The 60,948-nt window shown below is 37.5% G+C and overlaps 4 protein-coding genes across 4 annotated transcripts; all 4 read left to right on the plus strand.

Annotated features, from left to right (window-relative positions):
• The first annotated feature begins 15,089 nt into the window (after nt 1-15,089).
• On the plus strand, nt 15,090-16,935 carry LOC146170318 (uncharacterized). The gene has a single exon (XM_083388220.1). It carries the CDS (start codon nt 15,090-15,092, stop codon nt 16,605-16,607), a length of 1,518 nt encoding a protein of 505 aa, XP_083244346.1. The 3' UTR covers nt 16,608-16,935.
• An 886-nt stretch (nt 16,936-17,821) lies between these two features.
• Nucleotides 17,822-19,267, plus strand: LOC146170319 (putative 4-coumarate--CoA ligase 3). Its single transcript, XM_083388231.1, has one exon. The coding sequence runs from the start codon at nt 17,822-17,824 to the stop codon at nt 19,265-19,267; it is 1,446 nt and encodes a 481-aa protein (XP_083244357.1).
• A 4,447-nt stretch (nt 19,268-23,714) lies between these two features.
• Nucleotides 23,715-25,217, plus strand: LOC146170320 (uncharacterized). Its single transcript, XM_083388242.1, has one exon. The coding sequence runs from the start codon at nt 23,715-23,717 to the stop codon at nt 25,215-25,217; it is 1,503 nt and encodes a 500-aa protein (XP_083244368.1).
• Nucleotides 25,218-31,334: 6,117 nt separating this feature from the next.
• Nucleotides 31,335-60,372, plus strand: LOC146170321 (atrial natriuretic peptide receptor 1-like). The gene is given in 21 exon segments (XM_083388253.1): nt 31,335-31,610; nt 32,467-32,684; nt 34,330-34,473; nt 36,210-36,406; nt 41,753-41,959; nt 43,271-43,484; nt 44,026-44,194; nt 45,193-45,331; nt 45,810-45,862; nt 46,950-47,078; nt 48,213-48,386; nt 49,514-49,665; nt 50,228-50,424; nt 51,104-51,250; nt 51,974-52,157; nt 53,014-53,185; nt 54,151-54,312; nt 54,852-54,982; nt 56,566-56,711; nt 57,424-57,518; nt 59,824-60,372. Coding segments are annotated over 21 exon segments (3,855 nt in total).
• Nucleotides 60,373-60,948: the final 576 nt, after the last annotated feature.

Below are 60,948 nucleotides of genomic sequence, written 5' to 3' on the forward strand. Positions count from 1 at the left end.
CGCGAGCATAGGAGATACTAACAAACTCGCAAAATAAAGTTTGCATTTGCCTGTCGGGAGAGTGCCTATCAATCAACACTCGCCCGGACAAAATAACACTCGCCAAAAATGACTGCATGCCAATTTTTGCGGTTAAAGCACTGAACAGTCGGCCGAGTAGGTGTTCATCAGCACTTACCCAGAGGGAATTGACTAACATTGGAGAGAGGCCGAGTGCAATATCCGTTCCATGCGAATTCGTACCTGCGTTTATCAGTCCATTATGGATGGCTGCTGCGCAAACATAAGAAGAACTTGCGTAAGGTCCGCTTCCCCACAACTTACAAGTGACCTTATCACACCCTGGTGGGCATTCGACCGTGATGACGCCCCCTGGCTGGATTCCATCCCCGGTGGTTAGACATGCAGATATATCTGTCGACAAATGAGTAAATGTGCTAATTGAACATACGAAGTTATATGCCCATTGCCCACTGGCAACGATTTATTTGATGAATTTCATTTTCTAGTTTTCAACAAAATTTAAATGCAATAATCGAGAATTACAACATACGGGCAATCTAACAATTCAGGGGAAAGACTATAGCAACATCAATTGTTGTATATTATATTTATGAATGCATTTTGCTTTAATTCGAACATATATAACACGGGTTCTCTCATGGCCAACATTCACCGAGGCAGCAGAACTAAATGCTTTTCTGTAACATTTAATTTGTAGTTGTCACAATCCTTAGGTCGTCTGTGTGCTATTTTTTCACTTATTTTCATACCTAATTTTTTTCTATGGTTACTCAAAGATCATCTGCCGTAGCCTTAAAGGCGACATCTGACACATAGTTATGTCCACTGGCAACAGTTTATTTCTAGTTTTGAAAACAAATTTAAGTGCATAATGGAGATTAGAGTATAGTATAGCATTCTAGCAAATCTTGGAAATACGACTGTCCACATTTATGATGTATATTTATTTATAATTTGCTTTTTGTATCAATATAAAGATGTATATCACAATATTATTTTACAGATCAGCTGCCGTAGCCCTAAAGACAAAATCTGACACATAATAAACGTGCTACTTACATACGTTACTGCAAATCAAAAAACTAAATAAAACGCGTTTAACGGTCGTTTATGAATTACCACCAAAAGCGAAGGAAGCATCAGCTTGGTTGTAAGCGACGCTGTTAATTCCGTTCGAAGAGGAGGCCGAATATTCGCACAAGCCTTCAAGCTTATGAACCATCACCACTCCACCTGTGGCACCTGTAACAATATAAGGCAGTGGTTCTCCACCGGGGTGCCGCGGCGCCCTGTTGTTCTAATGCTCAAGGGTGCCGCTAGGTATTTGAGAATTTTTAGGAATCTGAATTTTGCTCAATTGGTAAGCCTCTTGATACAACTATTTGTGTCACGATTAGAGACTATTATATCAAATAACATTTTCCTATATACTTTTAAGTTGATTGTGTTGTTTATAGTGACATTTCAGTAAAATACTCAACGAAAATTTCAGTCGGGCTGCCAAAAGTAACCATGAAAGGTTGAGAATCACTAATATAAGGTGATTGCTGACCTGTGAAAAAGGCTGTCTGCAAGCCAATTTTTAATTTTAAAAATAACATTCTGAGGCAGGTGTGGAAGTTAAAACAATTTTCTTATCAAAACGTTGAAGAATGTCTTACCGGACCACATGAAAATGTTTAAGGACGAAGTTATAAAGTTACACATATATAGACCTAATATAGCATGCAACCCTAAAAATTCTAAGATTAGCGTTCAATGTCTTAGACAAATTTTAACTAAAAGAGGCAAACACATTGTGAGACGTGGTCCCGTGAAAAAGAACATTTTACAAAAACGGCCAACCGGCAATAACTATTTTTCTGCAAGCCCGTTCCGGACAATTCCGGCTTATTTTCACCACTGTTCGAAGGTCCGACAAATTAGAAACAAAAAAATATGAAATATGCTACTTTTCGCCTTGTGAGTCTGCAATGGCTTTCGGTGTACTACAATAGTTAGCATTAGTCTAAATCCACGTGATATCGTGATCCATGAATAGTTTTATATCACCTTGTATCACGCCACTGTGAATGGCCGCGGCGCACACCGAGGACCGGTCGGTGTACACGGTGCTTCCCCAGACCTGATACGCGTTGTCCTGGCAACCGGGAGGACACGTGATGGTGAAATCCACGGATGAATGATCTCCCCTTCGTCCGCACATATCTGGCAAGATTGTGTAGTGGACATTTTATTTTTTTTTGCTATAATTCGAAACTAGTTTTTTTAACCAAACTTTATGACGTGGCTTATTGGCCAATGCACATGTCTATAAAACAAGTAACACGGAGATGTTACGCGTTAACACGCCTCTGCTAAATGATTGTATGGCCAGGCGATGTGTACAAAAGGATTAGTGAAAAGCCAAAAGAAAAAGGAACGGAATTGATTTGTAACTGGAATTAAACTGGACGACTTACCCAACTAAAATGACGTAAAGGAGAAAAGCTATTTTGGACTGTAAAAAAAACAGACGCAGCCTCTATAATCCGTTTTTTGCCAATTGGATAAAGTTTTTTTTGGTGTATGTGACAGTCCGTAGCGAACGATCATTTACACCGGGCTGAAAATGTTGGAGGCTCTTCGGGAACTTCGAAATCCAAAAGGCTATATGTTGAACTTCAGCAGTTATGGATTTCTGATCGAATGCTATAAGTATAGCCCGATGGATATTGACTACATCTTTTTGAAGAGTATATGGCTTGTAGCTTATATCGTAAAACAATTAGCGAAAAACTTCAACAATTAGGTGTTAATCAAGATTGCGAGTTAGCCTTATTTTTAGGTGTCGTATAGTCTACATGTATATTACGATTTATTTCATACAAGGTATTTTTTTAAAAAACAACTTGTATTAAATTGAACGTTTGATAGAGCTAGGATGGTAAAATATAGTTTTTTTTTTTGAACGGCATCCTTATACGAAATATCTGAATACAAATATATATCTGATTTTGTTAATATTAATCTGGACAGTCGTGGCCGAAAAATATGAGTTTTGCAAATTCAAATACAAATTCCCAGCCAACTGTTGTTTTACTTCTGCTACCTTACCGAGAAACCCAAACGAAGATGTCCAGGATCCGTATGAATTGCTGGTGATGCCTTTCTGGTAAGATCCCCTGTACGTCGTAAGTCCCGGGTATTTGAATACTTGAAATACTCCTCCGCTAGCTGCAAAATAAAAAAAATGCTGAAGCTTGCATTTCTGCTTTGAAAGCGTTAGGAGCAAATCGTTATGAAATACTTCAATCCCAATTCAACTACTTTTAAAAAGCAAGTTTAAATCTTCACCAACACAAGTTAAGTCCTAGTTCAAGTCATTATTATGGCAAACCAAACCATTGGGTTTAAAGATATTTTATCTATTAAAATAATTGACGCCCCGTTAAAGTTAAACATACATTCCAGTATACAATAAAATTTATTAAATAAAACACCTAATTTCCTATCAATTCATCTGCCTAAATGACTTGGAATTCAAGTCAAGTTTTTGTCCGAAAACTTAAGTCAAGTCAAGTCATTATAGAAAAAATACCTTATGCAAGTTATTTCTAATTGACTTAAGAGAATTGATTTTTAACCAAATAACATACTGCTAGTTTTTGGCGACTTTAATAAATGTTGTGACCCCGAAATAAATGTAAAACTATATCTACGATGTTGTAATACTAATATCAATACACACTTAAAAGAACTTAAAATACTGAAGTAGGTATTGATTTAAACGTTTCGAATAACTCTTTTCAACATCCCTTATTTAGTTTTTTAACGTTTTTATTCATTTTTAGACTTATGCGAAACGTTCAAAATGCTACCTACTTCTGTATGGGCTTTGAAATTCTTTTTACGTTTTACTACAAATTCCAAATATCCAAAATTGTAATACTTGTTTTAGCCCCGAAATAAATGCTACATACCAGTGACAGCCCCGGCGTGTACGGCGGCCGAACAGATGTAGGATCCCTCGCTGTAGATGTCAGTTCCCCACAGTTTGTCGGTGTTATCGCATCCCGACGGACACCGCATCACGTGAGGAAACGAGGCAATTGTGTGTCCCCGTTTTTGACAAAGATCTGAAAATAAGACGAAACATATATAAAACTGAAGTGTAGCTATAGACATACCACTTTTTGATGGACCGTAGAACATAAGCGTTTCGTTTGGAAAAAACGATACGAGCTTAATATAACCTTACTACTGCTCAGCAATCAAACTGCACACTCTGCTAATCATCAATTCAATGAAGGTAAAATAGTATACTACAAGTACAATTATACTTCGTTAACATGTGAACTTAATACCGGGAGAAATACCTTACAGCAATTATAAAGCTTTGTAATACATTTTTTTACCCGCAATAAAACCTATACTCTTACACCCTCATGTCACACTGGGGAACCGTTTATCTATCGAGCTCGTAAATCTAGTTAACTTTACTGGACCGTTTTGGCTTTGCAATTATTTATCTAACTCTGATATTATACTGCCATTTTTGCTGAATGCTAGTCGTTTCAGACAAACGGGATTTGTGAAAAAAAACGTCGCTGCCAATAACAAAGTCTGTGCACCCTCAAATGCAAAAGATGAGTCGAAGTAATTGAAGGCTTTGCTTGTAATTCCGTGCTGAAAGTCTCCGTCGTACGATAGAAAGCCATTGATGAAAAACACATCCACGAAACCTCCAGCATCTTAATAAAAATAATGCTGTCTATTTAAATACTTTCTTTATCAATAGTATTGAAGACATTGTTGTTATGGCATGGGAACGCTGGAAACAGAAGTCATGATTTATTGTAAATATTAATAAGAATTTAAATAAAGATGATAAATTTAGTAAAAACAGTTACAAAAAAAGTCAGTAAGGTAACACGGACAAACAATCGATAGTTGAAAACTAATTAGGCGTTTATCCAGTGTAAGTAAGCCGGACGGCCAAGAAATGCGTCCCGTAAAAGAATTGCTGACAAAACGGCATTTCGGTAAAAAATACATTTATTTAAACCAGGCAATCCCCCCATCTCCTTGAATGAATTTAACTACACTTCAGTTGCATCTTTGTGCACGGCACCTAATGGTAATTGTTTTATACGTTAGGTTATGATAAAACTTAGTGACATCAGTCCTGAAGATTTTCTTTCGTGCGTGTTACGAAGAAAAAAATATTAAAATAAAATAAATTTGTCGTTATTTCGGTAAAAATAACTTGTCATCGTTTTGGGGAAAAAAATTTTTAATTGTAGGCCTACCACCTCTGCGTACAGCTATCTTGAATATCTAATTGATAACAGTTAGATAGTCTTATTGTTGTCCAGAATTAACAAGATATAATATTAAGCGTTTGGGGCTTAACCGTCAATTCAACGGTGGGAGTGCTAACACAATCCCACGGGCCGTTTAGTTATTTGCCTATAATACCGCAATCGTTGGGCTGGCGAAACCGCAAATGCTCTGGGCGGGCGAATGTTGAAAAAGGAAGGACTGCAACGTGTGGGCTAACTCGGCGTTTGACACCCGATCCGTTAGAAATCAGTGCATTTCTAAGCAAAAAGGTCTACGACAATCAGGGCATCCAATGGCAGAAAAGTCTAGACTTTTAGACCTTGAGGTCCTGGCAATGCACTGATTTCGACCTTTAGGTAAACTCCCGGCGTAGATAAATTAAAAATATGCATTAAAAGTTCAGAAAAGATAACAAAAAGTATGAGATAGGATTAATAACGACCTACCTAAACCCTAACGCTAACCCGAATCCTAACCCAAATAATGTGCGTTATTTTAATAATTCTTTAAATGCTGGGGAAAAAGGCCCAAACTCGGAAGGGCATAAGATGGTTTCTCGTCCATTGTATTTAAGATTATTCCGTCACAAATTGAGGTATTGGGGCCTGAAGCGTTATAATTATTAAATTATCGCACATTATTTGGGTTAGGGCGCTGGTTAGCGTTTGGGTTTGGTTGGGTCAAGTATTGTTAAACTTAATCTTCTTATGCACATTTGTTAATGCAAATTAGTGCATTGTCCAAGACCTCAAAGTCTAAAAGTCGGACTTTTTGATCATTTGAATGCACTGATTGTCGTAGACCTTTTTGCAACTCGGAGATTGAACAAAACCCTCATCAGTAGAGCGATTATTTTTTAATTTGTTAAAAAAGTCAAAATTTTATCAAAAGTTAAACGTTAGGTCAAAATTTGTTAGAATTATTTCAAGTCAAAATCGATTCTAAAGCCGGAAAAAGTATTTCCAAATTAAAAACAACTATAGTCAGCTATAAAAAATTGTCGCACCAGGTTTAGCTCGAACTTCGTTTTTAATAACTGACTTCTGCTCGACCGATAGTCAGTAAAACATCAAAAACGTGTGGTCGACGACAAAAAAATTTCGTACTTTATACAACAATATGTTGTTTCAATCAAAGTATTTCTAATAGGTCCAAAATTATGTCAAAACAAAATATTTTTTTGTCTAAATTTGTCAAAATTTTAAATTTCATGTTAAAATTTCTAAGTTTGGAGGTCTAAAATATTCGTCCTACTCATTAGTGCACAGAATTCCGCTCGATCGGCTATCGGGAATGGAGTTTAAAACACCCTTTATGACACAACTGTGTTTATTGCTTTTCAACCACGTTCATTCAAAAAAAAATAATATTCATAAAAAAATTACTGAACTTTTGCAAAAGAGTTGTCGACATTAAACCAAAATAGCAATACCGATGAGTGTGTTTCTACGGATAATATATAATATCTTATCAAAATTAAAATCCTAAAAAGCGACTGTCTATGAATAGATTCCAGTCTTTAGTTCAGGGGTAACTGGAGTCCTTGGTGGTCCTTGAACTAGTTTTAGGTGTCCGTGAAAACCTAGTTGAAATATTATTTTATATTTAAAATGTAATACAATTGTTTTAAAGAAAATAGTTGGAGTAAAAATGTATTATGACGTCAATTTATGACGTCATCTTTTCTGGCTCACAAGTAGCAAATTATTTTTGGGGATCCCCCCCCCAAAAAAAAGTTTATGAACCCATGCTTTAGTGTAAGCGTGGCCTACGTTCCGAATTTAAAGCCCTTATGTTTTTAGCAAAACCAGAACCACGCATTTTTACGGCGTTGTAATAGCACTATTCTATCGAAAATGAACAACGCTTACCTGTCAGGCGTCCGTCGTGGATTGCAGCGGCGCAAACGTACGATTCCGAAGTGTAAACTGAGCTGCCCCAAAGACGCTGGGACACAGTCAGGCATCCTGCTGGGCACCAGACCCTGGTCACAGTACCTACTGCTTTCACGTGCTTTCCTTCTTGGTAACAGGAGCCTGGCAAATTATGTGGAGGTGAATATAACAGAAAAAATCATTTATTCGACAGATAAACCAGCCATTAGATAATGTGTCAAAATTGTATCCACATGCCCCGGTATCCCCTACCTAATCAATGATTTCTGCCAAAGCCAATAAAACTTTTTGCCTCTCGGCTTAATTTACTTCGCAATTTTTCTTGAAATCTTGAATCTCTTGTTGTTTTGTAAAGAAGCTATACTATGGAAAATGAGATTTTATTTTTTAGGAACAACATTATGCGAAGAACAGATCAACTGAAAATGTTGGACAGCGCTCGATTTTAGAAAATTTTTATTTGACAAAATGTCTGTGTTAGAGAGCATTAATAAAGTATCTATATGTTAGCAAAGTCCTTAACGATTTTACAAAATATGTATAATTCCGACCAGTCTACTTAAGCACCAGCCAAGTTTTACGCTGCTGCCATAATAGTTAATTATTGATGTCATTTTTGTAAATTCGATAATTATTTACCTGAAAATCTGTAGGCCTTGGTCCAAGAGTCGCCGTAGGATTTGGTGGTCACTCCATTCTGAGTCGTTCCTCGATAACTTGCCGGACTTTCTTCCCAAAACACAGTGACATTTCCACCTTCGTCTAATCAATTTTGAAATAGTGAAAGCTTAAAAATTCTCTTTAGGCCAATAGCAATGTTATTCCAGATAAAATATTTTACTGTACGTAATAAGTTTACATATATTTTACGCAGGATATTTGTTATAGTATTCAAACGTTAAGCATCGGACATCTCAATATGAAGTTGCTCGTACTAACAGAATGTATCAAGCATTGGCGTATGGTTGTTTCTCGACTAGCTTCCCTCTGAGCCCGTTTAAGTGTGTGGCTCAGTTGGTAGAGCGGCAGTCCCGGTATGACCGAGGTCGCGAGTTCGAACCTCACTGCAAGCTAGGTATTTTTCTATAGCCTGCCTTGCTTGTATCACTGATCGGAGGATTCGGTGAGTCTGTAACAGTAAAAAACACTAGGTTAACAACTGATGGTAATTACATTTTCTTAAACAACCGAAAATCTTGACCTAATTAATTGTTACGCGTTCACTAACACATTAAACACCAAAAACCTAAGAAAAATAAAACCTTTAACGTTTTAATTTCCGCTATTTTGTTTGGAACATATTTATGACGTCATTGGTATCGGATCCGACGCGATACTTTTTCTTATCGTATTGAAATGTCAAGTATCGGGAATTCCTACTTGCAATCACTCCGTCGTGTATTGCAGCTGCGCAGATGAACGAATCGTCAGTGTACACGGTGGTTCCCCAGATGTTGCTGCTGATTCCGATGCAGCCGGCTGGACACCTCACTTCGGTCACCTTCTGGCGATAGGTCTCGGCAGTGGTCACGCAGTTAACTGTACAGTTATATAATAAAGCAACGTTAAAGATTACGTTCTAAAAACTGAACTGTTTAGGTACTTTAACTACCATATTTAAAGGCGAATATCTGATATCATAGTTGTACAGTTATATGTTAAGGTGTGTGTTTTATGGCAAGCGGCACCCCTCAGATATAATAAATAAATTTCAGCACCACTACAAGATTAATTCACTAGAATGTCACCACCAACGGAGCTGGAACAACACACATCAACTCTACACAACGATAGGAAGTTATAATTGGACATAAAAAGTTGTAAGAGTTAAAAAATCAAATTCTTAATGAACCTCAATTATCTCTCGGCGCCCTTGAGCATTAGAAATGGCCCCAGTTGAGAACCACTGTTTAAGGTGTGTGTTTTTTTTCACCCTTAAAGCGACGTTCAAGGTTGCGTTCTACCAACTGATTAGGTACTTTAAGCGAATATATAATATCATATGCAAGTTAATGTAGTGAACATAAATCTAATTGAGGCCGCACCCATAAGAAGAACTGAATTCATTTTAATCACTTTTTTGAATTATAAAATTGTGAAATCAAATATAAATAAACAAACAAGAATGACGTAGGTTTTGTATTTCAATAAATCTTAAAATTAAGCAAAATAAAATCAATTTTCCTTTTTCCATTTTATCAGTCAAACAAAGCATCTAAAACTATCTTCACAATATTAAAAAAGCCAACCCTCCCCTTAATTATTGTTTTCATTCATTATAGGCGCACGGTATTATTTATGTCCCAACTTTAAAATACCACACAAAAATAATTAGTAAAATATTAAATAAAACATTTTCTTTTCTTGTTAGCTGTTAAACGTGATTAAATATAAAGTTATACAAAACAAAAATAACCTACTTGCCAGGCGACCCTGCACCAGCTTCCAAGCTAGAAAGAATATTACAAGGTATTTCGTCATTATTCAGATTCTAAAGGTAAAAATCATATAAAAAGGCGTTAACAAAGACTTGAGTTTTTATGTTCAATTAAACAAAAATCCAGTAAAAAAGTCTACATCATTGAAAAAAAATGGATGTTTAATATAATAAACAAATACACAGACTGTCGATTATTTCACCCCATAGTGTTAAGAAATGCTTGCAGTTAAATTCGAAATTACTAAAACGCCTTTGCAAGTCTAACTCATTAAAAGAGGATGTTAATACATCAAATAAGTAGACAGACTGCCAACTATTTTGCCCCCAGAAAGTTACAAAATGCTTACAGTTACATTAAAAATTCATAAAACGTATTTGTAGGTTTACAACATTTAAAAAAACTGGCTGTTAAATACATTAGACAAACAAACAGACTGACGACTATTTTGGCACCATAGAGTTAATAAATGCTTAGAGTTAAATAAAAAATTACTAAAACGTTTTTGTAAGTCTGCATGATTTAACAAACTGGCAGTTTAATACTTTAATCAAATAAACAGACTGTCGACTATTTTCCCTCGTAAAGTTAAGAAATTCTTACAGGTAAACTGGAAATTACTAAAACGTTTTTGTCTCAATCGCAGAAGAAATGCGACACTGGAAGTCTGGTTCCCGTGTGACAAGCTGCATTGCACGAGTTTCGTGGTGAGCCAACCAGTGCGGACGGGAGTTGATGTTGTTTCAGAGAAAAGCCTGCGTTTTCGTAAATCGGCAATTGGGAAAATCGTGTTCCTATATAAGGAAAGAAAATGGAACACTAAACACGGATCTGTTCATAATCTTCAATAGAAAGAGAGTGGCCCAAATAAATGAAAAAAGATTCATTCTTTTATTTGCAAACGTTTCGGCAAGTGCTTATGCCATCTTCAGTAAATTTTATTTCAACCTCATTTGTTAGGCATGCAAATAAAAGAACGAATCTTTTATCATTTATTTGGGCCACTCTCTTTCTATTGAAAGAAAGAAAATATATTGCGAGAAAACGACAACGCTTTACTGGAATAAAATTCTAAACCTACGGCCGATTAAATTGACTATAAAATGTTTTTATATCAATTTTTATTTATTTTTTTTAACGTCGTTTCTGCGAAGAAAATTTTAAATGCGATTTGTGTTTCAACAAGTTGTTTTTCACAATCTAAAAACATATCCATCCACGCATCAAAGTTGTTTAATTTTGTTTTAACTTAAACCATAAAATACTATATATTTGCTATTGGTTGGCGGTGATGTGTGTTGCTTTCCGATACAACACAAAAGTATTTCGGCACCATTCAAATCAGTGCTTCTCAACCTTTTTTCGTGGCGACCCAAATATTAGGCGCAAGTATGACGACTGAGATTTGGCGACTCAATTGTTTTTTCTCGTAAGCGAAATGAAAACTATAGCTTCTTGTAAGCGAACAAAAAATATACATTAGCATTAAGAATTTAGAACTTCAAAAAATATTATAAGTCATTATTTGTATTGCTTCCTTAATTTCCAAATTAAAAAATCTCTCTCAGAACCAATCTTAATTGATATAAACATGTGAATTACTGCAGTCAGGGACCCAAACCAAATCAAACAGCGACCCAGTCTTGGGTCGCGACCCATAGGTTGAGAAGCACTGATCTCAATCTTTTAATTAATGTTGTGGTAAACTGTACTTCACCTAATAAAGGCATAACCGCAAGTTCAAGGTAAAAAATAGGGCTTTTAATTAATGGATGACGTGTAGGCAGTTTTACTTGCCTATAACATTTTAATGCAAATAGAACCACTGCCAGCCAGGAGACAGCTGACTCGATATACCTATTGTTATTTCGCTGCCCCCTGGGAACCCAAAGCCGTGATTTTGTAGCAGGGTGTTTGTGTTATTTTTAGTTTGCGTTTGATGTTCCGAATAAATACAATATCTTTATGTTTCATGCAAGATTCTTGTGTCAAATGCATCAGTTTTTAAATCGAAAGTTTTGCCAATTTTACGTCACCAATCGGATAGTTATACCCTTAAACGTTACATTAGCATAGTGTATTAAAATATACTATAGTTACATAGGAGTCGACAAATGTCTAGGACAGTGTTTCTTAATCAGGTAAATAGTTCACCCCAGGGTGAATAAAATTCTTGCAGGTGTGAACCAACCAAAAGAGGTGAATAAGGCTGAACGTCAGAAATGGATGAAAGCTTGCGAGCCGGGCGGATATTACGGGTGTTCAACCTGTTCAGTGAACAGGTGAGAATTGCCAAAAACAAAATCAATTCTAAGTTTTTTTCACAAGGGTGAATGAAATCTGGAGATAGATGCTAGGGGTGAACAAAACCAAAAAAGTTTGAGAAGCACTGCTTGACCAGGACGGATACATATCATGAGACAAGGGTGATTTAAATCTGGAGATAGATGCTAGGGGTGAACGAAACTCAAAAAAATTAAGAAGCACTGGCCTATGACGTTGCGAGTGATCGTTCAACCGTGAAGCGCTTGACCTGGTTTATTATTAACAAAAACCCGTTCGGTAAATAAATGGACACACAAGCCGCAGGCAATAGTGCAAAACCAGGGTGTTCTTGCAATTGAAATCGACTTGAAAATGAATGCCAAAGCTAAACATCGCAAAATATGGCTTTGACATTGATTTTTAAGCAACATTGAAGATCTGTGCTGAGTATACCTAAAATTGAAACATGTATAAGTGTAGATTGATACTAGCCTAAATGCCAGAAAGGAACAGGACCTTTCTTCCTAAACAGATATTTAGAAACCAGAAATAGAGCAATTTGTAAGTCGATGCGCAAATGATGAATTAGTGTTGTATCTAAAGCAACATTTTACAGGGCTGAAGGTTATGTGCAACCGTGCTAATTTAGTTGGCCAACAGTAAAATAAAAGCTCTAAAATCATATGGTAATAATAAGAGTCAGACAAGAAAAATTGGTAGAATCACAAAATAGTTGCATTTAGATGTTTAGCAATAGCTCAAATAGTGTTCATATGGAGTTTAAATGGAAAAGTTTAAATTTTGTATTTAAAAGTAATTTTTAGCCGTGACGCTCACAACCAAGGCGGCAACATGTATGCAAAGCAACGCTAGCTGGAGCAAATCTGCAAACCTGATGGTTATATGTTTGTATACATGGCGATACGTAGTCGTATGACACTTGCAGTACAGGTAGTTTAACCTAACGGGAATTCATGGGCCTGTCAATCGCTTGAGCGAGGAATTTATCGCGGTGTTAAGGTTTGTGAGAGAACAGCAACTGTAGTCTATAGCCTACTCTGTTCAATTCATGTGTTTTGTAAAGTGTATAGGTCTCCACTACATATGTTTGGGATTGGATTGCTGTTAATTACGTGGCTCATAGGCTTTCTAAACCGCATCTGACCAGTAAAACCAAATAGACAAACATTTCTAACCTTGAACCATTTTTATGCCTATCAACCGAAAACTGTAACGTACTTTTGAGCAAGCCCAGTGCCCTGTAAAATGATCTTGCTATTGTAAACTGAATCAACAAAGATCTCGTTTTATGGTGTCTGTGTAGGGAGTCGCTGCTGCGATTCGTTTTCACTCATTCTGGTAGCAGAGACGTTTACCATGATGTATGCAGCGGTAAAAAGTTTTTAATAAATAATTTTGTAGCAGAACATACAGATTAACTGGCGATAAACCTAAATGAAGGTATTTTCAGCTCACAGTGACCAGGTATTCTGTTTTCATTTACAGAAAATTCGGCAAAATTTGTAACTGTTTACACAGCACGCTGGAAACTATTACTTTAAAAATGTCGTTGAAACGCCCCACTATTTCAAACTCTAAACTGCTAGTCAGAATGCTGGCAAATGGTGAATGGTTCTGCACATTTGGTCAACCAGTAACCGCCGCATCTATGTATCACAGAATTAATTAGCGCACGTGGATAGGCTTACTGTACTGTGAATACATTTACAAACGTAAAACTTCGTATCAGATTAGTGTTCTTAGACCTTTTTACCTCATGGCGAAGCTGTAGACCTCATAAATTATGATGGTGCTTCTTGCGAGCAAATCGGGCGCAATTGTTTTTGGCATGACGGTATTTTATGAACTACTTGAAAGTTTTTGTTCATTAGCATAACAGTTGCGGATATTTCTCATTTTGTGAGGGGTGCGCGAAATTACCTTAGACAAAAGAAAAAAGAAAAAAATGACAAATGAAATATACGTTTTATATATTTTTAATTTGTACCCAACCTTATGTGATGCATCGTGTAAGAAACACTAATTCTATCAATGAATATGCTGTTGCTGAAAGGCATATCTTCGTATAATAGCAACAACCTCAGGTCCATACAGTCCTTTCAATTTAATGAATGTGCTGTTGCTGCCAGGCACTGAAACTATTGTTTTGGAGTCAAACTAATTGAAACACAACGTGCTTCAACAGACTGGTCAATCGATAGGCGTAGTATCAGATTACCACGTTGTATAGCGCGGGACATCTTTTTATCTGCTGTATAAAGTACGTTACATCTGTGCTCGCGCAGCTACGGCCCGCGCTAAATAAAATAAACATAAAAAATATTGGTTTCCAACTGAAGGTAAATTCGGCCGGTAATAAAACGGTAATTTTTCGCCAGCCGAACAGACAAATTTGTAGGCTTCAAACCGGGTTTAAAGCTCATTTGGGCCTTAAAGCTGAACAGTAGATAGAGTTCACTTAAGATAGAGTGCCACTGTTTTCAAATAATTAATTCTTTTGGACAAATAAGTTTAATAGGACTGGAATTAAGTAATTTTGTCAAATACCTTGAATTAAAATTAAAATTTTGTTCAACAAATTTAGGTAAAAGGCTGATTCAGAGCAGAGGTCACCAAACTACATTTTAATAATCTTATTTGAACATAGTAATGACGTAAATTGGTATCGCATCGTTCGCGATACTTTTTTTAAATATCGTGTAACGGGTATCGAGATACAAAGGTATCGGACATACGAGTAAAGGCTGTTACAATTTCAAGTATAAATAAAATGGCAAGAAGAGATGTTTTGATTGATTGCTGTAACGCACAAACAATTTTGAACTTGAACAACATTAATGTTAAAATGTTGTTTTTAACAAACTTTAAAACTGAATTCCGTCTAGGATTGTTTAAAGTTTTACTTCAGTCCTAAAAATTTTACTTTTATTCCATTATGTAAAGCGACTTTAAAATAGATAAAGCTCTATTTTCGTTTGGTTTGAGAAAATAACGGTTTTGAGAAATTCTGTTCCGGTTACTTACATTTCTTAAAACATTGCTGCTTACGTCAATTTTTTAAACTGTATATTAATTATTTATTCTGTTTTAGCAAAACCTTTACCGTAACAAAAACAGTAAAATGCCGATTAAAAGTAATCTTCCTGATGTGGAAACTGCCAAAGGGACCTTGGCCAAAAGCGCAATGGAAGCGATGGAAAAGTTTGGCAATATGGTTGCCTTAATAGATTCAGTCACTGATAAGAAAGTCACGTTTCAACAACTCAGAGAAGAGTCAATTCAGGTCGCACTTAAACTGCGTTCAATTGGAGTTCGAAAGGGAGATGTTGTTGGAATCGTGCTTAAGTTTAATAGCGAAAGCGTTCCGTTGCTTATAGGCCTTGCGCTTTGCAAAGCGACCATTGCGTCTTGCAACATTTTTAACGATAAAACAACCCTGTCGAAGCAGTTGGAACAAGTAGAGGCAGCTTTCTGTCTTGTAGATGAATCGGTGCCACCTGATGTCACGAAAAATATAAAAACTGTTTTAAATGTGAGGGAAATCAATGCGTTAAAGGTCATGGATGAAGATACAAGCGCGCTCTTTGAATATAGCGATGTTGATATCATGCAAGATCCACTGTTTCTGTTCTTTACAAGCGGTTCGACTGGAGCCCCCAAAATTGTTGAGGTGACCAATTTTGGGATGTTGTCGGTTATCAGTGCAACTAGATCCATGACACAGCAGTTACCCGGAGATGTGTGCTTAACTGTATGTGCCCCAATGCATATTTTCGCAGTCCTATCAACCTTTACTTATGCCTTAGGCGGCATTCAGCATGTCATCACAGCCAGCCTTTCACCTGACCACTTCAATCAGTTTATTTCCAAGTACAGCGTCAACTCAATATTCATGAGCAACGCTAGCTCCTTCGTGAAAATACTCAAGGAGGCAGAGAGGCCGAGCAACGGTTCCTTGCAGTTTATCATCACCACGGGCGCCAAGTTTCCGCCTGACGCCATTCGGAAGGCTCGCGAGAAATTTGGAGTCCATGTCGGGAGTGCGCTTGGTTCAACAGAAGGAAACTGGATGGCGAATGGAAGATCACCTTCAACTCCTGTGGAGAGTGCCGGTTACCTTCTTCCAAGTGTCCAGATGAAAGTGATCGATGTGATCTCCGGCGACGTGTTAGGCGCCAACCAAAATGGCGAGCTGTGCGTTAAAAGTCCATACGTTATGAAAGGTTATTACAAACAGCCCGCGTTAACGGCTAAAGTTATAGACGCCGATGGGTGGCTGCACACTGGGGACTTTGGTCACTACGACGAGAAAGGATTTGTTTACGTTGTGGACAGGATAAAGGACATTATAAAGGCAAACGGCAACACGGCTATATACCCAACTGAGCTCGAAGCAGTCCTGCTTTCCCATCCAGGGGTTGTTGAAGCTGCTGTGGTGAAAGTCGATCACCCAACCTTCATCGAAGCACCCAAAGCTTTTGTTGTGAGGTCGGACCAGGATTTGACCGACAGTGACCTTTTGTCGTTTTACAATAGTCGGGTCGCAGAATTTAAACAGCTTCATGGGGGATTGGAGTTTATTGACGAAATTCCAAAAACTGGAATTGGTAAACCTTTGAAGAGGGTTTTGGTGAAATGAAGAGGAACAACTTTGAAATACTAAAATATTTTAAATTAAGATTTATTCAATTTGTTGCATTTTTGTAAAACGACTAATTCGATGAATTAATCAGTTTAATTTTTTTTTAGCGTAACCCAATCCTTGGTTAACTATTAGCTTTTATTATGCCCTTTTTTGCGTTCAATTTTGATAAATTTGCCACAAGGCTGTGTTAAGCGTTTATTTTATTATTCTGAATAACCATATAATTAAATAACTAATGAACAAGCGTTTCTCGTACGACATGGAGTATGTGATTTGTTATAGGTGCCCGTACATTATCATCCGCCACATAAAAGAGACTCCGCATGAGTAAAAATTAAAGAAAATTCGTTTACTTTTAGGAAAGTGCAACAAGAAATTGCTCAATTGATCCAAGCAGAAATGAATTTTATGCTCGTATTAATGGATGATGAGGATAAAGACAATATATTTAGTCTTGCTTAGTAATGGTCGGTCGTGGAGTTAGCACTAATGCTCCGCACCTTTTGTTCACTTAATGCTCCGCACCCTTTTCACTTAATGCTCCGCACCTTTTTTGGGGTAAACTATATGTCATCTAAAAGTAGTCGGCGGCATGCCCACAAAAATTAACTTTCGACGCATGGCAGCATATTATACAAAATATGTTTAAAAAAAAGCTTTAAATCTTAAGTAAAGCTCATACATTTTCATCTGGATCATGGGGACCGTGTTACAAAAAAAATTTAGGACAAAACATTGTGTGGTATGAAAAGGTGTAAATAGTTTTGCATTTTGACATTTTGTAATAAGCAGCTAATACAAGGTTTTATAATCTTTGCAAATTTACAACGGGTTATGTAACCTTGTCCCGCCTGATGCGACACGCATAAGGAACAGAATGTATTACACATCAGCTGTGGGTTAAACACTTCTTTGCTGCCAGTGAACAAGGATTTGTCATGTATAACAGCGTCAGACAGTGGTAAAGTAAGGAAATAAACGGGTTAGCAATCCTGATGCATATGGCATACATATTTAACATGTTATACCTTGCACCGACCAGCTTATACTGCCAACAGGTTTAAGAAGCGGCTTACATCAAGTTCGTTCAGTGAATTCATTTGTTGATACTTTCAGCTGAAGCTTTATTTCAACAACCAGATACTATGCCGATTAAAAGTTTTCTTTCCGATATAAATCTCTCGCGAGAGACCTTAGCAAAAAAAACAATGGAGGCCATGGAAAGGTTTGGCGATAAGGTTGCCTTAATAGATCCGGTCACTGACAAAAAAGTTACATTTCAACAACTCAGAGAAGAGTCAATTCAAGTCGCACTTAAACTGCGTTCAATTGGAGTTCGAAAGGGAGATGTGGTTGGAATCATTCTGAACTTTAATAGCGTGAGCATTCCTTTGGTTATTGGCCTCGTGCTTTGCAAAGCAACTATTGCGTCTTGTAATATCCACAATGACATATCAACCCTAGCCATGCAACTGGATCAAGTAGAAGCGAAATTCTGTTTTGTGGACGAATCGGTATCAGCTGATATCACAAAAAATGTAAGAACTGTCATGACAATTAATAAGATAGATGCTATCAAAATTTTAGACGAAGATACAACCACGCTGTTTGACACTGGCGATGTTGATGTTATGCAAGATCCTTTGTTTCTGTTCTTTACAAGCGGGTCGACCGGAGTCCCCAAGATAGTTGAGATGACCAACTTTGGAATGGTGTCTATTTCAGGCTCAACCCAGCCACTACCAGGGGATGTACGGATCACTGTATGCTCCCCTATGCACCTTTTCGGTGTTGTATCTACTTTTGTGTACGCTATTAATGGTGTACAGCACGTAATCACGGCAAGCCTTTCACCTGTGGAATTCAATCAGTTTATTTCCAAATATGGCGTGAACGTGATCGCTATAAGCAATGGTAGTGCAGTGCTGAAAATATTCAGGGAATCTGTAGCACCGTCCAATGGTACTTTGCAGTATATCATTACCACAGGCGCCAGTGTTTCAGCTGACATTATTCAAAGTGCTCGTCGGAAGTTTGGTGTTCACATTAACAGTGCCTGGGGTTCGACAGAAGCAAGTGGGATAACAGATGCTAGTCTTCCATCAACTCCAGCCAGCAGTGTAGGGTATCTTCTTCCAAACATCGAATTAAAAGTCATAGATGTTGTTTCCGAAAAAGAATTAGGTTCAAACGAGAACGGCGAATTGTGTGTAAGAAGTCCCTACGTTATGAAAGGGTATTATAAACAGCCTCTAGAAACGGCTAAAGTTATAGACGAAGATGGCTGGGTTCACACCGGAGATTTTGGACACTACGATGAGAAAGGATTCATCTACATTGTGGACAGAATAAAGGACATTATAAAGGCAAACGGCACCATTGCAGTATTTCCAGCAGAACTAGAAGCAGTCCTACTTTCCCATCCAGGGGTTGTTGAAGCTGCTGTGGTTAAGGTCGATCACCCAACCTACATGGAAGCACCCAAAGCTTTTGTTGTAAAGTCGGACCATGATTTGACCGAAGGTGACCTTCTGTTATTTTACAATAGTCGTGTCGCCGAGTTTAAACAGCTTCATGGAGGATTGGAGTTTATTAATGAAATTCCCAAAATTAGTATTGGAAAGCCGTTCAAACGAGCCTTGCTAGAAAAGTAGTTCATGTTTGGACCCCGTCGTGACGCTTTAATGTTAAATCTCACAAAATACACTTTTGAATTTTTGCTAACATGATAAAAGAGTAGCTATTTAACATTTACTGTATAATTTATTACAGCAACTTTATAAATTTATGGCAACTTCTTGTTTTTATTTTATCGACCAATTTATATTTGTCACGTTTCGTCTTTATATGTGTAACGACTTGTAAACCTTCGTGCCTTTCAAAATACATACGTTACCATATTTTAAAAATAGTGTTAAACGTGGCCTTCTCAGGAACTTATTAACCTACATTATTCATTTGGAAATCTTGAATTTGTTTTTCGTTCTTGTGACAAAAAAAATAATATATAGTTTTTTTTATTTCATTCAGGACAAAAATAAAATTTAATTCGACAAATTTATTTTTGACTTAAACGTGTTGTTCTTCTAAATGCAACAAATATTCAACGTTTTGTGCAAACATGTTCCTGGTTGTTTGATTACGTCAAACGGTGCTTTAAGGGTCTGGATTCTGTAGAGTGCAAGAATAACCTAACAACGAAACACCACACTTTAAGAAATATACTGGAAAACAACTATAATAGGTCGATAACGTGTGTTGAAGTGCCAACTATATGACTTTTCTTGTTTCAAAAGAGAACAGCTGCTTTATGGTAACATTGTGAGAAGCAGGGCTTTGGAGCCGGAGCCGGAGCATGGAGCCGGAGCCCCGGAGCCGTGCATTTTAAACGGAGCCGGAGCTGGAGCCGGAGCTCTACGTAAAATTCAAATGGAGCTGGAGCCAGTTGTTTAAAAAATAGCTCCGGCTCCGATGTATTTCATAAGATGCTATGCTATTACTAATAGCTGAAGTCACATAGTTTAACAGCAATCCTTAACAAAATTAAGAATTGTTGCCTTTTTTGACGCCACCTTTTCTAACTAACCATTGTGGTGTTTTTTTTTGTTTTTTTTATTGTGGTATTTTGTTTGCGATTATTTTGAAACGCTAGATATTGTAAATTTAGCGTTCATCCTTTAACTACATTTTTGACGTAATGCAACCGGAGGTGGAGCCGGAGCAGTGGTATTATTAAGCTTCGGAGCTGGAGCTAACCTATAATAAAAGAGAGCTCCCGAGCTGGATCCGGAGCAATTTAACATTTACGCCTGCTCCAAAGCCCTGGTGAAAAGACAACTTGCTTCGAGCTATGCTTAACACCACGTCGACTTAAAATTGCCTAGTCATACCAAAAGGTCATAGTGTAACGCAAGTACTTGGATATTGGCAATCTGTACGCGCAAAAGTTAATGGTTAACTGGATATCGTTGGTCTGTATAGAAAAGGCGACCACTGTTTTCTAAATTTATAGAAAAATTTTACGTTTATCTTCCTACTTAAATATTTGTTATATTGATCGTTCAATTTCCTAGTTTTGTTCAAGATGTTCAGGTTTTAAAACAGTTTGTAAAGTTTTTAAAAAACAGCTTCCGTGAAACGTTTTAACAAATTTGTTGGATTCTTTTTATGTATGCTGAGATTTTTTGTAAAGCTACACTTTGCTAGGACTCACATTGATAGTTATTAAAGACGACAATTCGTAAGCGCTTTTTAGGCAGTCCACCTAAGAAACCGTGGAATTTAAGCTATTTCAATGTTTGGATGGCAGACCAAGAGCGATATCCAGCCTTTATTAGTAAAGCATTTTTATTACAATGTGTCCTATGTAATTTTAATATTTTGTATGATGTGAAATGTTGACTGAGAATGGCCTCGTACACTATTATTTACATTCGATTTCATTTAAATCGCGAAATATTTTTAAAAAGAATGAGAATGGTAAATGTATGAGTGCTAATTTATATGCCTTTTAGGTTATTATTTATGCAAACTGTAAAAATTACTTAAATGTCGTTCAAACCAAAGAGTTTCAATTAAAATTCTTTATTTTTGACTAAGAGAATAAAAAGCCGTTGAACAAAGTAGTATTTTTGGTGAAATCCGAATTAGATTAGAATTAGAATTAGCCGCATTTTGCTATACTTCATTGAATAAGAAAACTAGAATTACATATCTGTCCGAATCTGAGTTGTGTGTTACCTGCGTAAAATACATAAAACAATTTGCTAGCCCTGGATAGATTCTTGAACAACCCTAGTCAAACTCATAGTGCACATTTACTAAACGGGTCCTTAAATCAAACATCCACGTGATAATTAGTTGGTTGCAGTGCACGTCCAAATTAAAAGTGTGTAATAACGCTGACCCTCGTGTTCTCAAATGCAGAAATAGAGCAAAAGATAAGTTGTCATCAAATAAAAAAAAGCTAAAATGCAAACAGACTAATTAAATTTTGTCGAAAAAAAATCATGTCGATTACAGATTCATAGTGTACCCAGTTGTAAAATATTTGGTGAAAATTAAATCATACGTAATGCCTTTGCGTCTAAACAATTAGGGTTTTCTTTATCACGTTGCACAGAAAAAATCGAATAACTTATGGAAAACTTCTTTGGTAATTCATTCCTCGCAGACGGATAAACGTTGGAAACCAAACAGGTTAACTCTGGGGTGTCCAACTCAAACATGCCGGCGTGCCAATTTTTATCTTATAACTTCTTACCGTTCAAAGTTTCGTAACCGAAATATTCTTTTTAATCATAAAAGCGCTTATTTTACCAAAAATAAGAACGTTTATTTAAACTTGAAAAAAAAACAGTCTAGTAGAAATGCGCATCAATACATCTAAGTGTCTCTCGGTGAGCTTACTTTTGTATCTTCACACCAAGCTATATAATAGTATGTGAATGCTAGCCTCCACACAGTATAATGTTACTATATCAAAAGTCATTGTTGGTTGTCGTGATTGCCGCGATTGTTTTATATTGTGAACAAACAACGGTATATTGTGAACAAACAACGGTATATTGTGAACAAACAAATTGGTTGTATAACAAACTTAGTATTTTCTGACAATTGGCTGAATAACAAATTGAGCTTTTTTGGAAATTGGCTAAATAACAATTTGTGTTTTTTTGAAGGGCTCGCGTGGCTTTTTTTATTAGGTCGCGTGCCGCTTGTTGGACACCCCTGGGTTAAGGAAACTATACAACAAGTTTAGAAAGTCCACCAGTTTCGTTGCACTCTTAACAAACATTTAATTTTTAATATTGACTTGGTCTACCGTTATGTTATTTCTGCGACAAATATATTTAAAGAATGTTAGGTTGCTGTTTGTAAAGTTTGTTTGTAGAAATGAACAAAACGGATAACGCGATAAATACCGCGCTTGTGTGATTGCGTAAAATCAACTTGGCATTTGTTTGGTGCTAAAATATGAATTCAATTCAAAACGACGAATATGTTTGTAAATGTTTGTAGGAATTGAAGAAATGTCAGAAATCTTTTCAAATGAAACATGGATCAATTTATTAATAAAAAACAATAATGATTAAAAAGTTTATTTTAAAACAATTTAACTTTATCGTTCTATATACTTTGCAACCTGGCTTGTTGGTCTTCTTAAGATGTATATTTAACGAGTGGACAACATTTTTAATGGTTAATCCAAATGTTTCGTTGTACTTTTAGAAAATGTTTTAATTTAAAAAAATCGCTTGAAAATAAAACATTTTTACAATGGTCAAATTGAGCCGTAAGATATCGAAAATAATGGGGTGTGGCATGATAAGTGTTGGAAAACCAAAGCAGCTGCCTATACACAGGGTTTAGATTACCTTAACCCTGGCTTAAGCCGCGCTTTGCTAAAATCACTGCAATGAAACAGAATTGCGCTGCAGCCTCGCCGTTATGAGGTAACGAGCAATAATGCAAGTCTAGTCATACTACAGCAGGGGCTCTTAAACTTTTTTAACTGCAGACCACTAAAAAATAGTTTATAGTTTGCTTCGCGTTGACCAGTGTAGTAATATTGGAGATGACAACTCAAATTTATGTCACAATACAAATAGACTTAAAAAAATAAAAAATCCGCTGTTTCCCAATGGAGTCTAAATATACATTCAGTGCAAAAACGTTTTTTTATTTTTAATTCAATACTTTTCTTTTCCTTACTGTTCAAATATACATTAATATTTCAATTAGGCCTTCCAGTAAAATTAGTTCACGTACCCCAAGGTGCACATATATGGACCCCCCTTAAAGAACCCCTTGTACTATAGGTTAAAAGTTCAACAGAAGGATGGAAAGAGTTCGCATTCTGACCGCGCCAAAGTTAATGGTTAACTGGACAGCGGTTGGACTGCAAGCAACGAAGCTGCCGCGTGCGTCGAACGAGCGTATTTACAGTGAGCATAGTTTGTTTCGCTAAAGTTCAATAAAAGGTCAGATATTTGTAAAACACTCACGGAGTGCATTTGACGGACAGCAAGATTTCCAGCCGCGATTTAGTTTCGACAGCAGTGCTTTACATTTGAAAGGGCAGGAATTTGAAAAGTAAAAATGCCGATTAAAAGTTTGCAACCTGATGTCGAACTTCCGCGTGAAACATTGGCAAAAAGTGCAATACAAGCAATGGAAAACTTCGGCAACATGGTTGCCCTCATAGATCCAGTCACTGATAAGAAAGTAACGTTCCAACAATTGAGAGATGAATCAATACAAGTCGCACTTAAGCTGCGTTCAATTGGAGTTCGAAAGGGAGATGTGGTTGGAATCGTGGTCAAGTTTAACAGCGAAAGCGTTCCGTTGCTTATAGGCCTTACGCTTTGCAAAGCGACCATTGCGTCTTGCATTATCTTCAACGATAAAACAACCCTGTCGAAGCAGTTGAAACAAGTAGAAGCATCATTTTGTATTGTGGATAAATCAGTTTCCCTAGAGGTCACGGAAAATATAAGAACCGTAAGGACAATTGACGAATTAAATACCATCGAAATTTTGGACAAAGATACAACCACGCTGTTCGACACGAGTGATGTTGATGTCATGCTAGATCCTCTATTTCTCTTCTTTACAAGCGGGTCGACTGGAATCCCTAAAATAGTAGAGGTTACTAACTTTGGAATGATGGCCATTACAGTCGGAACCAAGCAACCAAAAGGAGAAGTGTGGGTTACTTTATGTGGCCCTATGCACCTGTTCGCTGTGGTGTCCACCTTCGTCTATGTTACAAGTGGTGTGCAGCACCTAATCGCACCAAACCTTACACCGGAGAACTTTAATCTGTTCATTTCAAAGTACAACGTTAACTCGATCGCTATCAGCAACGGTAACGCCCTGTTAAAAATCTTTAACGAATCGAAAGCGCCGTCCAATGGATCTTTGCAATTTATTATTACCACAGGCGCCAGCGTTCCAGCTGCTATTCTGCAAAAGGCACGTCAGAAGTTTGGCGTTCCCATTAACAGCGGTTGGGGTTCGACGGAAGCAAACGGAGTAACAGATGTTAAGCATCATGCGACTCCACCAGAAAGCGTTGGTCAGCTTCTTCCTAATGTAGAGATGAAAGTCATGGACGTCATTACTGGGAAGGAATTGGGTTCAAACGCTAACGGCGAGTTGCTGGTTAGAAGTCCTTATATGATGAAAGGTTATTATAAACAGCCTCTAGAAACGGCCAAGGTTATAGACGAAGATGGTTGGGTTCACACTGGAGACTTTGGTCACTACGATGATGAAGGTTTCATCTACATTGTGGACAGAATAAAGGACATTATAAAGGCAAATGGCAACACCGCAGTTTTTCCAACTGAACTAGAAGCAGTCCTGCTTTCCCATCCAGGGGTTGTTGAAGCTGCTGTGGTTAGGGTAGATCACCCAACCTACATCGAAGCACCCAAAGCTTTTGTTGTGAAGTCGGACCAGGATTTGACGGAAGGTGACCTTTTGACATTTTACAATAGTCGGGTCGCTGAGTTCAAGCAGCTGTTCGGCGGATTGAAGTTTATAGATAAAATTCCAAAAACTGGCCTCAATAAGCCTTTGAAGCGGGCTTTGGTTTAGTACTTCTACTAATATAATACCAATTTGTATTTTTACAGGTATACGCTTAATTGTTAAACATTTGATGCAGGGTATTGTTGTGTTTCGGTAACAATAGTTGATATATGTTGAGAGTAATAACGCTATTGTACAAAAATGTTAAAATTTTTAATCTAGTATATCAATTCGTTTCCCTATCACAATCTTGTATTGTCTAAATTATCTCTGCTTCTAATCGTTATATTTTATAATGCAGTTTGTTTCAATGCTTCCAAATTTAAAATATAATACGAACGGTTCCAATTTTGATATATTTTATAAATGGAAGGTTCGCTTTAAATAAAAATTGTTTTTTTTTAAATAACCATTGAAAAAGTTTTATTTAGAATTACTTTTCAGCCTCTTTAAACGGCAAATTAAAAAAAAAAATTTTCGATTTTTAGAAATTTCGTAATCAATTACCGCATATATAAATGATAAAATTCTACGTTGGTTAGTGTATAAAAAGGTCAGATGCGCAACTCCCAATGCCGATCGTTTGTCGGTTATATGTGAATGTTTTCTGCGCACTTTTGGCTGTTTGCTAAAGCCTGCTACATGATATATTTACATATGTTCTAAAACCTCTCTTTGTGCTGTTTCATACAGCAGGATGTGTAAGCAAGAATAAAATAATTTTTCAAAGTTAAAAAAAGTGTTGCTTGACAGACCCAAGAAACATTACTTATTTTAAAAAAACACCTGATATCAATGAATTCCAATTGCATTCAGAATGGCTTTTAATTGGTTAGAACCCGCACCAGATGTTTCCTTACCTATTTTGTATTTTAAATCTTAACGGAGCCCAAGTAGTCAAAGCCGAACTTAACTAATTAATTACTTGATGCTAGTTTGATCCTTAAACAAGACCATAGATTCATCAGGTCGTGCTGGCTATCACAAATAAATCAAATTAGTGGCAATGTTGAAAGCAACAAATGTGTGCATTATTAGACGAGGTATTTAATGTTTAAAATAAGGGTGGTTTTAAACGTTAAATAGAGGGTTTGCGGGACTCGCACTAAATTCTTCATGTTAAATAACATTGTATTTTTCTTGTTAAGCAAAAGCTTGTTTTAATTTTAACTTTATGAAGCTATTTTGGTGTAAATTGAACCAGACGATTTTACGAGTAATATAGGACTGGAACAGAAAGTTCAAACTTGCACCAAATCTCAACCAAAAAACAAAATTTAGAAACGAATAGTCAAACAGCTTTTTATGGTAAAAAACATTCGTCTAGTGGCCAGTTTTTTTGTAGCAAGTCCAAAAAGGCACGTTCTCTTGCCAGAGTAACGGCGTGTTCAATATGTTTGGCAACATAGTGTAAGCAAACGAAGCTATTAGGAGTCACAATGATTTCAGCAAACAATATTAGGAGCGCCACCTAGAGGGTAATAAACTAAATAATTTACCCACAAGATGTCGCTATCACACAGGTTAGAAATTCTTATATCTCGATCCAGTTTACATGACTCTCATGTTCGAAACTAGTGTTGACAATGATTTCTTGAATTGCTTACTGTTATGTGCGCGGTTCGCTATAAACCGTTCTAAGTATGCAAAGACATTTCCGACGCTTTCTGTGTTTGTTTTTATGATCAAGTCTATAATACACTCTGTACATCTGTGCTTTAAATTCTACAAAACTCTCAGCTCATGAAGTTAAGTGGGCTGGCCTTTACCCAACCTGTCGCTTCTCGATAGATGCTATTATTTATTTTCGTCCGTCTTTTTATTTGTAGTTTAAGTGTAATGAAAAAAATAAAAATAAATATCATTTACATAATACTTATCACACAAGGGTCTTTCATCGTACCGTGATCGCGAAGGCCCGTTGGCCAAAGGCGAGGCCTTGTCACGGCTTGGCTGACTCTTGTGGTGACCCTAAATGCGGGTAACTCGTTCGGAGAGATCCGTATATAGTGTTCCAAAGTATAGGGATACTTTAACGTTTGAAATGCACTTGTTTCGAATCAACGCGATAACTGTACAACTGCATATTTTACCAAATGCCGACGTTATAAACTCCGGACAACGCCTGCTTATCTTTGGCGCACGAACGCTGACTATACATTTTCACGCACTTTTTCAATACGGTTACGCCCGGTTTTACGCAAGTTTTACGATTGGAAAAGCAAACAGCTGTAAAAGTTTCGCGCAGTTAAAAATCGTCCGATATAACTCCAATGCTAAAGAAATGGCGTTTATCGAAACTTTGTCTGTTGGTCTTTTTAGATTCAGCATTCCAAGAGATAGAGCGTTCCATTAATTATGGTGATCGCAAAAAGGATTTGGAAATTTTTAATGGCAATTTGTAGCAAGATATCACGGACACAAATGTTTTTTCGACGGCAGTCACTGTTCAGCAAACAAATATTGAAGCAGACGATTTTTGTTAGGGAAAAAGTGAGGTGTCCGTTTTCCCCGCTTTCCCCTACATATACCTGCTGGATATGTGCGATTGTGATATTTTGATCAATTCTAGAGTAGGTAGTATACGAAATAGAATTTTAACGTTAATAAAGTTTAAAAAGAAATAAGAGTAAAACGAGGCTAAGTATTTTTTTATCAGGAACAAAACCACTCAATGAAACCGTTTAAGCAGACTTGGGCAATAGATTTATTTTAGCCTTTTAAAGTTAGGTTAGAATTGAAATTAGAGCATTTTAGTTTTTCCGAATTAGATTAGAGTTAGAATTAGATTGTTTTGATTTTTCTCGAATTAGATTAGAATTAGAGTTACTAATTTCCTAAAAATTCACATTTGAATTAGAATTAATTTTAAGAAGAACATAAATGGTAAATATGTTTGTGCTAATTTTGATGCTATTTGTGCTTTTCGGACTGTACAAATTACATCCAAGTTCTTTTTGTAACTGAGAGACTAATAATGCGGTTGGACGAAGTAGAATTTTTGGTAAAATCCGAATTAGATTAGAATTATAATTAGAGCACATTCACAACTTAGATTAGAATTAGAATTAGACGCATTTTACTTAATTCAATGAATTAGAAAACTAGAATTATCTAGTTGTCCAAGTCTGGTTTTAAGGGCATGATTCTCTATATTTTCCATAAATGATTGACGCAGATCTCTTGGTGATGGTTGTTCAAAACTCGGCGTGTTTAAACTTGGCTGTTTTACGACACGTGACATAACGTGACGTCACGCCAATAGCGCAACTAAAGGGCGCATTATTTATGGGCTCAGATTAACTTCGCAGTGTAGAGGTGGGGCCTCATAGAAAAGCTGTACAGTGTTGATTTGAGAACTAGCGATTTTCCTTTGTGTGCCGCAAATATAAACTCACAAGTCAAACAAACAAATGTTTTTCTGGTAATACTTTGTTCCAGCTATATATCGTGAAAAAAAGTGTACGTAAAAAAACGTTGTCAACATATATGTTGGGTATACCCATAGGGTAGGCCTAGATTATTGAGAAAAAATAATATTTTGTTGCTTATCAGGCTCATCGAGTATTAAACAGCTAGAATTTTGCGATTGGCCGTTCCCAACGTTCCGAACTTGATAAGTGTGTCACGTTCGACCTTGAGTCATCTTACAGGATTCTGGGGAGTCTAAATAATAAGTTGTACGTTTTTTTATCAACGAAGTTTGATGGTAAATATGCTGTTGCTACCAGGCATAGTATACTAAAAATAAGTTCTTCTGTTATATATTTATTTATTTAATGTTTCGGCTAACTATTCAGAAAGTCTTCATCAGGGAATGACACACATGGGCAACAAGACGCAGAGTAAAATGACACAAACAGGAAAAACTATCTTCCAAACCTTTTTAACTTCTAAACGATTGTTCTATGATCCTACAGCGGAAAATATTGGTTCGAAAAATACTTCGTTTACAAAGGCTAATATTTCAAAAGTGTAACAGACTGAGGAAGACTCATCGACCAAAGTCCATGTTTTGAGTGCGGATTGTGTAAAAACAAAGCTGAAATTGGTAGAGTACGACGTGCACGTCAACCTTATCAAGGCAAATAGCAACCGGGATCCCTTTTCGCCCCTTATGATCTCCCCTAGTTTGCCAAGACGCTAAACAAGGCGCATGTCAAGTACTTCCAATAAATGCACGATACGGGGCAATAGCATCCAGCTCTCAAGTGTAGACAAACACCCGATGACGACTGGCTTTTCTGCTGTGCCGACCTGTTGGTTAATCATATATAAGCCAAATCCGTGTTTGCTCGCAATGACACTTTTCTTTGTTTATCGCCCGGGCCAGTTTGTTTCAACGCGCCGGGGCAACACATAGCGCGCGTCTACGCAGCCTTCGTGGGTTAAGGCAGTCTGGAGATTTCCATTTGGAAGAGGCAGGTGTAGTTTGTTTTTCGTTTGAGATTATATCGGTGTTTTGGATTTGGCTGTACAAATGATAGTCCGGTGCTAAGGGAGCGCGTTTACAGAAAAAATTGTTCAAGATAATAATTTCAAAGGATAAAATGAGATTTGAAGCTATTTGTAATATCCCTTCAATATATTTTCTAGACTTTCCTGTCTTAGTCAAGGTCAGTCATTAATCATTTAAAAATAGAATAGCAAAATCTATTTGAATAAGAGACTGATGATGCTTTTTTTGTGGCCGAATATATTTTTCTTTTAAATGACTGGAACTTATTAATGACTGACTTCGACTAAGACAGGAAAGTCTAAAGAACATCTGCTCTCATTTGAAGTCATTGTCGTCTTTTGCGTGTAAGGGCAAGGAGATATCTTCATATTTTATTCATTCGGTTTGTCCCTTCAAAATAGTTAAATTTGTATATTGTTTATAAATGGGATTTACATGGGTCAGCAAAATACCGTTGCGTACATCAAAGTTTGCCGATCTTCAGTAAAAGCTACTAAAAAAAAGACTTTATTTTTAACAATTTCAAAAGTTCAAGATTTTAAATCATTTTTAAATATAAGATATACTTTGAGATACCGTAAAAAGAGATTCTTTCTAAAAACCTATTGCACAAGTAATTTAGATAATCGAATGGTAAAGCGAACCTGAAGTGTTCACATAACATAAACATCTTACCCAGCGACAACTACAATTTTGCAAAATGTATAGCCACTGAATCAAGAATTTTCAAAATTGCCAGACTATAGCCTGTATGTTTTTGGGCAGTATCTTCGTGCACTTTGTTTCAACGTGCTCTCCAATGGGGGCGTGTCTTTTCCAGAAGTAATTAGTCCAGTATTTGGGGAAACGCAATAATTTACCGCCAGGCCACTTTGATCGTCAAGATTGCGACGTCATCGGCCACAAAGCCCAGTTAATTTCGCTCGTTATGAAAAGTACACAGGAATATCGATCTAGTGACGCACACCAGAAGTCTATTAAATGTTTGGCCAGCCTACGTTTAGTTCCTTAATGTAAGGGAGCAATTACAATGTTGGTGTTTTTATGGTATGAAAAAATCGATGCCTGACGTCGGTTAGCTGATTGCTGGTTGATTAAGTGTGCAATGTGTTCAAACCGATCTAGTTTGAGCGTTTCGTGCACAAGGTTATACAAAACAACGATTGCTTTTGACAGAGGAACTTCGCGATTTTAAACTTTCGAAGATAGACAAGCTACGAATAGTGTCAAGCGTATAACTTTAAAATTAAGAGGTGTGGACCGCAAAGGGTCCTAATTAGGTAAGTATCATTTAAGGTTCGTAGAGCGAAATTCTACATATATACAGGGACATTAGTAACTCAAAAGATAAATAAAACAAGTGGACATGCAATTGTAGAGGATAGCGGAGAAGGAATGTTTAAGGAATGTTTTTCAGCATTGAATAATAAAACTTAATCGACAATCCGTGTCAATTCGTTTTGCAAGATAAAAAATTAATGTTAAATTCCTTTCGGCCGATTAGGTGGTCGAAACGTTGGTACTTTAACAAAATTTTGCCGGAAGGACAATTTTACAATTAAAACAATGACTGGCAGCAACAGCATATTCAAAACTTACCAATGTTTACATATTTTTTTTAAATTATAGGTTACGTTATACGTCTAGCTAAATTGATTCTCCTCTGATTACATGAGATACTCTTCCGACAAAACAAAATCCTGCATCTCAATAATCGAGGCAACATGCCAGCAACGACAACAGCTGCAGCCTACTTGGTTGCTCTGCTGGTGGCGCTTACCTGCCAGTGGCAAGCTGGCAACTGCCAGATGTCGACTGACAAGTGCCCAGACCGTATTCTTATAAACTCAACGCATCGCTTTCACGTGTGGATTCTGGTGCCCGAAGACAACCAGTACAAGTTCTCAAGGGCCAAAGTGCGTCCGGCCGTGGACCGAGCCTTCGTGGACGCCACGGCGCAACTGGCGAAGTACGACGTCAACCTCACACAGTTCTTGAACGTAGGTAGCCCGCTGACATAGGGTATAGTTTGTGAAGCTAATGCTGAATGCCTTGGTCGCCTGCAGCATGCAACTGTTTTAACGTAGGTAGTCCGCTGACTAGAAATGCCTGATAATAACGGATCGGAGCCAATACCCGATGCCTAGCGGTAGTACCCGTCATGTTAGCGGTAGTACCCGTCAAACCGGTTCCGGTTCGGATAATATGAGTTGTTGAACGTAAAATTAAGTCAACAAATGTACGGAATAATATTATAGTTAATATTATAGTATTGTAACTTGTATTAAATAAAAAATCGTGGCGTTTCAAAAAAACAAACAGCTTAATATAGAAATGTCTGAAGTATAAAAAGCAACGTTTATTTACCAAATATTATTTTTTTCATAAAAATTCGAATATGGCATAAATCGACTCTGTGAAATACAAGTTGTGACGTCATGCTGGAGTGAACCGCCTATTTAACATTTTCGGGTCCGGTTAAGAAAATTCAGGTTCTGTTAGAATACTCAATTTAGTTCCGGTTCGGCTCCTTAAAACGTTTTTAATACACATTTTTTCATTGTGTTCGTTCAACCTGGGTTAAGATTTGTTCGAAACGTTCACAAAACGCTACGCAATTTCGTAAAAACTAAAAAAGTATAACGGATAAACAGATATTAAATACGTGTTTGGATTGCAAAAATATTGTTGACGCCCAAATGTTGGTAATCGTCGACCAAATTGACTAAACTTTTGAAACTTTGAGCCTTTAAAAACAATGAACGTCCAATAGTGTTTCCTAATATTTTTTGGCCAAAAACCGGTTGATAAATTTCGGTTCAAATTTGGTTTGACTTTCTTTATTTCACATAACAGCCGCCCACCTACGAAGATACGAAGTGCGACCCTGACTACGTGCCCGTGGTGGTGTCCGACATCCACGACGAGGCACTGATCGAGGAAAACTGCACGAGCGCGAACAGCACTACACAGGAGGTTGACGTCTTTATCGGGGTAACGTGCGATTTCGCATCTGGCCGGGTCGCCACCCTGGCCAGCCACTGGAAATGGCCGGTCATTCTGCCGGGAGCGAGGTATGTTGTGGTGGTGGTGGATTTTAACCTCGCCCTTTTTAAAGCGAATAAATTGTTTGTTGGTAGCGTTTCTTTTCTTTCGTTGGCCCTGCTAAAAAACAATGGACTTTATTTCACATGTTTTTTAACTTATTTTTTTGCTATTTTCAACATCTTCCTTTTCAGTATTGTAAATAAGTCATTTTTAAATCCAAGTCAAGACATTTATAAATAACTTAAGTCCCAGTCAAGTCATAATTGGAGCAAATTAAGTCAAGTCCTTGCCATAAAAATTGTGCACGTTACACTACTAAAATTGGAAAATTTGTTTGATTACGAGCAATAACATTTTATTTAGCCTAAATATACCAATGGAACGTTTCAACAAAGGGATAATGTTTTTTGCTGTTAAATAGGGATCTTATGTGTGTAAAATTACCATTTGAAAACCTCGAATTACCACTTTAATCATTCATATTTATACTCAAAAAACGGCGAGGTGTTCGATTTGAAAGAAAAATGCCACCTGGGTTAAAGTATTGTTATAAGATTCTTTTTATTTCGAAATTGCGCTGCTTGTCTTGAGGGTTTAAACGAAATTTGAAATTGTACAGTTACAACTTTAACAAAATCGAACATCGCCAGGTAAATGATTTTCATAGGTGGAAACCCCTATTAAGCTGCGAGAACAAATAGCGGGATTTGAACTAGGGACCGCGGAAGTTTCGCTAATTGGTTTTGCGTCAACGCTGTTCAAGGGTTCTTGGGGCGATACGTACCATGGGCGTTAATTGCTCACAATATTCGGCTAACAATATTTCGACATGCAAGGTGCACCTATAGGCCCTTGAACGAAAAATTAAAGTTGTTAGATAGGATTTACGACACTCGATAAATTCGCCTTTGTAAATGTGCAACGTGACATTCACACCGCTATATTTAACATGCATGGTTTGTCGCCTTACTACAGCATATAGTTTCTTGTCGCCAATATTTTTCGCTTTCGTACGTTGTTGGTGTCAAAACAAATTGTTGGCTTAACTCGCAGGTTTTCGAAAAATGTTTAACTTTTCTTTTAAAAAACTTCTACTGGTGAAACAAAGGCATAGTTTTTTAGAAAGAAAATCAACGTTCAATAAGCATTTTTCCAAATAAAAAAACACGTTATTTCATTCTCGGCCAAGAAAAATAGGGCTGCCCTGAAACTGGCATTCAAATTCTTTCAAAATGACAACCGACAAAGATTTTATGAAAACTTTTTCTGAGACAAATCAGCTGAGATCGTTAAGTTTGCGAAGAGTTTTCGAGATTTAAACCTGCCGAGCAAAAGTTATCGCGTACGTATTCCACGCAGACACAAACAGTCATCTGTAACATTTTTGCAAACAGGTCATTACTTATATCGATTTAAAACTATTTTTTCGATCAAATAGAAACTGCGCAAGAGAACTCTTGGAGGTGATGTAAAGTGATCACAGCTTCAGTTGCAAAAATTGCGCGATTAATATCAAATCAAAAACTTCACATCTACAAATACATTCCTGTAAATCAAACTATCTCAAAATGTTTTTTGAATTGCATGTAACAAAACTGCTTCGTTCGTAACCGAACGCTTGCCGTGAATTTTTAAATCGCGTTAACTACACATAGCACTTAATTTTCGCAGAAACGCGAATCTGGACGAAAAGCAGGATCTGAATTGTTGCTCAACCACGACAAGAACAGGAATCACAGCCAGTGATGCTGGCAGCCATCTTGTTCAGACGCTCAAGAGGTTCGACTGGAACATAACCGTGGTCGTCTACTCTTAGTAAGTGTACTGACTGTCGCTGTTGAAATTTTAAAGATAAAGATTTCTGGTTTAACGTAAAATAAAATTAAATTCCTTGATATTCTATTATTAAAACAAAGCACATTTTTTCGATAAGAAAACCTAAGCATCATTTCAAAAAAAATGTTATTTCCCCCTTAGTCAATAAGAATATGGTTTGGCGTTAAATTTCTTGATGTTCGAAGAATTATCTTTTGATTTTAAAACCTGACTGAATAGACATAAAAATTAACCATTTCGAAACATTTTAGTATTTTCCCGCAAAAGGTAGTATGTTTAATACGATAGTAAGTCCGATAATAAGTCTGTTTGAAAAAAACGTGGCTACACAAGTGCTAAAATTGTGGACAACCTTCAGATCCTTTAAAACACACAACACAATATCGCAGAAAGTAAACTTGTGTGCATATCTCGAGCGCTATTCACCTTTAGTAAAATGGTGGTCATTTAACGGCAATTACGAAGCAATTTGTGTAAACTCTTATTTAAACAAAGCGTGGCGCCATTTTAACTTCTTTAATGTGTCGTAGGTCCCGATATGTTTGATCAATTGATTAATTATTCACAATATGTTTCTTTCATCGTTGTAACTTTAACGTTTTAGCTATTAAAAAACATTTTAAACTAGATTTACCGTTTTTTATTTATGTCGAGGTACTATTGAAGAACAACGAATAAACAGGATCTATACTTAGCAATATTAGATAACTATACCCTACCTTACTTTGGTTGATCATTAGCCTATCTAACTTTATAAGTTTGCAAAATCAGCTTAGTGATATCGACAAACTCAACTTTTAAACAGCAGGCGTTTTTCGTTTGGGCAATCAATAAAGTGGAAAATCGTTTTTTGGTCATAAAAAGCGGAAAAAGTACAATCAGTACGTTCCAATATTTTCACACGCGATTAACACGCAAGTAGTTTTAATCTTTGTTCACTACTTGTTTTGTTATTGGGGGATATTATTTGACTTCCCAAAGAATCTAAAAGCCTTTCATGAAAAATCGCTGCTTTGAAGTGCGAACCGTACTGTACGTAATTTGCTTCTCTACGTGTAAGCATGCTACCCAACCGTGCACAATATTTAAGATTTTCTTTCAGGGACACCTGCGCTTTACAGCTTACAAATAAAACCAAACTAAAATCGTATTTTTCGGCCAGGCGATAAAACGAAACCAAAATAATGTTGGTTATTCGTCGTCACGTATGGCCTGCTTAGCAGTTCCCTATGCATTTCCAATTTGTTTACTATAAGCGTAAAACTAAATCCAAATGTCTCATAACTTCAGCCACCATAAATTGCGCCAAAATCCTGCTATGTTGACAATAGAAGCCATTGATACATAGGCTGTGGCCGTACGCTACCCAAGGTGACGGTATATTGGCGGGGTTTTCGGCAAGAATTGACCACCAAAGATATTTTAATTTGTTTAAGTTTGACGTCCTACACTCTTTTTAGAGTAAACACATACAATCGGCGGTGATCTAGGATTTCGTCGAGGCAAACCATAAAACATTATAAAATATTCAACAATAAAGTTATTAATTGTTACGCAGTACCGAGGCCAACGACATGATATCATCCATAACAGAACGGCCAATCAGACATCATACAAAGGGATTTTCGCGTTATAATTTTGTGCCGTCATTTTGTGTGCTAGCTCCAGGTAGGGGCTTAAATACGGTAAGGTAAGTGCAGTACTTTGCTTTTCAGCTACAACAGCCACGGAGCTCACATTAGCTACACGACGAACAACGACTGTGGTATAATGCTGGGAGGCGTGACGCTCGAATACAACAAGGTCAACTGGACACGGGACAGGCAGTACGACGTTCTGGAGAGGAACACGGACCGAGATATCGAGGAAGATGTGGACGAGATATTAGACGAGATTTCTACCAAAGCCAGGGGTAAGCCTTTTAAGTTAGCCTCACCTTTTTGCTCAAATTGGCCGATTCTGAGTGGCACTTTCGTTGAGAAAACGTTATACGGAGGACACGATACAAGCGTAAAGTTTTCCAAAGCATTTCACCAAGCTTACGGATTAATTACACTGAAAGCCTTCTGCCAGGGGCAACTTTTTAACCAGGGAGGGGAGAAAAAGGTGTTTGGGGGGAAGTTGATATAGGGATGGTACAGTAAAATTAATGTTTGCTACTGAAGTTCAAGTAAAGGCGAAGTTACTTTTTTGCTAAATAATTTGTAAGCCTTTTTAAGTTAAGCTTTGAGTGTACGATATGTTGACCCCCCCCTTTGGGTAAACATATTGAAAACTACTGTCATATAGTTTAGACGAGCTTACCGCCTGGTATGGGTTAGTTTGTTCCAGATTGATTTATGACTTTCGTTTCCAAGTACCTCGCTGTGAAGGTGAAACTTTCCGCGTTCGATCACAGAATTATCGTTTTAATTTTGTATTGGATCGGCCGATACCATCTGACGAATGCCGATATTACCTCTTGGCATCAGGTATCGGGATCAAGTCGATATTATTGGTCATCCTCACCCATACCTACGCATGGAACGTTTTTATGCCATACACTATGCGATTCAAATAAAACTGTTGGTATAATTTATATTCTGCGACTGCGATGTACACCTCTAGATAGGCGTTGGCATCATGTTTTACGCTACCAATGTATAGCCGCTTGATATTAGAATTAGAGCAAATTGAGCTCTATTACACAAGTGATTGACAAAAACGTAAAGTACCTAATAAAGTAGCTCGGCACAAGGTTCATACTTCACCAACCATCTCTTTGTTAAATTGTGTTGCTTGTGTGCACGACAAGTTTAATCACAGCGCACGTGCGCCCGCATAATATAGTGTTTATTCAGTGATGTTGCAATTGGAAGGAAGGCGAAAAACAGGGCGAGGTCACCAGGTTCTTTTCAGCACTTACTTCTATAAATGGACACTGAAACCGGCCATGTGTTCCCCTATCGTTATAGGCGCAAACACGTCTAATGCACTCAATAGCCCGACCTGGCCGACACTGTAGAAAAATAACACTAATTCGCACCGCAGCTTGCCCGTATGTCGTTTTATGGATAAAAAATACAGGTAGGAAGCGCTGTTGTATAGGCCTGGCGTCGAACGCAAATAATCCTTATCGAGCATCGGTAAGAACAAACAACAATGTGACATGAAGAACACAGACGTTGTTGCTTGTGCTCGTATCTGGTGCAAGGCGTTCTGCCATTAATCATTAAGGTTGGCTTCGTTGTTGGCTCTGTAAAACCCGGCAAACCGCAACATTCTGCCGTTTTTACGACGCTTTTAGTTCAAGGTTGAACAGGTATTGAGAGAATTTCGGGGATCAGTATTTGGACTGTAAGGTCTCATAGGGGCACGTAAACCTGTGAATACCCGTATATAGGTTAAAACGACTATGCTGGGTTTACATGGCCCTGTTTCTACTAATTAAAAAACATGGCTATGTTTACCTATTTAGTGTTGTAAAAAAATATTTATATTATTGTAAAAATCGCCCAGGACAAATCTCTTTCGTGCCCATACGGGGTGATAGAATTTCGAACTATCGCTGTATCATGTATAGAGCTTACCACCCACAAAAAAGGTCGTCTGGAACAACAATAATTTTCGTAGGAAGCGATCCCTTGACATTTAAAATAATATATACAAGTTAGCGATTCCAATTGTTTCTTTGTGAAAAACGTTTTTTTGAAAAAAGAACAACACTTTCTAAAATGTAGACCTAGAAAACGGGGTCAAATCATTAGGGCGGTATGACAATGGTAGCCTTTCATATAATACAATTTTCATATAAGTATTAAATTAGAAGTGACCAATTGCTGAGCAGTTTAACGCTTTTGCCTAAAGTCTAATAAAATGACTTAACATATTTTCGATATATTAGTTAACGTATCGAGGCGGCAATGCTATCAATCAGGGACTTTTTGCAAACAGTACTTTGCCAAACGCACGGCTCGGGAAGGAGCGTCGTTTACCAAAGGTTTGAGTAATCGGAAATCTCAGCAAGGGTTGAAACTGTTACAATTGGCAGGCGGCCATTGGAAAATCTAGTTGGCTCACGCGTATATATAAAACGAAACTCAAAAGATGGGTACAAGTGTTTGACTATTTGTTTTCAATGGGCAAATATGTTTATTTTACTTTCGATTCGGGTTAGGCCAATTTATATGATCCATTCAATTGCTCGTAGACCCTGTGGGGTGATCACGTCTTTCCCCTTGATTTTGGAAAAAAAACTGCTTCAGAGTAACTCCTCCAACACGCTTGAATATACCTTAAAGTAATAATATAACATAAAATAACCATACAAAACGTAAAAAAGTAACACTGTGAAACGGATAGGCCCTGTGTAACTGAACGTAGAAACACACTGACCTGCTATAAGCTTTCAAAACAAATAGTAGGTCGTGATCAAGTAAAACATGTAAAAAAATGGCCATTTAAGTTGACAAGACAGGCAATAAAACGCTTTTCAATCATGCAGTAGAGCTTCCGTTGTTATTATACAACCTTCTAGCCCAAATTAGTTTGGAAGACGTTGTTCCCAATAGAGAGCTAAATCTAACACATTGGGGTTTTCATGTCGGAATCAAGTCGAATTAATTATCAAATATACCAAATCAAATGGCCATTCATGTTTTACAAGAAAGGCAATAAAGCGCTTTTCAAACACGAAGTTGAGAATCGGTTGTTATTGAACAACTGTCGAGACCAAATTAGTTTGCAAGACGTTGTTCCCAATAGAGAACTAAATCAGGTGTTTTTTTACACCTAAACTGCAACTTTAACAGTAAAAGAGGGCTCTAAACACATTATACGATTCCCTAACAACACAATGCGAGAAAAGCAAAATAACAAAAACGCCCTTTAATCGAATTCCTATACGACCTTCATTGGATGCTCACTAGAAAGGCAGAACGTCGGTCGTCAAAAATGTTTCCACAAATATTTGCCGGGCTCGAGCGCCTTTTAATGACGTCGTCATAAATCTACGGAAAATTTTCGCGCGGTCGTCTGTGCTTGCATTGTGACGTCACAGGCGATTGGCGACTGTTTACCTTTAATAAGGCGGCCGCCTTTGTCTTATCGCGTTTACGGCTTGGCGCGGCGTTTTACATGAAAACAATCATCGGGTATTTGTTGGGAACATAAATAACTCGGCTTGTGGATAAACGTGAAGCTGCAAAGAAACTCTTCGAGACAGCCATTATTAACGACAAATATATCCCCTGTTTTTTTTTAATTATAGTCTGAGACTTAAAATAAAAACAAACTAGATAGGAGTCTAGATATACAGAGTGCTTAAACAATGACATCACAATATTTTAGTATTTTTGTCGCCCAATCAAAGGCCTCTGGGGGAGCAGACCCATAAACCTCTAATATTTACCCAAATAGCACTCTACGTCGAGTCTGAAAATTTGAAAGTACTACGATGTATACTTTCTGTATAAAGCATCGGACAAAAATCGAAAATTAATTTTCGTCCATACAATTAACAATGTGTGCTTAAGCGTCGAAACTCTTGTCCCAATCGTATTTAGATTCTGTGCCACACCAACCCCTTTAAACGATCTCTAATTAAAAAGCAAACACAATACGTTCGCCGTATTTCCACTTGACCAACCTATTGCAAATCTGGTCATTGACCTGGCGGGCAATTCCACGTGTCCGAAGCAAATTCGACGTCCTATATATTTTAATGTCATGTAAAACAACACTGTTCTGTGACGTTCTATTGTTTGGTAGCGACTGACTCAACGTAAACAACAGAATTTCGCAACGAATTTTGTGCAATACCAAGTCACAGATGGGATAAACACTTTTCATCTGAGTCATGTTTGAACAACCTACAGTGAAGGGAATCGTTACTTTATGGAGGGGCCGTTGATAACTTTAGGTACTCTTTCATCACACTTTCGACAAAAACGTCGCCATACGACAGCGCTCATAAAACACGAAGAAAAAAAAAACAGTCATTTACTGTTTCGGATTTTATATCGGATTTTTTGGGCTCCGTTGTGAAAGACAGATATCCCATAAACGACAATACTATAATAATCTTTTTTATGGACAAGATGTACAGGCTATACCTATAACACGAATAGAGGGTTTATTAAAACTCGCTAAAACTATACAATAAGCAACTCCGAATGTATCAAAATTAACACTGGATAAAGCGCCCTTTGAAGATCAAGTATTCAATGAAAGCCTGTTTTCCTATTTTGACTTTAAACATGCGAACAAACAAAAATGAATTCATCAGAAGCCTGAGCCGCTATTTACTTTGGAGGCAGGCAAGTCCACAAATCACAAGTGGTTAGTGATTGCTTTTGCAAAGTAGCCTACACAGGTGGAAAGTCACATTGGTTGGATATTTCAACTCTACAGCGGCACTTTCTTAAACTATGTAGTACGTGGGTGGGTCGCAAAGCTTTAAAAATTAACAATTCGAAATTTTTTAAAAAATATTTTTTTCGTAAATTGTATTTCAGAAATTAAGCGTATACGCACGAAAACAAGTTGTTCTTTCGTTTGCCTGTTTTTAAGTCGCGTGAAATTTTAGCAATTTCCTGTACGAAGAGCCTTCGAGCACTGAAAATCTCTGCTAAACAAACTGAGAAAAAATAGGAAACTACTAAGTTATAATACCACGAAGCACATTCTGTTTTTAGACAGCGCAAGAATACCGAGACAACTCGTTTAGTTGTATTTTACAAAAATATATATCCTGGGCATTTGAACACTTGCTATTGGTTGACGTTTTACATAGCCCTAAATACAATTTTGACGCAATTCAATGGGAACATCGTACTAAGGTGTCTTGATTATTTGGTAATTTGTTGTAAGCAATAAAATAAAAGGCATCAGACGGAACGTTAGTTGATCTTTTGAAAACACATTGGGGTTTCTGGGTCGAAATCAAGTCGAATTTATTATCAAATATACCAAATGGCATCGTCAGTTCCCATAAGTAAAATAAAATGCATATGCATAACCTCTCGTATATATTACAGTTATTTGCATATTAAGTATTTTTTTTCTTTTCTGTTTTTTTCTTTTTATCATATCGAAACTCAACAAAAATATCGCACAACGATCATCTGGTGCCGTTATTTTTCGACAGTCAGTCTCACGGCCATTTTAAATTATAATAAATACAAGTGTTCAACTTGAGTGCGACATCCGGTCAGTGACAGACCGTTAAGTAGAGGATAAAACATGGCGCAACACTCCCAAGCCTTTATTTTTTCGGCAGTTTCAATCTGGTGCGTGAGTCCCCGCACGATGCGACGCGTCATGCAGCGCGCTCACCAGCGTGGAATGACTGACGTGACGCGTGACGCGGAGTACGTGTTCTTCTACATGAACTACTACAACACGAACATCAGCTACACCTGGAGCGACATAGACGACAGTCCACAGTACGATACCGGCAACGAGACGGAACCTCACTACTCGGAAGGTTGGTATAAAAAAACTCTTTTTTACCTTTTTTGTGTATTTATACCGACCCAACTATTATTTCCTCTCCTGTTCATTTTATTTTACAACCATCATTTCATTGCTATAAAGTAGACAGTACATAATTGTTGTTGCTGCATATCCAACTATCAAAAGTAACCAAACTATACTGCGGAACGTTCTTATCAAAAGGTCACTTTTTTAACCTTAATGTATCCGCTGATCGCCAAAAAGGACGTTTTAAAATAAGTGATATGCAAATCTAGCTTCAATGTAAGGAAACCTTACTCATAAAGGGATTACTATCTCACAAAAAGTGCAAGTACAAACACTTTTTAATTAATTGTGTTGATTATGCTTATTATCCTAATATTTTTCTATACCAATTGCTAATTACGATAGGGCACACTTCATAAAGAATATGTTTTATAATATGGAAAGAGGAGACAACAGTGTTTACCAAATATGGTACCGCGTTTCGACAGGCCCATTAGGCTTTGGATATAATGAATTAGACACATGATTAATCCGCTATTAAAATATATTATAAATATGCAGTAAAATGGAAGATATGAATATCGTTTGATAACCCTGTAATAAGTTCAACTAAAAAATGAATGTTATGAATGTAAAATGCAAAATATTTTGCTTCTCTTAAAAGTTTTAATGTTTGACAAATATTTGCCGACCGTGGAACGAAGTGACTCACACACAAAAAACATAATCCTCGTTCAAACATAAATTGCCAAATATCCCACCCTGGCTGCATAGTCATCGTGGTCAGGATAAAATAAAAAGAAAGGCTAACACTGCTGTTAAAGTTAAACTCTGGAAAACATTTCCATACGCAATGGTCAAATCTTGCCAAAAGTCGCTGATTTCAAACTGCAAAAATGTCGGTAAAGATAATCACAAGGGCAAACACCAGTGTATTGTCTTCGATCAACGACCTGACTTGATCTAAGTGCACTGAGGCCACTGTTTTCAAATGACTTAACTTAGGTCTTTCGTGCAAAATGACTTGACCTCACTTTTTTTAAAATTGTGTGTTATTAACGTCTAGCAAAATTCGGAGTTACTTTCGCCAATTACTAAATGTAAAAACATTAAGCTACTATTCGTTTCGTTTTTTTAAATTTGCTATGCCAAATAAGCAAATTGTCGTGACACCACTTACAACAAGTCACCAAAGGAAAGAAAAACACGTAATAACTCATTATTGGACACTGGGAAGAATTTACATCAAAATCTACGAAAAGCCAACAAAAAGTTGTGCACAGCCTTAAATAAAGTGAGACATTTTTCTTCTCAGGTGGCCTTGAAGCTCCCGGGGCGATGGACGCACTTCGGGCACTTCAGATCATCACGATCCGAACCCCAGTCACCGAACAGTACCAGAACTTCTCCGACGACATTAAGGCGGCTCTGCATTCCAACGAAGAGACCCGAGAATATAACGACTATGTGAACCCCTTCATCACCGCCTACTACAACGCAGTTATGACTTTTTTTAACGGCATTATTAAGTGAGTTAATCGCTTGTGCTGCCACTGTATACAGTATTGTGCAAGGAAAGGCCTTTGTCTAAAAAAGGCCTAAGAAATAATTAACAATAAAAATAGGGATCACTTCAGTAATTACGGCAGATTACTTTATACCAGAGCTGCGGTGTCGGACTCTACGGAGTCGGTTTGTTTTGCTGGAGTCGGACTTGAGATTTAAGTAATACCACGTAAAACTACCCGAGTCCGACGTGCCAATGCGCAGTACCTAGTTTTGAAATGTAAATGGACACCAATTGTAAATTGTTATGACAGAATCGCATATGATGTATATTTTCCAACCATGTGTTGTAAGTGGATAAATTATATGATACCCATATGAATAGATTGCTGACTACCGTATATAGATTCAGTTGTTCGCTTGTTTTTTTATCGATTAATAATGTTAAACTTTATTGGAAATAATTTCACGAGCAAACAATTTCACCTGGTCAACTTAGTACCAATTATTTAAACAAAACTAAACAAGAGAACAAAAACTTTACGGTTTAATTGTGCCTTATAGAGCGCTGTGCAAAGGCGAGTACACATTCGAAGACGGCAAAGAGTTCACGGAGAGTCTCTGGGGCATCCAGTTTGAAACCCTGGGATCGGGCTTCAGTATCTCGGGTCGCGGGGATGAGTGGTTGGACTACTCCATCCTTGATATGAACCCGGAGACCAACAGGTTTGAGGTAAACAGCTCAAATACCTTTGGCCAATAACTTTCAGCGCACGGTGGCTTGGACTCCAGCCGCAAGACCGAGATAAGAAAAACACCAAAATCGGAATAAGACCAAAATAGGCCTAATACCTAACAGTCGTCCGTCTAAATCGGTATAAGTTATAAATCCGTCAAAATAAGACATAAATCGTCAGAATCAGGCTTATATAACACTTAACCCTAAACCCCACTTCTAAGTACATAACTAACTCCCCTAATAATTTCAACCCCAACATATTTCATTACCCCACCCATTACTCACCAATGACCCTCATCAGGGCCAAAAATTTGGTGCCAAAACAGCGCCGTCCTAACGGCGCCAGTCAAACTTGGGCGTCCTAATATCGATACCAAAACGGCCGGCGCCAGAACGACGGCCCCGATCGTTCCATAACCTCTACCTACAGTTTCTGGCGTTATTTTCGCCATTTAGGCCTTAATTCCTAAATGCCAAACAAAAATAGTTTTTTTAAATGACCTGGCACTCCGTTGGGCCTTAAGGTGAATGACTCGAATTGGAACCGCTGTTTTACAACGACTTGCTTTGCCTAAAGTCTGTGGGACAAAATACCTTGCCTGAAGTGCAATTGTGTCACTGATCTGAAATGTTATTTACCTCAGATCCTTTCAGAATAATCCATTAACCGATGCCAAGTAGAATAGGATATTGTACGATGTGGCAGAATCTATAAAAAACAAGGCCTGATAACAGTATTACGTTCAAGCAATGATTGCGACAAAAGTTCAATCAACCCTTTTTTCTATATGATTTATCGCTTTGCTTGTTTAAACAAACACTCGCCACCATCTTTTGCCGATATGTTTCTTCGCAATAAACAGTCTTTCATTTTTGGCAAGCTTGTTTTCGGGATGTGTTTATATTATATATCCCATGTGCTTCCTTATTTAGACTTACTAGCCTTACTCGTTATAGATTATAACTAAGACCGGTCAACTATTCGTTTACAGGTTGTACTTGATTTTTTCGGGCACAACCAAAGTTTCGTCCAGTACAGGGCGTTCGATTGGCCGGGAGAAACGCCGCCCTTAAACATCCCAGTGTGTGGATTTTCCGATGAAAATTGTCAAACGGACACAACTGATCTCAGTAAGAGAACGCTTGATAACGAAATAGGAGTTCTGAATTAAAACGTAAAATAGATTTAGGGAGTCACTGAGAGGTAAAATAGTTAAGATGTTATAAGAATATCAAAGCCCTTGCAGAAGTAGGCATCATTTGGAACGTTTCGAATAACTCTTTATCAGTTGAAAATAAATAAAGAGTTATTCGAAACGTTCAAAATGCTTCCTACTTCTGCAAGGGCTTTGATATTCTTACTACGTCTTACTACAACCTCCAACCATTATGATCCAAAAGTGAGATATTAAAAGCTAAAAGTGAAGCAAATTACGCAAGATAAACCTCCTTTTAGTTTACCAAATTGCGCATATATATTTGATTTTTTCAATGTGTTCTGTAGTTGGTGTCGCATATGCAATATGCATGACTTTTTCACTTGCACGATATATCTTGTACAAATCAGATAGCAGTAACTATATAAGATCTTGTTTTTGTCGCTTTTCAGCTTTGGTCTACGCCCTAGTGCCGTGTGCAATCGTGGTCTTGGTTCTCGCTGCCATCCTAGGAGGAATGATGAGGTAACAATCGCGATTCTCAATACCCTGTTGCGTCATAACGAGTTAACAATAAAACGGGATTGCGATGCAAAATTCAAACCCCAGGCGTGAAACAAACAAAACAACAACTGCTGGCTTTAAAACTTTGCACGCCGCGTCTAGACTCATTTAAAACTCTATTAATGACTGACAGACAGAGTGGGAGCCAAGCCTCATAAAGGAGAACCAACAAATTTGGGAGAAACAAATGGCAAGTCAGTTAAACTGACAGCCTAGAATTTACAGCCTTGAAAGGTCTATTCCAGTGGTTCTCAACCAGGGTGCCATTTTAACGTCCAGGACTGCCGAGAGGTATTTTAAATTCTTTTGAATTTTTATTGTTGCTCCATTGGTAGGCTTCTTGATACAATTTTTGTGATGTTACAATCAATTAACCACTCAGCAAAATTACGAGCAAAAAATACGATTTTTTAATTAACCACTCAGCAAAAATACGAGCAACAGTGCAGCGAATTATTTATAATTTCTGTAGTGTGCCGCAAGCCAGAAAGGTTGAGAAACACTGGTCTATTCTATTATAAACAGTCAAAAGGGTGAACAAATGAACTGCTGTAACAAGTTTGCAACCTTTACCTTATGGCGCTGTAGGTTAAACGAGACTTTGAACAAATAGAATGATATTTGGTTGACTGACTTACGGTAACCAGTTGCTCATATAAAATTGATTCTCCATTTGGTCGTTATGTTATGGGTGGTTAAAAATAACCCAAGGTACACGTTATGTACGGTGATTTTATGATAGGTTTTTTATGGTCTTCAAACCAGCTGCTACTAAAACAGTTTAATTACTTTGTGGACATAAAGCAAGTCTTCCTGAATGTTGATCGTTTACTTAAATCTCAAAGCAAAAATTCCACATAAACGTCGACGCGTGGAATAATTTGCCAATAACTCTTGGGTTTAAAGTTACTTTAACAAATTACCCATAGTCTAAGGTATTGCAATAGCCAATGAAGTTTGGCTCAAAAAATATATATGTTTTAATTTAAGCTTATTTACATGCATATTTGTGTTTTGTAAAATCGCACCTGTGTATTATCTAATTAAGGAAAATTCTTCGTGACAAGCGGCTCAGCAGAAGGGCATGGAAGATTCAATGGACGGAAATCGATTTCGCCAAATCCGCTGGACGAGATCATAGTTCTTCGGAATCGAGGGTAGGTTGCTTCAAGAGATTAATTCAAGGCGTGAAAATAGAAACTATATATAAGAAGGGCCTAAACTAAACAGTTCTTTAAAGGTCAAAGCATCAATGAAGACATACCTACCTTGCAAAAATGTTTATTTTACTAGGAATTTTGACGGCCGTTCAAAATGTGATGATAAACATCTTTCCTGTACTAGAAACTAACTTCTTCTGTATGGGCTTTGATATTCTTACTACGTCTTACTAGAAAATGTTTAACGGCCGTTTAGAATGTGATGATAAACAACTGGTAACCTAGACGAAAAGAGTTACGAGGAAATGTGTAAACAAATCGTAAATTCCTTGTAAATTGCGAGGAATTTAGTTTAGATAACAAGAACGCCAATGGTAAAATGCGTTTAAAACCACTAAGTGTATGACAACTATAAAAATTAAGAAACCAGTGATGGAATAACATCACAGCGATAAAAATAACAGACTAGGAAGAAGGCAGGATTTACATATTCGTAAAAATGTTGCAGTAGCATCCAAGCCACAAATGCTGCAATCCAAATAACAACTTTGAGTCGCTCAATCCAGCACTCAGTGTATATATACACTAGTTTGGCAACGGCAGTTTCGTAAGCCGCGTTGCAAGCAAAAAATTTTGTCACCAATGGTGAACTTAACTAAGAGAAAGTAAGAAAAAGTAAAGAAAACAGTTAAGGGTTGCGGCTCAATTCTTCCCATTGGCAAGGAGAGACCGGAAATTTCTGAGCAAGTCAGAGCCCAGCCCTCGGACAACCTGTCTTCACTATAGGGAGCAGGTGTCGCCACGGAGTTATTGAAATGTGAAACTTGCAAAAAAGAATAACTATATATGCAAATCTTGCGACGTCTAAAGGAACCGAAATATAGTTAATGCAAGCGATTACCTAAGGTTGCACGGTGATACAAGAAAATTAAAAGCGGGTTATGAGTAATTTTAGCTACTGACGCAATCAAATGTTATATTGACCAAACAGATGGGAAACATTGCCTTCATTTTATCTACAAAAACAATTCCTTAAAAAAAGAAACTTCGGTAATCAGAAAAACAATCATAGACGATAATCCTGTATAACGCAACCCTCTTAAACCCAAAACTAACAGTCTTTTTTTGCAGGATTCGCATTCTTTCACGTCGAGCATGGGAGGCAGCAGTCTGCACAGTCCGTCAGCGACCGGGCGACAGAAGTTTGCTACGACAGGAATGTTCAACAACAACGTGGTCGCGGTGAAGGAGTTAAACCGGGGCAGCGTGCCTCTAGATCGCCCTCTACTGGAAGAACTGGAAATGGTTGGTATTTTGCAGTATAAACAACAAATAGTGACTGTTTAGGTCATTTACAAGAAATAAGAGTCTTCTATTAATAACAAATAGTAAGTGATCCAATAGCAAGTGTAATTTACTCAAAAAATATTTTAAAATCGTGGTTAAAAACCTTCTAGTTTTACTTTAAACTAGTTTTATAAGGCTTATGTACTCAGTTTTATATGTAATAAGGCGTTGGCCTGTATAAAACTTTGTAGGCAGGATATAAAACGTGTTGGTTTTGCAAAACAGACAAGCCGTTGCGTTTTTTCGGTTTTGCATAAGATTTGTGACGTATGCTAAAAGAGCCTGGCATTTAACCAATATTTTAGGTTTGGTTTAAACAAAATTATTACCAACTTATAAGAAGTTAAATAGTCAAGAGATATAGCGTATTCTAATTGGCTAAAGGAATGCAAAGCAATTAGGAAAGCAATATCTATTACTATAAGTTATATACTATTTTATTGAATTGGTAAATTTATCATCATTAAGCGTAATTTGGGGGCATTTTGTGGTATGCATACTATACTTTACATTGCAACACGATAAATCTTATATAAATACAGCCTTTTTGCCATTACCATCAGTTTGTTTCGGTTAAAAACTCATTTCTGTATACATAGCCATGATTCTTCGTCAAATTTCGTGTTGTAAGTATTCAAATCGCGTATTAGCAAATCAAGAAAAATTGCCAGTAAACTGTAAAGCGAAATACTGAAATACGTGTCTTATCTGTCTATAATAAAATATTTTCACAACGATCCAGTTACCTATTTTGAGTCAAAACATTTACCAATTTGAACTACCCATGCACACCCTTTCTCACAACCAATCTAAGTAAGACTTACAATATACAGCTATTAATTCTGAAAACATGCCACAAGCCAAATAACAACATTTGGAAGTGATTGTAACGTGTTGAAAACGGTTTATTTTGAAAACAAAGCGAATTCTGAAGTGGGTGACCCAACTAAATCAAAAAGCAACGCAATTTTTTGTCGCTACCCATAGGTTGAGAACCACTGTCCAAGTCATTCTGTCAATAAACACAGTATTGTATCTCAACCCAATTTGTTATATTTAAACAAAATACAAATTGCTTCACGCAGATGCAGCACGTCGACCACCAGCACATCTGCAAGTTTGTTGGGGCTAACGAGGAAGCACCGCACGTTCTACTTGTGACCGAATATTGTCAGCGGGGTTCACTTCAGGATGTTCTTGAGGCGAGCTCACAGTACGAGTTGGACGATGTGTTTAAGTAAGTAGACTCTTTAACGCGAATATTAGCCGAATTGACTTGACTTAAGTGCACTGAAGGTGATTAAGGTATTTTGGGCAAAATTACTTGACTCAAGTCTTTTGGGTAAATGACTTTACCTGACTTAAGTCTTTTAGACAAATGACTTAACTTGACTTAAGTCTTTTAGACAAATGACTTTACCTGACTTAAGTCTTTTAGACAAATGACTTGGGTAAAATCAAGTGTTTTTATTAATAATTTTTTTGTAAAATTAACCAACAATTTGCTTGCTGTATGTTTAGTTTTTGGTATTTTTAGTTAAGGTATTGTTTATAAACGGACTAATTTGTCATATTTTAGCTTAATGTGTAGGTTTTTTAGCAAGGACTTTACTAGTAATTGACTTGCTCTAATTATGACTTGACTGGGCTTTATTTATTCAAAAATCTTTAACTTGGACTTGGGTTAATTTAAAAACAACTTGACTGGGCTGTAAGTCATTTCAAAACGACTTGTTTACAACACTAGTGTAAGTATTACATCTGGTGTAAATATTACATCAAACTATTCTATTTTGCAGGAACTCGTTTATTTGCGATGTCGTTAGCGGGATGCAGTATATCCACCGCAGCAGTTCCTTTCAGGTACACGGAAACCTCAAGTCGTCCAACTGTTTGGTGGACAGCAGATTCGTCGTCAAGCTCGCCGACTTCGGTTTGTTGAAGTTCAGGGAAGGCGCGAAAAACAACAGCAAGACCGAGTTCAAGTATTACGAAAGTAAGCAGCCAAAACACTTTTTGAACCGTCGCAGTTTTTGTTTGTGCTTTCGTAAACATATTTAAGCCGTGGTCAGCGTGGCCTGTTAAGAAAGCTATGCGGCAAGTTAACGAAAATCTTTTTCTGTTTGATCTAAACGTTTGACTAGAGCCTTTAATGTCGCTATAAAGCGGTCTCATGATAGAACTGCGTTCATGAAAAAGCTTTTCTATAATTTTCATTGTCGAACTTGCAAACTGGATTGCCTTAAGTCAGTGACTTGACTGAGCACACTTAAAGTCACTGTTTTGGAATGACGTTTTTTGTTATTTTGTTCTTGAGATATTGCTCTAATAATGATCAAGACTTGGCTAAGGAAACTGATAACTTGGACTTTTAAAAGGTTTTGGGCAGGGCTGCGGAGTCGGACTCGGGACTCGTCGAAATCGCAGATTTTGCCGGTGTCGGACTCGAGAGTTGGACTGGAGTTCTTTGCAACCGACTCCGCATCCCTGGTTTTAATTTATGCCGGATACAAGCCTATTGTTAAGGTTTTACAAAATACGAAAACAGTTCTATTTGGCGGAAAATTATTACCAGCGTTTCAAACAAAGGCTTCTTAGATTCCTTATGCTACCCTATGAGCCGTCAATAATGCAGCCTCAAGGCTATCATTAAACACATGACAATTGAATTTAAGGTAAACTGTGGACAGCACCCGAGCTTCTTCGAACGCAACAGCAACTAGGAACGCAGAAAGGAGATATCTACAGCTTCGCCATCATTGCCCAGGAGATCACGTTCCGAAAGGGAGTGTTCTACAGACCGGAGGAAATATCGACGCAAGGTGGAGTTTAACTCAATCAACATTTCGCTGTTTATAGCGAAAAATTTTAAATTGTGTATGTATGATTCTAGTCATACACATGATGTCGATCTACTCAACCGTTTTGATTTGCAATTCATTATCAAGCTGCGTTACATAGTGCAGGCCTACCCAACTGAAGCTAGTGATATACAAACGGTTTAGCATTTGTCAGCACGTATGGTGCTTAACCTATACTACTCTCAATTGTAAATTTTACAATTAAAATAATTCCCATCTTGGCAAAAAAAATTTAAAGACAGTGCAAATATAAAGTAAAAACTTAAACCCGAAAGAAATCGCGATCGTTATGCTCGCTCGGTGTGCACCACGATTTTGAACATACACAGGTAAGCCCTAAAGTAAAAAAGATTAAGAAACACCGCTATGAACATTTGGGGGTGCAGCTATAAATGCTGAAGGAGAAGCTGGGCGCTGTTCTAGGATCGTATCACAACGGACATATGTGGGTTAGGATGCGGGTTAGCATTTGGATTTGGTAGGTTAAGCAATATTATTAATTATTAATACTTGACCCACCCTCACTCAAACACTAACCGACACCCTAACCCAAATATTGTGCGTTGATTTAATAATCGTTTCACACTGTGGTAGGATTCCAGACCAGCGCCCGAAGCAGTTCTTATGCAAACCTGACTTTAAATAATAGTAAATCAAGGCTGTAATTTTTGTTGTTGTTTACAGAAATCCTTCATCGCGTTACGTCACCGTTGCGTGGGCAACCACCGTTCCGTCCGACCCTTGACGACAATGATGACGTCATTCTGAGCAGCAACATGCGAAACCTGATCAGGCGATGCTGGGCCGAACACCAGAACGAACGACCGGCGGTGCAGGAAATAAACAGGGCGGTCAAGAAGCTTCAGAAGTAAGGGTCGCACGGAAAGCAGTCAGTGGCATAAGTTACGAAGTATTTGGCTTCGCATTCAATATCGAGCCTTATGAGTTTTGATATAACGTTTCGCTGGTCGACAAATGCTAATGTGTTCCTGAGAAAAGTCGAACAACGAAATTGTATCAAGAGAAATTTAAAATGGTTGTGAACTTGTGGTAGTGTTACACCTTACTTACTACACTACTTAAGCCTTACGCTTTACTTAAAGTATTACATAAGTTATTGTTAGCTTTAGCTGAGTTTTTTGTTTTTCGAGGAAAATAGCTTCCCGGAAGGAGGACTAATAAGCCATCCAATGGGAACTTATATTGTTCAATTTTTGGGTAGATTTAAAAATAAACTACTTCTTGTCGCTAATTGGCTCCGTTTTGATATTTTTGCACATTCTTAAACAAAAGTGTGAAACAAATTAGATCGCAATTTATATTGTGTTTAACTTGGCATGTTATGATTGGTTTTTAACCCTACTACTATACAACAGACGAAGCCTTAAACTGTTTTTATATAAAAATACCATTTTTCGTTATCATCCCCAATATCCAAACTGGTCCATCCTTTTAAACACAATACACGGGGTTTTAAGTAATTTTAATAAAAATATTAAAGCCATTATATTCTATAAAATCATATCGGAGTTTACAGACGATTTTATCTTCACTTGGATTTTTACACTGATGGTGGCATGAGGTATTGCTGAAACGTATGTAAACTGCAAAATGTCAATTTTATCGAATATAATGGCTTTAATATTTTTATTGGTCCATGCTCCCTATGTAAAACACAACTGGCGCTTCAATCTCGTAATACCTATTGTCCAATTCATTTACAGGCAAAGTAACCTGGTTGACAGTTTGTTGGAGCGGCTTCTCAACTATTCGCAGCACCTGGAAGACAAGGTTGAGGAACGAACCGCGCAGTACAAAACGGAAAAAGACAGGGCCGACGACCTCCTTTACCAAATGCTACCAAAACAGGTGGCAGAGAAGCTCAAGAAAGGACATGTGAGTAGAAAACCTATTTAGCGTTCTCTAGTATTTTTTTTATTTGAAAGAAAGCGTTTGATCATGAAACACCGAAAGCCATTACAGATTCACCAAATTTGTTGATCAATGATGCAAGCAGGGCAAGCTGGAAAAAGAACTAGCCTGTAGCGAGTTTCAACTTTCGGTGTAATAATGATATGTTAGCCGAAATCGTTGGTCAAAAGCAGCTTCAGAAGAGCTAGATCTCAGTTATTAACACACATATGTGTATGCATTTTTCATTGGATCATGAAACACTCACAATTTAAAGCATTTAAACAAAGTTTATAGTTGAATTAAGGGTCGACCAGAGTGCAACGAATTGATCTTAAGCAAATTGAAGATACAAATAAACGCCGCAATGGGGCAGCAGAGAGCAGATATTGGGCTCGCCTCAAGTCTTGGGCGCATCGACAAACATAAAAGTGGAATCGAATTCCATTAACTATACTACAGGGGTTGTTAAACTGTTTTTACCGTGGACCCCTAATTTTTTTTTTTGCTTTGCCAAAATGACGTCATAAATTGACGTCAAAAATAAATAGACTTCATGACTCTGTTATTTTGGTCCGAAAAGTGTGAAAGTTAAATGGAGTCTACTATACATTCAGTGGAAAACTGTTCAATTTTTAATTAAACTGTTTTCTTTTAAACATTAATTACTTTAAGTATTCACTATTTCTTTAATTAGGCCTGTATGGACCCCCTAAAACTAGTTCACGTAAAAAGCATTGAATTACTCATAACATCTAACAACCTTCATATAAAAATACAGTCGCTTTACAGCCCTGTGCTTTATGTCTAATGCTGGTTGCAAAAATTACAATGGTTTAAACTTGAATATTCAAACGTCATTGCTCACTTCTGTTGAATGGTTTGATATTTCAACTACATCCAACTAACGGACTTGAACAAACAGTTAATATTTTTTTGTTTTATGGCAGGCCATGCTACCAGAAAGCTACGAGAGCGTAACTATCTTCTTCAGTGACATTGTGGGCTTCACGGCGATCAGCCACGGAAGCACACCTCTTCAGGTCGTGGCACTCCTCAACGACCTCTACACTTTGTTCGACCGGGTTATCGATACCTTTGACGTGTACAAGGTAAGCGCGGTGCATATGTAAGTTGCTATAGATCTAGATTTGTAGGTGAAATGTGTCTTTCAGTGTCTTTCCACATGCTTTGGTGGCCCTTTGTGAATTTTCGTTTAAAATTCACTCAAATTCATATGCCAATCCCTGATGAAGTATAAACGCATTTTGAACAAATAAAAATATGTGGAGGTCAAGCAAATGTGCAAGCTGAACCAATTAATCCTGCGTTCTGTACATTGTTTGTTATCTGTATAGGCAACATATTTAGTATTTTGCGAGACTCATATATATATCATTTATCGACAGTGAGTGAAATTAAAGTTATACTCACAATTAAAATGCAGAAAATAGCTAGCATAGAAAATAGCTAGCAAGTATATGAACGCCCACAAACCGCTGTCAACCGTAATTTAACAGTTTTGGCAGCATAGGAAGTTTCCCTTGCGGACGAACGCAGCCAAAAAACGCGGGTTACAAAGCATATACAGCCATACATGCGTCTAACTGTAGCGTATCGTCACTTACGACCTTACGTGCTAATTCTTCAGGTTGAAACCATCGGCGACGCGTACATGCTGGTGTCGGGACTTCCCCAACGTAATGGAAACAACCACGCACGAGAAATCGCCAGGGTCTCACTTTCGCTCATCCACTGTGTGAAAGAGGAATTCCGCATCAAGTAAGTTTGTCGGTAACCCGGGTTAAGGAGACGGGGACGTGCGGAAAAATGTGCAAAAAAATGTGCGCACATTTTAAAATGCCTTTGAAAATGTGCGCACTTTTTTCCCAGAATGTGCAAACATTTTAAAAGGTCTTTAGAAATGTAGGCACTTTTTTCAGAATGAGTGCACATTTTGAGATGGAGATAATTAATGCGGACACAACTCCTAACTTTAACTCTTTAAAAAATGTGCACACATTTTTAAAGGCAGTTAAAAATAAGCGCACATGTTTAAAGGCATGGTAAGATAGGCGCACATTGTGCAAAACACGCCACGTCCCCTGTTGAGGGTAAGGGGCGGAGTTGTTTTACGGTAAGCGAGGAACGCTGTTCGCCCGAACTGTTAACCGAACTTTGGTGATAACCGTATTTGTCTTATTCAATAACTGAAAACAGAGTGACTTACTATCTGGACTGATGGACCACGGCTGTGCGAAAGCTCGTCAACCGTTAAATACAATTTGTCAACAGTGCCACTTGTTTTCAGTTATAAACCGAATTGTTTGGCCGAACACGATGTTCATCTAATGTTGAAATTAACACATCAACGGCCAAAATAAGCAAACAATTGGTCAGTTAAAAACGTATATAAGCATTCAATTAAAGTTAGTTGCTTACTAAGCAAAATAGGTTCGTGTTGCACAAAAATCAGCCAGCCATTAAAACAACATGCTTTTTGTAATCAAACGGCTAGAAAGAAACATATGTTGGTGGGCCATAAACCAAATCAATCGACAAAAATGTTTACACGACTAAGGCAAACACATGTGCTAGCGATACAGGGACACTCTTACGTACTTACAATTCGCGTTACACAAGCCAATGATGTTCCCTTATCTATCGCAAATCTAATGATCAAACGAAAGCTTATTTCTCTTTTCGATCGCTATATGTGATAAACCGACGTTACTCTGCGACCTATCATAGGTATACAAATAGTTTTTCCCTTAGAAATCTAAAAAAAAAACTTGTAAAAAAACTTGTTTAAACAAGGTATAGTTTCATGAGAATGTTTTAAAGTGTAATAACAGCCACATGATTCCACAATTAAGTTTAAATTCAGTTTGAGATATTATTAGTGTAAAAAAACGCACTTAAAGTTTAAAATCGTACAACTCGGGTCCTTTGTTGTATGCAAAACAATTAACTTAGATACAGCCATTTAGATACAGCCATGCTTTAACAACATAATATAAAAGATAGATCCTTTATGGAATTCAAAACAGCAGTTTCTGCTTGTCGATCACTGTTCCGCTGACGCGTATATAAACAACAAAAACTCAAAGGTTAAAAACAAGAGTAAAAACAGGATCAGACATTTTTTTTAAAGGAGTATATATTTTGTGACATCGTCAGTTCCTATAAGTAAAGTAAAATGCATATACATCGCAAGCTAATAATAAACTTAATAAAAAAATATAGGAACTGATGATGCCAGTGTAGGCGAAATATAATATCCTTTAACCAAATGTCTGATCCTGGTTTAACCCAGGTTTTCAAACTTTGGGTTTTATTTGTTAACCAACACAAAATATGCCTAGACACATGCCAGAAACTCAACTGAAGTTACGGGTGGGAATGCACACAGGACCAGTGGTTGCCGGTGTGGTTGGTTTGAAGATGCCAAGGTACTGTCTGTTCGGCGACACCGTCAACACCTCGTCCCGAATGGAGTCAAACGGACAACGTGAGTGACTTTGCAGCAAATTTGTTTTATCCATCGCCTGAAGGTCTAAGAATGTTCCAATGTATGTTAGTGATCGACAAACGTGAGCCCTTTTCGGGTCGCCAGACTCAAGATAACAGTTGGCTTTTTATCGGTATCATTTTGACAATGCAAAGACTTAAAGCACCGAGCAATCCAAAGTGCTTTTTTTGGACTGAATTTGTTGTAGATATCTTTTCGGTGTATTCGCGGCCTCAAAAACCACGACACACCCTGAGTGATTTTCGCTCAAGTGGCATATAATGTAGTTTTGTTTTACAATTCATATCGTAATTCAAAAAGACATCAAAAAATTCTGCTCGACAATTTATCAAGTGGTGCCACTTAACTTACCCTGAATGTAGCGCAACCAAATTTTGAGTCATCCTGAATTTCTCAATTTTTTATTTTGGGAGCTAAAGTCAATGAAATCAGTACAGTTTCTGCGGTCTTCCCTCAGCAGGATTTTGCAGAGAGTGGATGAGAACACTAGTCGCTCCGCACGATCGGTCGACTTGCGCAAACAACATATAACACCTTGTAAACTTATAATAAATTAACAACCAAAGGACAAGCAAATACGTTCTTGTACAATTATGTTTGATTAAAAACTTTTGGTTAAAACCCCCCACTTATGTCTGGTTAAAAACTTTTCTTGTGTGCGTTACAAAACGAATATTTGTGTTCATTGCAGCATTGCGAATTCACGTCTCGCCCAAAACCAAAGATCTTCTTGACGAGTTTGGATCATTTAAGTTGGAGGAGAGAGAAGAGGAAGTGTTTCTGAAGGTAAGCATCACTCGACAAGTTCAACACGAATGTTTGGACTCAGAACGAGAATCGCCATTTTTACCTTTTCGGTCGAGTTGTACTTATTGGAATGCACAACCAGATATATCGGACCCGGCACAATTCAAACAATTTAATAAACCAAAACTTGCTGCAATGTAAACCAAAATTTTTTTTTAATTTTTTTTTCTTTTAAAGGAACGCGCGGCGTCCTTTATATACGTCACAATGGTTTAGGTTTTTTTGCATTGAGGTATGAGGCGATTTAATTTATGTAATTAAAATTTTCTTGAATCCAAATGGTAAAAAAAAAACGGTTCTGATTTCACATCAATTATTAAGAACAGACTAATTACAAAGCTTAGTAAACCAAAAAAATTACTAAGATTTACTGAGACCCGGCAACGTTTTTTTTGTTTTTGACTACTTGACTGAATAATTAATAGGTACTTTGTAATATCAACCAAAGAACAAGGGCCAGGAACAAGTATCGAAAAAGTTGTACATGTAAAATTATATTTATATCTTAATAATAAATTTCAAAGCCAAAAAGGACGAGTAGATCGACAGCATCTTGATTAAGACGTTTCGATACGAACTTGTATCATCTTCAGTTAGTGTGACTGAAAAGCAAATCAAAGCTTCACTTATAAAAGGTAGGACGCAATTGTTATCATCAGAGTTTTTACAGTTGGAGCCTTTAGGTGTTGAACATATTTATATCAATTTGAGAATTACGGTATTCACTTGCGAAAATAAACTAAGTTTCGGAATGGCCGATGCAATACAGATAAAAACATTAAACATTGCATTCTCACTGTGTTAGCATATTTACCGCCTGTAACAGGATAACAGTCTATTGAAATACATCCAAAAATCGCATCCTAATCAAAACGGTGTAGAACGGGAAGAAGCATTCATAAACTCGCTGCATACGACATCTAGCAAAGTTGCCTAAACCTTGTAATTATTAACTACGTAACCTTATCCGACCTTCTGTAGTAAACTAAAGAGTATACAACTTGGATAATGCAAATGATACTCGATTTATAGTGGTACTCTTTCCTATTACTTAGCATTTTAAGGGTGTTAAGAGGTTTAGACTGATAAGGAGGTAATATTTTTATTCCAATCCTTTGGAGAAATAATCGAAAGGATAAACTGTTTTAAGGTTTAAATATCATTACCACAAATTATTATAAACCGCCTTTTCAAAAATGTCTACAACATTTAGATTTTAAACCCAATAAATGTATTACTTTTTTGAAGCAGCATAACTTTGCCACAATACGATATTTGTTTTTAAAGTCCAATTAAAAACACCCAAAACTCAAATATATCAAACTACTATGGAACGCGTGATTGATCACCAACGCTGCGTGCGACCAAGCCACTATTTTGCAATTAGCAACAAATTACAAACATGTGTTGGTCTTAAAAATAGAGTTAGCTCCACCAGGCAACATATCAATAAATATAAATCGCTCTTCTGGTGAAAACGAAGTATAAACCGACGTTTCGGCAGCAGATACCAGCTGACCTCATCAGGGTTAATAATTAAAACGAGAGTGCGTTAGCCATCTTATATACTGAGAAGTAAAAAATTGAAAAAACTTAGATTAAAATTAATAATTCAAGACGTCCCTGAAATATGCGATAAGCTGTGACTTCGGTGCGTCACAGCTTATCGCATATTTCAGCGACGTCTTGAATTATTAATTTTAATCTACGTTTTTACAATTTTTTGTCGGGCCGTGCTTGGAAATAAACGACATACTTGACTTGACCTAAACCCTACCTTCGATCCAATGGCAATATAGCAACAACATACACTAGCTGGGCGTGTAAGTCGCTACTCGGATAAGTCAAGTTAGTTAAAAAGGCATGTTTGAACTAAAATCGTGCATTGGTTGCCACTTTGGCTAAGCTTCACGGTACTTAGAAAAGCGTAAATACTCTTGGTATGTACACCGAAAGCCATCGCAGACTCAATGAATCAGTCGATTAATGATGCAAAAAGGGCAGGCTAAAAACATTAACTAGCATGCTGTGAGGTTTCGAACTCACAACCTCCGGTCATACCGGGACCGACGCTCCACCAACTGAGCTAAATTGGCTAAGAGAGAAGCGAGTCGAGAAACGACCATAGCACAATTGCTTGTTACATTCTATTCGAAAAATTCGCCTGCATTAAGGTTCGAACTCACGACCTCGGTTATACCGGGACCTTGGTATGATGTTTTACACTTTCTAAAACAGCTTTAAAATGAAGTCGAATCTCAAAACGAAACCTTGCTTTGTAAAGGGCCTTGGAAACTGGAAGACCTGGTGGTTGCTAGGCGAGGAAAACGAAGACTACAAGACGCGGCATCACAAGAAGCGTCGACTGCAGACGGCCGACTCCAGCGCATCCAGAGGGTCCGGATGCAACGGAGCCATCGGCGACACAGTCTTCGCGGAGGAAGATGAGATGGGGCTGCGCCGGAGGCACAAGGAGTCCACCAAGGAACGGAGGAGCGGAATCATGGGATCAATAGTCTACGCTCAGCCGGACATTCAAGGTTCCGGATTCACCCCGGAGTCCCAGAGGAAAGAGAAAATCCTCAGGAGGCTGGAGGAGCAGTTAGCCAGCCAAGAGGTGGATGAAGCGGAAGAGGAAGATGATAACCCGCATCGGAAGCGAGTCGTTCAGTTCACGGACTCCACATCGGATCAGGACAACTCCTCCACCTCTTCTTCAAAGGACGGAGAGCCGATCCATGGGAGGGACAGTGGCATCGGGATGGGATTTGACAACCCGAGCTACATCGAACGTCTTCCAAGCGATTCGGAAGAGCAATCCGACATGCTCTGATCCGAATCCGGACATATAACATTCGTCTCTGGTGTAAAATCGGGGGGTAAGAAATGCTCCGGCGCCGTGGCTAGGGAAGATTGTCAGAAGGTGCCGCGTCAAACTATCAAAAAGGCGGTGATGGTGCTGTCTGCTAGGCAAAGACGCCCAAAGGCAAACAAACGGCAAAGTTCGCCGTCCTCGCTGCCCAAGACTTGACAAACACTCGACCGAAGCATCCGGGCGATAAGGAAAACTCTAGCGGCCACCCCTTTACTATATTTTGTCAAATGGCGTCAAACTAAGATAGGGATTTAAGCAGTGGTGAAAGTGAGTCGGTAAAATAATTTTTTTACCAGGCCTATTCACCAACTCATTTAATATACTGAAGCGAATATTTTTTTAAAGTTGAAATCTTGCTTTAAATACGATAAAAAGTTGTGCCTTGTTTAGGCGTCTTGTTATGGCGTAACTTTGTGACGTCATCTCTGAAAATTTCTCGCGCCAATCCTCTAGTGTATTTTGTCGAAGGAAATTGCCCATTATCCACCTACGAAGCGTTTGGTAATCACAGTTAAAAACCTTTGTATAAAAACC

The sequence above is a fragment of the Ascidiella aspersa genome, chromosome 1 (genome assembly GCF_963924565.1).
Source record: "Ascidiella aspersa chromosome 1, kaAscAspe10.2, whole genome shotgun sequence".
NCBI classification, from domain to species: Eukaryota; Metazoa; Chordata; class Ascidiacea; order Phlebobranchia; family Ascidiidae; genus Ascidiella; species Ascidiella aspersa.

What these genes read in the sequence shown, in the direction of transcription:
- LOC146170318 (XM_083388220.1), top strand. Translation starts at nt 15,090, where the DNA reads ATGCCGATTAAAAGTAATCTTCCTGATGTGGAAACTGCCAAAGGGACC.
- LOC146170319 (XM_083388231.1), top strand. Translation starts at nt 17,822, where the DNA reads ATGGAGGCCATGGAAAGGTTTGGCGATAAGGTTGCCTTAATAGATCCG.
- LOC146170320 (XM_083388242.1), top strand. Translation starts at nt 23,715, where the DNA reads ATGCCGATTAAAAGTTTGCAACCTGATGTCGAACTTCCGCGTGAAACA.